This window comes from Malus domestica, chromosome 03, assembly GCF_042453785.1.
Source record: "Malus domestica chromosome 03, GDT2T_hap1".
Lineage (NCBI taxonomy): Eukaryota > Viridiplantae > Streptophyta > Magnoliopsida > Rosales > Rosaceae > Malus > Malus domestica.
In genome coordinates this window covers 29302106-29372733 of record NC_091663.1, presented here as the reverse complement: position 1 = coordinate 29372733, position 70628 = coordinate 29302106, and the positions used below count along the sequence as shown (strand labels likewise).

At 37.3% G+C, this 70628-nt stretch overlaps 7 protein-coding genes across 9 annotated transcripts; 5 read left to right on the top strand and 2 right to left on the bottom strand.

Moving 5' to 3' along the window:
• Positions 1-11370: 11370 nt before the first annotated feature.
• Positions 11371-13451, top strand: LOC103430911 (transcription factor MYB74-like). Its single transcript, XM_070819291.1, has 3 exons — positions 11371-11613; positions 11762-11891; positions 12486-13451. The coding sequence occupies exons 1-3, from the start codon at positions 11481-11483 to the stop codon at positions 13252-13254; spliced, it is 1032 nt and encodes a 343-aa protein (XP_070675392.1). The 5' UTR covers positions 11371-11480; the 3' UTR covers positions 13255-13451.
• A 3536-nt stretch (positions 13452-16987) lies between these two features.
• On the bottom strand, positions 16988-25916 carry LOC103419025 (ubiquitin carboxyl-terminal hydrolase 14-like). The gene is made up of 20 exons (XM_008357147.4): positions 25655-25916; positions 24639-24810; positions 23854-23966; positions 23425-23761; positions 23091-23185; positions 22046-22179; positions 21909-21965; positions 21731-21808; positions 20958-21012; positions 20834-20875; positions 20431-20511; positions 19701-19899; positions 19531-19588; positions 19321-19443; positions 18906-18994; positions 18726-18815; positions 18121-18285; positions 17868-17983; positions 17618-17750; positions 16988-17482 (listed from the first exon to the last, which is right to left on the bottom strand). The coding sequence occupies exons 1-20, from the start codon at positions 25760-25762 to the stop codon at positions 17304-17306; spliced, it is 2424 nt and encodes an 807-aa protein (XP_008355369.3). The 5' UTR covers positions 25763-25916; the 3' UTR covers positions 16988-17303.
• An 8571-nt stretch (positions 25917-34487) lies between these two features.
• On the bottom strand, positions 34488-37648 carry LOC139194793 (uncharacterized). The gene is made up of 3 exons (XM_070819708.1): positions 37280-37648; positions 36369-37143; positions 34488-34642 (listed from the first exon to the last, which is right to left on the bottom strand). Exons 1-3 carry the CDS (start codon positions 37646-37648, stop codon positions 34488-34490), a joined length of 1299 nt encoding a protein of 432 aa, XP_070675809.1.
• Positions 37649-44231: 6583 nt separating this feature from the next.
• LOC114819170 (uncharacterized) lies at positions 44232-47262 on the top strand. The gene is made up of 3 exons (XM_029100208.2): positions 44232-44810; positions 45710-46012; positions 46392-47262. The coding sequence occupies exons 1-3, from the start codon at positions 44448-44450 to the stop codon at positions 47046-47048; spliced, it is 1323 nt and encodes a 440-aa protein (XP_028956041.1). The 5' UTR covers positions 44232-44447; the 3' UTR covers positions 47049-47262.
• Positions 47263-48319: 1057 nt separating this feature from the next.
• Positions 48320-53324, top strand: LOC114824024 (tRNA (guanine(37)-N(1))-methyltransferase 1). The gene is made up of 9 exons (XM_029100207.2): positions 48320-49295; positions 49951-50049; positions 50391-50510; positions 50608-50774; positions 51210-51280; positions 51425-51567; positions 52243-52354; positions 52776-52888; positions 53001-53324. Exons 1-9 carry the CDS (start codon positions 48408-48410, stop codon positions 53142-53144), a joined length of 1857 nt encoding a protein of 618 aa, XP_028956040.2. The 5' UTR covers positions 48320-48407; the 3' UTR covers positions 53145-53324.
• Positions 53325-60634: 7310 nt separating this feature from the next.
• LOC114824134 (protein SPOROCYTELESS-like) lies at positions 60635-62854 on the top strand. The gene is made up of 3 exons (XM_029100528.2): positions 60635-61622; positions 61853-62044; positions 62266-62854. The coding sequence occupies exons 1-3, from the start codon at positions 60984-60986 to the stop codon at positions 62560-62562; spliced, it is 1128 nt and encodes a 375-aa protein (XP_028956361.2). The 5' UTR covers positions 60635-60983; the 3' UTR covers positions 62563-62854.
• Positions 62855-66194: 3340 nt separating this feature from the next.
• On the top strand, positions 66195-69981 carry LOC114824023 (universal stress protein PHOS32-like). 3 transcript variants are annotated; one of them, XM_029100205.2, is made up of 3 exons: positions 66195-67152; positions 69366-69412; positions 69633-69981. In XM_029100205.2, the coding sequence occupies exons 1-2, from the start codon at positions 66363-66365 to the stop codon at positions 69371-69373; spliced, it is 798 nt and encodes a 265-aa protein (XP_028956038.1). In that variant the 5' UTR covers positions 66195-66362; the 3' UTR covers positions 69374-69412; positions 69633-69981. The 3 variants fall into 3 exon arrangements, with proteins under 3 accessions (XP_028956038.1, XP_028956039.1, XP_028956037.1); XM_029100206.2 differs by having other exon boundaries at positions 66206-67152; positions 69554-69981; XM_029100204.2 differs by lacking the exon at positions 69366-69412 and having other exon boundaries at positions 66225-67152.
• The last annotated feature ends 647 nt before the right edge of the window (positions 69982-70628 follow it).

The window sequence follows — 70628 nt, the reverse complement described above, 5'->3', positions numbered from 1 at the left end:
TCTCATTTATGAATTGTATATTATTTCTATCATATACCTGATTCGGATCCTATTCTCTAACACTGTTACACGCTCCGTCACGAATGTCCCCCAAGAAACCAATTCTCACATCAGAAACTGGTCAACTCATTACATACCCACACAACTTTTTGAAGCCCTAATCATTCAGTCAATAGCCTTAAGTTGGAGCTAGCATAACTTTCTGAAAGCTCAACTTAAGGAAGCATATTGGAGTCCAGTAAATTAGGCTCATGACATGTCGAGATAATAGTCTACTATGATACAATGATAAACTTTGTAAACCCATGCAAATCCACCACCACTATACCGTTAGTGTACCAGCTTAACCGCTTATTACTAGCATGTTGTCCAATATCCTAGTAGATAGCATGTTGGTTTCCACTCATGCATCTTGGGTTTGAAACCCCTAAATTATTGTAATAGTTTCGAACTCTCCCCTTCCACTTAGTAATAATAAATTTAAAAAATACTTTACATTATTTAAGAGTAATATTATTTAAGTACAAAAAACTAATTGTAATGTATTATCAAAATTGTCAGAGGATAGAATCGCACATCTACATATGACAAAATAATGTACAACTAAAATATGAGGTTTTCACTTGTAATATCACCCAAGCTTTTGTGATAAAACCCAACGCCTAATAACAGGTGTTTATCCATGAATATTTAAACGTACATACATATCTGCTACACAATAAAAAATAAATAAAAAATAAAAGGGAAATACCCCAAAATAGGACAATTTCTTAATCTTGGGATAGAAATAGGACAAACCGGCCATGCACAAGCCATGCACACCATGCACAAAACTAAAATTACCAAAGTACCCACATATAAATACTAAAAATCATTGGCCCATGACATCACTGTTCTCATTTAGAAGAGAAGGATGTCGGGAGAGCTCTATAAGCTATGGGTTTCTGGGTTGAGCTAAGATCTCTGAGCTTCAATTTCGAAAAGAGAGAAGTCCAAAGAGAGGCGAGAAGAGTGATCTGGGTTTTGGGTTAACCTCATATCTCTGATTTCGAACAAAGAGATGTGAGAAAGAATGAGAAGAGTGAGTTGGATTTTGTACCATATTTTATGTTTTGGCCGGAAAGTTCCATTTTTTTCCAACAACTCAAGCTTCGGCAAGTATAATAAGGTAGGGTGTTTAGTTCCAAGTTCCTTCATTAATGATTTATGGAATAAATGGGTGGTTTGTAAGATGAATTAATACTTAGAAGTTAAATTACGGTTTGTGTTTCATGTTGGGGTGTATGGGTTCTAGAATAAATTTCAAGTTTTGACGAGCTACAAAACTAGCATGGAACAATTTATGGTTCAAGTGTTCAATTGCAGAAATTTGTGAAATTATTTCCATAATGTGCATGTGGTGTGCATATGGTGTTCATGGCTACATCTTAATATGAGAAGCGGGAATTTTCACTAGTTATGATGCACATATGTTGTGCCCCATAATTTAGCAAGTATGACCATAACCTAGTTGGCCTCAGCGAAAAACAAAATTAAGAAAAAGCTTAAGAGGACGTTAAGGGTCATGAGTGTCCATGAAATAACGACAATGAGTATCATGTTTTCCATGTGCACGGTTAAGTGGTGGTTGATATATGTAACAAGACTTTTTAAACTATCACTGTAACCATATATACGTAACAATTATGTTTTAATTGTATCCACTATACTAATATGTTGCCATTAAAGTTTCTCCCTTTCTGTACATATCATGTGCATGTATTGTACATATTATGTGCATGTGGTGTGCATATAGTGTATATGGTGCATATTTACATCTTTGATACTCTTTGCATTAACATAGTTTACTACTTTTTTTCCTTTGATTTAGAGGTAGGCCCTGCAAATACAAAAAAAAAAAAAGTGAACGAATTCATGAAACAATTTTCTTTGATTCAGTTGGGTTCTTTTGTGCCCATTCAAACTGCAATTTTCAAATCCTTGAAATACTTGAACCCAATCAAATTTGATACCAAATTCAAATTAATGAATCTTTGATTCTTCATATAAAGTTTAGGTTCATTTATCTGATTGCGTCATTTTTCTAATTTTGAAGATAGAGTTGTGAGCTATGGGTTTTTGGATTAAGCTCAGATCTATGAGCATAACATGTGCATGTCGTGTACATACAGTGTATGAGTGAGCTTAATACGAAGAGAGCGAATGAGTACACGAATCAATTTCATCCATATCCTTCTCTCTTCCTTCTTTCCACTTTGATTTATCTCCTTTGCCTCAAATTTATCTCTTCTCCAAAAGGCAACTGACCTTTAATATGTTTTTACATTTAATTGCAACAAAAGCCAAACCCTATTTTAGTGCTTGTAAATTTGGACCAAGAGAGTGAGCAGAGGAAGGGAGAAGACAGAAGAAATGAAAACCCACATATAAATCAGAGAAATGATAAAAAATCAAAAATCAAAAATGAAGGATTTTGGTCTCCTCCAAGAAACACCAAACCAATCACTTCAACTCCAAAAATTCATCAATCAAAAAGCAAAATTAAGCAAACCCAGTTCACAAAATCTACAAATGAAAAGGTAAAAATCGAAGAAGATTGGTGGGTTAGAGAGAGAGAGAGAGATCTTGTGTATATTTGAAATGTAGAGAGAGAGAGAGAGCTTGGATGAAGAAGATTGGTGGGTTAGAGAGAGAGCTCTTGAATGAAGAAGATGGGTGGGTTAGAGAGAGAGCTCTTGAATGAAGAAGATGGGTGGGTTAGGGTTCTTCGAACTAGAATTGGGAGTTTGTTTCTCTCTCTACAAAATGAGAAATGAGGGCTGGAATTTTTAGATAACCTATTTATATGAGAGGACAATTTGGTCATTTCAAGGTGTAGGAAAAATCATATTTCTATCCGATTGTTGTGCATGCCGTGTGCATATATTTGAAATGTTCTATTTTTGTTTCAATATTAAAAAATTATTCTATTTCTAGATATTTTTCAAAAAAATATTGAAATGTAGTTTCTAGGGAGTTCCATAACAATGAGTGGCCAAAAGGAGATATAGATCTTAGGTGTACTTGTTCTATTCAACAAAAAAAAAAAAAAAAGAAGTTAAGAGCCAATGGAAGTTGTGCATATCCTAGTTCCTGTATAAAGTAATGTTTGACAATACTATTGTCGTTTAGGGTAAAAGCCACTTAATATGTAAGACTAGGTTATTAATTAAATTATCGTATTTGAGATCACGATACCAGACACAATTTGTTATATGTCATCTCAAATTGTGGAGTATACAATTTGTTATATGTCATCTCAAATTGTGGAGTCCACTTTAAATGGTACATGTTGAGCGTATAAATCTTATGCTGAAATAAATTAAACATTATGTGTGTATATAAGTAGTTAGATTACTCTTGATAGAGCGAATTATTTTTACAGTAGAATCTTAATTTTTTCATGGTATCACAACCAAATTGTTCTAAGTGCGAAGCTCAATGTCTACATATCACGTGGTCCACATCTTGTGTTGTCCACATGTTAGATTTAAAATTCTCCACAATGAGCGGGGATGTTGAGAGTACGATTTCCACATCCAACAAAGAATAAACTTTGCATGTGCTAAGATGTATTGTCAATTGATTTAGGGTGGTGCTATTCACAAACCTATTTTGACCTTCCACACATCATTCTTAGTTTTTTTATCGTTAGATCAAATAAATTGAAGAGAATTAAATGACATAAATTAATAAAATATGTATGAAAGTTAAAATAAAATAAAAGAATAAAAAAAAATGTATAGATAGCACACCACTCCTGATTTTACGTGAAACCTCAATTCTTCTTCTTTTTTTAAAAAAGCTGCAATTTACATATATATATATATATATATATATATATATATATATATATATATATATTATATAGAGAAATTATATTTACACACTTCAAATTACTTTTCTTATATTTTTTTTATTTTTTAATATTTTCTACACACCATTAACACTAGATAGAAAAATATTAAAAAATTAAAAAAATGTGAAAAAAGTAATTTGAGGTGTGTAAATATAATCTCTCATTTTATATATACATATATATATATATGTATATATATATGTATATTCATCGTAAAATGTTTAAGCAGTAGTAAATACAAAAAGCTGAGAAAAGATTCCAGCACAATTACATGCTGCCATCAGTGAACAAAACATCAAGAATGATATCTGGTGACTCTTCAAACCAGGCGCGCACACAGTGGGAGGAGAGGTCATAACGGACAAAACGATGAGCAGTCTCATTGGCATGGCGACGCGCATGGGCAACAGTAGCTCCAGTCTTAAGTAGCAAAGCTCTCAATTCTGATCATTCATATGAAGACAAACTCGACCAACGTTAACCCACTAATCGCTCTCTCTCCATGAAAAACTTTCAGATTAGGTAACTGTCACAAGTATCTATGCAACAGGAGACCGACCACACACAATCCACGATTCTATGGTCCTTGAAACACCATTCAGTAATAACTTTATATAATAAAATATTTGAACACATAAAATTAACACATCCACAAAATATTCTTTAATATAATATTTATAGTTGTATGTAAATCTTTATTGCGTAAAAAGAACATCAATATATGTATGTCGATTTGGTGAGTTTAAGCCTCACCAACAATCCTACAAATGAAACAAAAGATGCACCAAAAGACGCCTTGGATTTTTAGAACGAAGTCCTCTTGGTCTGGTCACCATGCATTCATGCTACGAGATGTTAACAAGATTGATAATCCTCAAGGGTCTGCTAAGTTAGGCTAACTAGCTGCCAGCCATTAAGCCAACTTGGTCGAAAGTCTTTGCTTTTGTAGATCGTAATATTAGGAGCTAGAAGCATTCGTCTTTCGTTTTCTGAATATAATATTTAAAAGAGGTAGCGAGCTAGGTCGAGCAAGACAAAGTGTGGAAAATGCATGTAGATATATTGAATTAGATTATCTTGTTATGTTTAATCCTTTTATACATGCATCACGAGTCCCTAGGAGGAATGGAGTTTTTTTTAGAGTAAACAAAGATGACTTTGAAATATTGAAAGACCAAATTGATAATTCTATAAAGAGTAATGCTAAGGATATTAAATTTATAGACTAAATTTGTAAATTAAATTATGTGTCACTAATAGGAAATAAACACATTTATTAACGTTTAAGTAATAATTCAATCATTAAATTTCATATCATCTAGTTTACAAAACATAAAGAATTATTTAATCCCACTAGAAAATCAATCGGACCCGGCTTCTCTACCCTTCCACTTTTCATACACTCTCATCTCCTCCTATTTTGTGCGGTCACGGTTAAGTTACGTCAATATTTTATATTGATTTTTTTATGGAGATAATAAGACAAAAAACAATAGTAATATAAAATGTTGACGTAGTTTAACCGTGATCGCATAAATTGGAGGGGATGAAAGTATATGGAAAGTGAAAGGGCAGAGAAGCCAGGTAAATCACAACTATTTGTCGCCTGATTCATAATCTGACCCAAAACATTAAACCATCAAATGGGGTTTTAACGAACCAACTTTCGTTTGATTGGATGCTTAATATGATGACCTAATTGCATTAGTATGAGTGTGCATGTTTTCTATGAGGTGAAAGGTTCAGAATATGATGACCTAATGGTTGACTGAAATAATTATACCGGGCCCATTGATATCTTCAGAATAAATTGATAGATTCCTAATTACATAATCATCAACTTGTGAGTTACTGTTCTTTTGGTTAAAGAATATTTTTATGCTGTGATTTGAGTTAGGTCGATAAAGTGCTGTTTCATTGTATATGAGTTCGGATTTTCTTCTCATCAATATAAATATGAAATGCATGCAATAAACTCGAAATATATATATATATATATATATATATGAAAATTGAATGAAAATAATTGTTTAGTAATTGTACACTACACACTGCCTCACTAGTTAATCTAACTTTCATAGTTATCATTTTTCACACAGTAGCTATCTACTGGGTGTGTATAACTTATAAGTACTCAAATCTTGAGCCGTATAGTTCTCTTTATGCAAGCTAAATTTGAGGAGTAAATTGCGATACGGATGTAGAAGATGTTTATGTTTGTCAAAGAAAATATGTAAGAAGTTTATGTTCAGTTTTGAACAAGGGTGACAAGAATACTTGACCGCATACAGAGATCTATCCATCTTCACAACTTTTATTATATTTTTTTATTGACGCGCTTTCAAACTTCTCCAAACTTCACTGTACAATGACAATGCTATGTATACATGCTACTTGTCATTCCATTTTCACATGCAGAATTTTCTTTCTGATCAGTTTTTAACTTTTTGATATATTGTTTTGTATATGTCTCATTTTGTTATTTAATTGCAAGAAATTATGAATGAATCATATATATATATATATATATAAGTAGTGAAAAAAGTGCTACATTTATCAGTGTAAACAAAAACAATCATTTCTCTTTCATTAATTAATTAGATTATTAATTTAAACTGTACATTCAAGAAAAATTTAGGAAACTTCATTCTAATCCTTAGTAAAGATGACTTTTAGACTACAATTATGAGTAAGATCAAAATCTAATTTTAGTCCCTTGATACGTTAATCACTTCATTGATTAATTATATTTTTTTTTTGTTTTAATTATTTTTCTTTCTCTTCCTAATTTTAATGTATTATATTTCATTATAATTATATTTTTCACTTCATTCACCATGATATATTTTGTTGTAAACATTTAGATAAACTAATTTGTTATACAATCTATTTCAATATACTTTATCTTCTTCATTTAGGTACATTAAATTCAATATAATTCATTTCGGTGCATACATTTTGATACACATATTTTGGTGTATACATTTCAGTGCATACATTTCGGTACATACATTTCGGTGCATACATTACGGTACTAACATTTAGGTACATTAATTTAATATAATAGATTTTGGAACAAATATTTTGGTACATACATTTCGGTACTAACATTTACATTAATTGAGTCTTTCAAGTTTAAAGAATGTTAGATAAAATTAATAAAATAAAAAAATTTGGACAATAAAATTAATTAAAATGTGTATATTAATAATTTTAAATATTTAAAGGGAGACATTGAATAAATTACACATTAATTAATCTGAATTAAGGACACATAAAGGAACTATAATGGATATGTAATCTAATACCAGGTTTTTATTAAATTTTAATCTTTTTCAAGGATTAAAGTTAAATAACCCCAATCAAATTCATCTCGTGAACGTAAATACATTTTATAGTATGAAATATAGGATGATATTTTGATAATACATAAATCTTCCAAACAATACTGCAGACAATCAAATGGAACGGCGGAGCCAAGTTTGGCTTGGCTGAAAACGTATAAGTTTTTTAGTAATCTATCTTCTACTTCTAAATTAGCAATATTTTTCAATTTCTTTCTTTAAAAGAACTTATAAACAGTGATGTATCCATTGTAATCTAATTCTTCGTACTAAACGAGGCCAAACATAATGAAGAAACAACAAATTGCAGCTGATTGGCTTTAAGGCTGGGAGACATGCATGCATGCATGCGTGAAACTGGTACTGCCTGGAATCTGGCGATATAAGATGTAGTGTGTGCTCTGTAGCAGTCTACGATTGCGTCGGTGGGGGATAACGAGGTGACATTATTTTGGTGACAGATACTAATTGTGATAATAGACATTACAAGGGAAAAGGATCTTAATTTGCCACACGCAGACAGTTAACGACTTTAATTTGGATAAAATCCAGCTGGTCAAAGTACGTACCTCGAGGTTGAATAATATTGACATGCATTATTGTGCGAGCATGGACAGTTAGATGTTGAATATATTTCTATTATATTTGTAGTTCCAGTTGCTATTTTAAGTCATGTGATTATTTAACTAGGAAATTGACATTTTTTTTTTTCGAAAGAACCAAAATAATTTACGGTGAACAAATTTATGAGAATGTGAGGATCAAGTCCTACGTCGGTGAGCGACCAAATCATGCAAAGACTTGTAAGAGGTTGTGCTACTCCTCACTTTGTCAATTGATTTATGGTAGAACCTCAATTTCCTTCATAATATTTTCGCCAAAAAAGCTAATCGCTTGGTGATTGATCAATCTTGGTATCCATTCTACATCTTCGAATCTTGAATCTTGATTCTCAATTCCATCTTGATTCTTCATTTTTTTCATTTCTTCAAGGAATTATTTTCTGCACACCAAGTGTTTGAAACATCAATCTATCGTTGCTTGTAAAAAAAAAAGATTTGAACTAATTATGGTGATCGAGCTTTTGCCACTCCATATTCGAAGGAATAAGTTCCCTATTTATCAATTTCACCCGAGCCACGTACCCTAAGTAACTCGTGTTTGTAAACAACCAAATGCTCTATATAACAATCTTCTGAGAAGTAGTCATTTAGTTATTTGCGAACAATTTCACACGTGTTGGAGAATAGATCACACATTATGATCAAATATTCTTCAATTAATATATGAGAGTTTCCATTCCTTAGATGGCTTTGTGATAAAACTCAACACTTAAAAATAGGTAATAAAGTTGAAACAATATCAGTGATATTGATGATGGACCATGCTTGAGTTACAAAGTTTATCAATACTTACACCCTAGTAGTATAATACTTTTTTTTTTTTGTTAATATTTAGGAAACGTAATATTAGGCAGCATAATCTTGCATGCAGCTTACGTGGCCTCATTGAATAAGAGAGGTGATTATATAACATTTACTTGTCCTTCTAACTGTTAACTACATTGGAGAAGAATCAGAGATGAACAATTGAAAAACCAAGAAATGAAGTTTTACAGAGAGAAGAGAAATGTGAGAAAGAATGAATGAAGGTTTTGTATTGAACTCAATGAACTAATCTTACTATCTGTTGACAATAGCTATATATAACTGACTAGAGGACTAGCTAATAAGCTTTGAGTAACAAACTCTAACCAACTATTTCAACTAACTATTACATCATCCAATCCATTTACAAATGTTTTGATGAGCTGGCAGTGATGTATTTAACATCCCCCTTCAATCTCAACTGGGTTTCCCAGTTTGAGATTGAATGAACGCTTTGAGAAATGCAAAACTATGAAGTCCTTCTTGTCCATATAGTCCTAGCCCTGCTGCCCCTCACCAATTAATCCTCCATGGCTCCAAGCATTGAAAATTACTCTGGAACGTTGCAATTTCATACTCATCAATCAACTTCCCAAAGAATTTCAGCCCCTCAAACTGATTTCTACACCTCTGTAGTTACTATTTTCCTTGCGATAAGGTACAACCACAAATAGTTATCATCCTTCCAAACTTGCAAAAAACCAAAACATGTTGCTCATCCCATTATCATCACACATCACCTTTGCAGATACAATCTTCCAAAGACAATGTTTTCCAATATTTCTTTCAACATACCTAGCTAGATTATGGAACCATTTTGTATGCAATCAATACACTTCTTGGCAATCGGCCTTTTTAAGTGCAGAAGTCCCCACACAATTAAGAACAAACTATTCAACAGAAAGGAATGGCTATCGGCCTTTGTATTCCTTCAACAATCTCACAGAAAACAAATTGCATTCAACACACTATTGGCAATCGGCCTTTTTCGAGTGCATAAATCTCGAACACCCAAGAACTAATCAAGCAACATAAGGGAATGGCTATCGGCCTTTGTATTCCTTTAACAATCTCGCAGAAAATGGCTATCGGCCTTAACAGAGAACAAATTGCATTCAACCAAGAACTAATCAAGCAACAGAAAGGAATGGTTATCGGCCTTTGTATTCCTTCAACAATCTCGCAGAAAATGGCTATCGGCTTTAATAGATAAACTTGCATACAAACACTGATCTTGAAGCGATGACCAATCTTGAATCCAAATATCACACTAATATCCCATAAGACTCACATGAAAGATGAACAAACAGAGTGTAGAGAACATTTTCTTACTAAAACATTTAATCAAACAGATTATGTGCACTGTGAAAACCAAAAATCAAGAACCTGATAAGAACTTCAATCTTGACCCAAGAACGTTGAGAAAGAAAACCAGAAATCTCTCATTGATCTAAGAATCCATGGTAGAGTCAACCAACAACCACTTCGTTGATGGACATGATCTACATCCACCAGTCCTTGTCATCATCATACTTCGACAACAAAAATTGCTTCAAGCACGCTGCCACATTAAAATTGCTTGCACATCATGGAAGCTGCCGCCGTACCTAAATGGCAGCGTCAGTTTGACCTGTGGTTTCTCATTCTGCTCGACCACCTCTGCAAGTCTAAAAGAATTTGAACCATTGGATATCCACTGGCGTGTCTTAAACAAGATTTCTGTCATGCGAGTGGCCTCAAAATCGATCATCGTTCGTTGAGCTTCAACAACTTGAGTGGATTCATTTCCAGCAGTTACTCGCACCTGTGTACGATAGAAAGAGTCGGCGGTCGAAGGAATCGAAATCTGAACAATCGTCCCAAATCTCTTTTAAATCCCTAATTTCTTTCGAATTTCATATCCCCAATTTCTTAAACTATGCAGATCTTCGTGAAAACCCTAACCCTCTAGATTGACAGTATCAAGGCGGAGATGAAGAATAGCATGCTGAAGGTGGTTGTTCCGAAGGTGAAGGAAGAGAAGAGAGTCGACGTCTTCCATGTGAAAGTCGAGTAGTGGTGCCGTGCTGGTCTCACCAGCTTCATCTTGAAACTCAGAGGAAAAAAAAAACCCCAAAACTAAACACAAAACCCGGATGAAAAATCCAGAGACCAAAAAATAAGAACTATGAATACGGAAGCATAAACGATCAAATATGCGGAAACAAAAGAAAGTAATGAAGAAAGATAGAAAGTAATGAGAGAAGAGGAATCGACCACCAAGATCCATGGCGTGAGCCTTAGTGGCTCTGATACCATGTTAACTACATTGGAGAAGAAGTAGAGATGAACAATTGTAAAACCAAGAAATGAAGTTTTACAGAGAGAAGAGAAATGTGAGAAAGAATGAATGAAGGTTTTGCATTGAACTCAATGAACTAATCTTACTATTTGTTTACAATAGCTATATATAGCTGACTAAAGAACTAGCTAATAAACTTTGAGTAACAAACTCTAACTAACTCTTTCAATTAACTATACATCATCCAATCCATTTACAACTGTTTTGATGAGCTGTGATATATTCAACACTAACAGGACACGTCTCGTTGGAATGGTGAACAAGCTAGGGTGGTACCGAACCCCATTGACTTCCCAATTTGCTTTGCTTGCTTTGTTCCCTTATTGTATATTTATATACACCCTAACACTTCCCCTACAGCAACATTTCTGCTCTTTTGCTTCTTCTTCTCTCTCTCTCTCTCTCTCTCTCTCTCTCTCTCTCTTCCAAACATAGATTAACTTTTTCCTTTTTCTTGACCAACTATTATTATGGGGAAAAATCCTTGTTGTGAGACGAATGGATTGAAAAAGGGTCCATGGAGTCCGGAGGAAGATCATAAACTCGTTCATTACATTCAGAAACACGGGCATGGGAGATGGCGAACCCTCCCCAAGAATGCAGGTTAGTTTAATTACAAATTAGTAATCATCACGTCTTAAATTTTCTTTCATGCTGGATTGTTCCATGTTTAATTATATATAGTTGAATTAAGTACAAATAATTCACTAAATTTGTGAAGTTTCCTGATCATTTGTTGTTTTGTGTATAGGACTGAAAAGGTGTGGAAAGAGTTGTCGCCTTCGGTGGGCAAACTATTTAAGACCTGATATTAAGAGAGGGAGATTCTCAATGGAAGAAGAAGAGACCATAATACAGTTACACAGTGTTTTGGGAAACAAGTACGTACATATACACTAGAAAATATCGTACTAAAATTTTGTTGTTCATGTTTTTGTTTTCCATTTTATCAAAAACATTCTACTCATGCGTGTGGTCTCATATCCTAGTGGACAAAGTTCTAGGTTTCCATTTCATGTTTTGTTTCAGTCCATTGAAAAAAAAAATTCTTCTTTTAACTGATTTTTTATCCAAAACAATTTTGAACTTTTGTCGGCATGTGGTCTCATATCCTAGTGGACAGGGTTCTGGGTTTCCACTCATAAGTCCTAAGTCGAAACTTCCCATTTTCCTAAACTATTGTAATAGCTTCAAATCCTCCCCGCCCCTTAATAATAATAAATTTAAAAATAAAAATAAATAAATAAAAACTTTTGTCTACTCCATAAATATTTTAATTTATAAAGATTAGGTTTGTCTCTATATATCAAGAAGGGAGCTTAGGACATTTTATGTCATCACACTGTCAATTTAAGCTAAGCCATATTTAGATAAGTCTTGATTGAAGAGTGGACAAAAGTAGTGTACAAGTCAATGCCAATTTTTTATTTCAGTACTTAACTATAAGCTAATTAAGATGATCTCTTTCTATCTAGGTGGTCTACCATTGCTTCTCGCTTGCCAGGAAGAACAGATAATGAGATCAAGAACTATTGGAACACACACATCAGAAAGAGGCTATTAAAAATGGGGATTGATCCTGTCACTCATACTCCTCGTCTCGATCTTCTTGAACTCACCTCCCTTCTCTCATCAACCCTCTATAACTCATCGTCAGATAATTTGCAGCTTAATATTCCGAATCTGCTCAGTATTGGACCTATAATGGATCCAGAGCTCCTCAACTTAGCCGCTACTTTGTTAACAAGCCAACGCAGACCGCAATCATCGCATCCTGAATTTCCTTCAAAGAATCATGCTCAACAAAACCCACTTGCCCTTTTACAAAACAATGATCAAAACCAATTTCAATCAAACCAGCTCCCAAATGTTGCCCCATTTCTAAACCAACCCCTTATCACTAATTTTGGCCACCCTTGTACTACAAATGGAGCCGATCAGAGTAGTTTTGTTCCTATAACAACAAACCAGGCGGGCTCGTATGACTCTAACTACGAGTCAATCATTAGCCATAATATTCCAGGACAAGATTACCAGCCGGCGTGCATTTCTGATAACGTTAATAATCAAAGCTTTCAAAATATGTGTAGCTTTGGTTCGCTGCTATCAACACCTTCCTCAAGTCCGGCCACCACTACCTATGCCAATTGTTGCACAGAAGATGAGAGGGATAGTTTTTGCAGCAATATCTTAAATATGTATCATGACATTCCCAATGACTTAAACGTTACCCAACTTCTGTGAGAGAAACGTTATTAATAATTATTAGATGAGGAGGCTGTGTAGCAAGCAGGAATTTTGTTCGCTCATGAGTCATGCGAATCAAAGTTTGTGTGAACTTTTTAATATTGCACTCTGATTTTAGCTAGGGATTTGAAGTAATCTGAAATTCACGTTAATCTCATCATTTATATATTTTTGAAAAATGACTTGATACTTGATACGATGGTTAATCTTGACTTGATTTATGATGGTTTTATTATTTTGTTTTAGGCTAATTACCTCCTAGGTGACTTTTAAATGCATCACAGAATTTTAGTTTCTCACATTGCATTATAAAGTTTTAGTATTGTTTGGATCAAAACTTAAACTTTGGGCTCGGTGGAAGTTGGCCCAAAGAGCAGCCTAAAAGGAAGAAGCCCAGTCAAGGCCAGTCAAAACCCAGCCGAAGTCCAGAAGACAGGAGAAGCCCGTTTCTGACTAGGTGCAGGCCATGCAGACTACTTGCTCTCCTACCCAATGGCCAAGTGGTATAAACCAGCCAGCTAATCAGCCCAAAAGGTACTTTTAAATGGCAGTACAAGTAAATAGCTGATGAGTCACTATCCTTCAGACTACATTCGGGCAAGATTATAGCTACAGGAGGGCAAGCCAAGGTGTCTATAAAAGGAGAAAGAGAAGTCAGAATCAAGGACACTCAAACAAACAAATACAAGCACAAACTCTGCTCAAAGCCAGATTTGCCTTCAAAACGAAGCTGTAGTCAACCCAATCCTTCATCCCTTTCGGGATAGACACTCAAACAAACAAATACAAGCACAAACTCTGCTCAAAACCAGATTTGCCTTCAAAACGAAGTTGTAGTCAGCCCAATCCTTCATCCCTTTCAGGATAAACCTTTGTAATAGCTCTGCTACCCTGTTCAACTCTTGCTGTAGTATTTATTTCTTCTATAAACTCACCTCCCCGTCCTTTTTCTAAGCTTTCAAACCTCTTGATAAAACACAAAGATAGGAAGTTGCAAGACGATCAGCCTTGCCCGACAAGGTTAAACCTTGCCCGACCCTCTTCGTTTTTGTCTTTTCATTCATTAGTCTAGCAATATGTTGTATACTACAAGTTGTATCCAAGTTATTTCTAGTAATATGGCTATTAAAAGATTCTCTCAACACTTGAATCCGATTTGAATATGTCTTAACAGTTCAAGCCAGATCTAAGTTCTAAGCCCTCAGGCATATAAGATTTGATCACCCTAAAAGTCCTTGGCCTCAAGGCATAAAAAAGAACCTGATGTAGACTTAACCCATCCACTACAAGCTTTGATAACAAGAAGTCCGAAGTTACTTGGGGCGCAAGTAATCGACATGTCACTTAGTTTTATTGCTGTTATATTATGATTACCATATAACGTTCGGGGACAAGATGAATTCTGATGGGAAGCCTCAAGGCATATTCAAGGCCTCACAAAGTCACCTATTTGGATTCATCCTATTTCTCGGGCAAGAACATTGAGTATAGAAGGGGTTCTGATGGGAAGCCTCAAGGCCTATTCAAGGCCCCACAAAGGCACCTATTTGGATTCATTCTGCTCTTTGAGCTCAGGTAATCAGAAGTATGATGGTTATAAGACCCATATAACCAAGAAAATGAACCTTATGTATTCGAGTACTAAGTTAGTTATTGATGGGAAGCTTCAAGGCCTACACCTAAGGCCCCACAAAGGCACCTGTCAATAACTAACATAATCTCTCAAATATATATAATTAAACTCAAACATCCGTTCTACATCTGCCATGCTGAAGATGGCAGTGGCACGCCTGAGCACTTAAAAGTTAATCTTGATTGTGAGCCTCAAGGCCTACACCTAAGGCCTCACAAAGGCACCTTTCAAAGTTAACTATGTCCTTCTCTTTCAGCCTTGCCCGACAAGCCTTGCCCAACAGGCTTTGCCCGGCAAGCCCGCCAGTAAAGCAGAAGCCCGACAGAAAGCATCAACCGGTGCCAACCTCTCGGGGAGCTGTGTGCTCGTCGGACAGGAAGCATCCCCCACGGAAATTCCCACCACGAACAAGTATCATATCAATTAGTGACGGATGTACATTGAGACCGAGGTTGTCCCAGTACCACCCAAAGTTCGGGAAATATACATGCCGGCTGGTTTGAAGTCGGGCTGCATGAGGTTTATGACATGGGCGAAGAGGAAGCAGAGATCAAGGGAATGGAGCATGTCAGCGATTTGAATGTTGGCTGCGATATCGGGAGGAAAGTGATTGCACGAATAAAAAAAAGTTTAGAGCTGACTTTATTGGTTTTAAATAATAAGCTAAAGTTTTGAGTTTTACTTGAGTTTAAAACAAAGAATCCAAGATCAACTTATTTTCATGTTAGACCTACATTTCCTTATTCTTAAAGTTCTTCATTTTTTTTAAAATGATAGGATAATCTACGTTAAATTTAACTAAACTACAGAAAGAGATTCGAGCACATGACATCGCATGCATGAGCGAATGATTTAACCAACTGATCCTATGGTAATGTTAGCAAGTGCCATTAGCCTTATTTTGGAACACGTTAAATCTGCATAAAATGTCATAGTATATTTAGAAGTGCAGGATTCCAACACAAGTGATAAGTTAAAATATCATATAATGGTGCGGATGTATGCGCGAAGAAGTTCAAGATCTTGTAGTAAACATTTAATACGCCAATGTGAGGTACTCTTGGCATTTTCGTGCACGTGTGACATCTCTTGGTCCTAGCACGTGTTTTAATTTATATTGAGTGACATTAGGATATGTGTGACAGTTAGTGTTACACATGCATCCCAATTGCTTCTAAAGAGGCAACATGCATGATGAATTAACCTCCCATCCCATTGGATTCCACAAGCAAAACAAAATATAAAAATTCATGTTTACTATCATAAAGCAGTGTGTTTGAAAATTTTGTGTTGCATTGTTCAAGTTTAATGTGTATTCCATTATTGACGTGCACTGCCAAGTTGTAAAACTTTTTTACAGCTTTTTAGTCAAAATGGTTTCTGAGATTTGCATAACACATACTTTGGTTCTTGAGATTGAAAATCAATAGAAGTAGTTCCTGAAATTGTCCACCATCCATTATTTTGGTCCTTTCGTTAAAAAACTCCATTAAGTTGAGGGTATTTTTAGCCAAAATGATTTCTGAGATTTGCATAACACATAACTTTGGTCCATAAGATTGTCCACCATCCATCATTTTGGTCATTCCGTTAAAAAGCTCAAGGATCACTTAACGGAATTTTTTAATGGAATGACCAAAATAATTGATGGTGGATAATCTCATGAACTACTTCTATTGATTTCCAATCTCAGGAACCAAAATTGTGTTAAGCAAATCTCAATGACCATTTTGGCTAAAAAGCCATTTTTTTACACAATCAAACCAACTTACCATGAAAAGCTCAAAACAACTTGAGCTTGGTATCAGACCTGAAATTTTTGAGTGAGCTCAAGCTCAGCTTATATAAGAAGCAAGTCAAGCCAAGCTCAAGATCAAAAATACAAACAAGAATGAGAAACTGCAATGCTTAAATTTATGAAGTTCAACTTATAAAAATACCACCGCTTCTTTATATATATTTATTATTAATAAAATTTCATTAGGTATATATATATATATATGTATGTATGTATGTATATATATGTATGTATGTATGTATGTATAATTGTGTACCAAACAAAAAAAAACTACTTAATGACCCCAAACAAAAAAAAACTACTTAATGACCCAATAAAAATAAGAATGGACTTCAAGATGGTCCTTGTACATGTTACCGTTCATAAAAAATTTCTTGAGCAAGTACAAGAACTTCAATATGTTTAAAAGAAGTGGAAAGAAAAAAGAAGAAACTTAGCTAAATCCGAATGCGGAACCTCAGCAATTGGCATGAATCTATGTAGCAAATTCAAACACCATCACCCAGCATATTGGCAAAATTACGCAGTTTCCGCAAATTCCTGCACTACCTCTTTTACACCTTTGAACATCTCCGGTGTCATCTTCCAGTGTCGACAAATGTGGTGTCCCTCAACTTAACTACTAAGTCTCTCAAAGAAGTAAAGGTATCCCATGTCCTTGGGAGGATTAACGGAAGCTCCAACTTTGTCGTCATTGAAAATAACCCATCTGCCATCTTTTAAGATGTGAGCAACATAATGACCACATTGAGTAGATGTTCCGATGTGGCTTACAATTCCAATGAGTCTATATCCTGCATAGAGCCAAGCGACAACAGTTCTCAAAACCCTAAAATTGAACATATCGATGTCTTCATGTAATTACTGTTTAACACGTGTGTCACATATGCATCACACATATACATCTATAAGAGGTCTAAGATACTTACTCCCTGCTCCATCAGGCAGTCCAGCATCAATCGCAGTAGGTGCAGTGTCAGATGTTGTCGCATCCATGTCCGATGAAGCAGAAGCATCAGGATTGTTGAATATCCAATCTGTGGCTTTCTCGATGTCACCACCCTGTCAAATATACATAATTTAAAGATAAGCAAAGGTTACCAAAATCTTCTGTAGTTAAACAAATACACAAACAGCTGCCTATTCTAGAAATAAAAAGGAGCTCCTAAAAAGATTTACCGATGCTTTCAGTGCCTTCCGAGCAGTGTCTTCTTGAAAACCAAATGAAATCAACATATCAACTTTTGATTGATCAACCGCACACTGTCCCCCTTGAGAAATAGGAGCATCTATATCTGGAAATGGAAGAGTGCATCAGTATCATTTAGCTCCCTAAACATAACAATTCATAGCTCAAAACCTAGCTCTTGCTAGAAAGATAACTACTTTCCGAGATGAAAGACATATTCTGGCAAGAACCATGTTGCATTACCTGCATCATCCATGTGTGAAAGTAGCCAATTCATTGCCTCTTCCACTCCAGTATTTGACGTATTAATGGCAGCTTTCTGACAGTGTAACTGATTAAAACCCATTGAAACAAGCTGGAAAACAATACTCTCATCGGCAACAGGCTCATTTGGTTCCTCCTCTTCCCCTGAAACTTAATAGTCTAGTCAACGCATAATTCAGAGAGAAGCAAAAATATCATTTTAAATTAGCCAAGCACATGTATGCAAATACCATAAAAGACCAAAAAATGCAAAAGAGACTCTCGCGGTGCTTGCACATTTTCTAAATTCAATTAGTAAAGGACATGTCTAAGGAGCATAATGCAATTACATGCTAAAAACGTGATTTTAACACTTTTGTTTGGCTGCGAGTTCATACACTTCCAAAATATGAGAGTACTTGGGTTTAATTATGATGTGACAATACAAAGATCCACTGAAATGCACTACAATTTGGGTGAAAATTCCATGTAAAATGCACTTAAGGGAACATCCACAAACATATGCAGGCACCATCGAGAAGTTTTTACAATTTCTCCAAAAAATATTCAATAAGACGTTGGGAAAATAAAATTGTAACACATACCGCCCTCCGGCAACAACTCTTCACCAGGTTGGAGTCCCTTGCTGCGCATGTGACTGATATCTATGATATCAGGAACATCTATATATACATCTGCAGAGACAGATACAGAAAACAATGAGAAGCCTATAAAAAAACCAGCAGTATTAATGCATAACAATTTAGGAACCCAGCAGAAAATACCTAGTTTTTTGGGCACCCAGCCCACTTCCATTACAAACTTTCGCATGTGCAACACCAGATAATCAGGGAACGAAGTTAGACCTGCACTCCTGCAATGTATTAAAATAGATTTAAGGAAGAAATATAATTTTACAGTAGGCATAAAGATTATTCAAGACATGCTTAGTTACCAGTTCGGAAATACATGATAAAAGAACATCTTAACTTGTAGTGGAACAGAATTAACCAATTTTCCTTCCTAAACATCTTAACTTGTAGTGGAACAAATTAAGCAAAATTAGTGGACAGCTCCATCATTTTGTTTATCCAAATAACTTGAAGTCCTCCACATGCATTCTTGTCCATCAATCAGCCTTTAGCAGACGAAAATAACATAATCTAAAAATATTTTGACACCAGCAATCAGAAAGCTTACTTCACAGCCGTTGTCTTGGCCTTCAAACCAGTGCTGTAAAAATCCTGTATCTCTTCGGGAGATGAAAAGCTTGCAAGGCATGCTTCTAGAGGAACCCTTGGACGTACAATCTCATCACTGGATCTGGAAGAACTCACATTCTTAGTTCAAAGTGTGCAAGGAGATCAAAAATGAAACCATGATATTGAATTTGAAACCATATAAACTCACACTTCCTTGCCTTCCGCAATCTTTTCTGCTTTCAATTTTTGAAAGGCTTCAAGTTCTTCTGAATTTTCAAAGTAAGAAGAAAACAACAGTATCAGCTTCTGGATCATGTTTCAGCATCAATAGTGATTAGTGACTCAAGACCATCAACGGTGGCCCAAGAAGAAACTCACCTTTATTAGTGGCTGCATGAAGTGGGATGTTTAATGAGAGAATGTAGTCAAGCCTTCTATTGTAAGCAACTTTCCCAGACGAACACATAATACGATCTTCAATGCCAAACTTAAAACTCCTCGCAGGATCCACCTCAGGTCTTCCAGAATGAACTCGTTCAACTTGGTCAAGAAAATGAAGGAAGAACTCCAAGGCATCCTAAACAAAATTTGGTTTCAATTATTTACATTAAACAGCAAAAGTCATATGTGAGAGGGTCAAATATTATTCTCCCAGTTGCATATGCTTTTAATTGTTTACTGCTTTGTTAGCTGTTGATTAAAATTTAAATGTTGTGGATTAGTTTCTAACAGCTAGATTCTTAGTCGCTTTTCTCATATGCCAAGTGTAGGCCATGTGTTTTAATCGCAATGGATGAATGGTTGAGTGGCTGATATAGGATCTTGTGTAAGAAAAATATCATTATTCTTGTACCTCTTGCTCAGATATGAGATTTACAGAAATATAGAAACGTTCTCTCTGCCATTTTCTTGCTTCATCCTTTTGTCATTTACATTATAAATTCACACGTGGATATTAATTGAGGTTTTAAACTTCAATTTTTTAGTAAATAAGACAATAAAAATATTAAAAAAAAACACCACACATCTTCTTTAAGGATAAAAAAAACCGATTTCTGTCAAAAATTGCAAATCTTTTGTCATAGATCATAAGAGATGGTGAATGTACCTGTTGTCTCATGGAGGAAAATTCAGGATGGCTGGCAGCTATAAGCGCTTTAAACATACGAGGAGGTATCCCTTCATGTTTCTAATAGTATTTGAAGGTGGATTAAAACAAAAGAGAGACAGAACAAGTCAAAAGGAAATCACTGAATGAACCTGGCATATTAAATGGCGGAAGCATGTTCTTTTTATTGATTTTTTAAAGTATAAGAAATTGAGGGAAGTATTGGGAAAGTATCGAGAAATATGCATACAACAGTCTCATCAAGATTCAATATAAAAGTGAACAGGAAACAAATCACTAGCATTTTGAGTTCAAATTTACACAGGAATACCAAAACACTAACAATGAATAAGCATTGATAAGTAAGGCACTTAGAATGCAGATGCTTATCCAGAGAGCTTACTAATTTTGTTGTAGGGGCAATGGCATTTGTATGATCTTTTTCCTGGACAACATATAAGAAATCTCAGCCACCATCAAGCAAACAGAAACTGTCAAATCAAACCATTTTGTTAATACAAACATACCTCGGTTACAGGTACGGAGTATTTACCAGACAGCAAACCATGCGCCAGCTTTGTTCTGCCAGATAACACAGAAGTCTTAAGTACAAATGACTTTGTGCAGAAAACTTTCCCAAACCAGTTTTTTATGATTCAACTTAATTTTCTTAGAAGGATAGGCCGAGGAAGAGGGAAAAGAACTACTTGCAGAAGTAAAAAAAAAAAAAAAAAACAGACCTACACATGCAGACACATGTGTTTACACCAATAATTGCAAAGCAATTAATGTCGAACACAAGACTCACATTAACAAGTAACACAGCTTAGAGCATCTCCAAAGGAGATGTCAAATTTTAAACATCAAAATGATAGTCGATAGCTTATGTGGCAATTTGACATTTTGTACAATATTTTGCTCCACCCGATATGTTAAATAATAATGTCATTTAATAAATTTTTTATCTTTTTGTGGAGTCCAATGATTAAGGCAACCAATCAAATATTTCAAAAACATAACAACATTTATTATATATTATATTAATCTATTAAAAAATCATTTAATGAATTTGACAGCTAAAGACTTTGCCTTCAAATGACTCAGCACCACGTAAGAAATTGAAGGCTCGGTTGGAGAGAGTTTGCTGCCATTTTTTACTGTTGTATGTCTACGTGGCAATTTTGACATATCCTTTGGAGCTGCTCTTAGCTTTCTTAGCATGAATAGCAACATATAGTTAAACACAATAGATGATAGAAATGCACATAGAATCAACACTAAGAATCCGCTAACTACTTACAACTGCATGTTCAGGTCTACAGTGGGGTCAGCTGGTGCTTTCTCAAAAGCCATTTTCAAACTTTGATTCTTGAAGTATCTGATCAAATGTAATAACAAAATATTAACCGGTATGAAACATCTCTCTTCTAAATTGATTTGTTTTCATTGAAACTAAATAACATAAAGTGTAAACTTACCCGGAATAGAAAGAGTGTGTTGAAAACACAACTTGCATAGTCGCTGCCATATAACAGCTGCAATAAAACAAAATGAGAAATCAAGACATTGTCAATAGATACAATGTCTTCAGAATACTAAACAGTACCAAATATACCTGTTTCCAAGATTGACAAGTCCAGTGTAACCAGGTCCAAATATCAGTTCAACCTCCTGTCCACTTTCTTGAATCCGGTTCCAGTCAAAATTGGTATTCTGGTCAAGCTCTCTTTCAGCAGTTGTCATTTCTGTCTGAAAACAAGAATGGTATCAGCTATTCTATCAAATTTAACACTGACAGAATAATATTACCACAAGCACAGCAATCCAAATGCACAATTTCCAAGAAAACATTTGGAATGTTAAGGAATTTCAGGGAAACAAAATACTGAACTTCAAAAGCAAATCAGAAGTCAGAGATATCTGGTTTTCATTGGAACATTCACGATTGACCACGCACTTTAACCAAATGGTCCAGCAAGGGAGTGCTTTAACCAAAGGTAAGAGGAATATGTGATCAATCCCCTGTTCGTAGAGTGCTGACTCTTCTGTGCAATACGGAAATGCAACCAAAAGAGAAAACTTCAAGACCTGTTCAAAGAGCTAGAGTCCAGAAATCTTCTGTAGTTGTTACAGAACTTATGATATCATTACTGTATTTAAAATCTAAACCATTAGATTACTTGCATGCAACAGATTTCTTCATCTTAAAAGATGAACATTAGATCTTTCATACCTCAATGTATTATTAAAAATTTGACCCAGTCAAACATTTCACAAGTTTTGTTATCCCGCTAGAACATTATAATTGTCTTCAATTATGTCTAAAAGATATCCCTAACACACTAAAAATTGAAATTTTTATTCATAACGGGAAATAAATTTATTCAAATATGTGTATAAAAATACAATACCACATGTTTCATTTCAATCTTTGCAAGGAAAACCAACTGGTAAATAATTTGACAATAACTGCATCATGTCACATTTGGTATATGAGAATGCCACATAAAGATTTAATCCAACTAATAGAAAAATAATAGTTAAACTCTCTATATTAAGAACATTTTTTAGCATATGTTAAGAATAGAGGAGCCCTGCTTGGAACAAAAAAATAGAGAATTAGGAGGTCCAAAGCACATTTCAGAAAAGATGAAACTAACCTTCAGTAATGATGAAAAATCAATGCCAAAAAATGCCAGATGTTGCGCCAAAAGTGGGTCTAATACACTATCATCCTCTGGGTATGAGAAAACATCTGAGCTGCCACAATATGTTAGTTATCAATAGCAATCAATACATGTAAGACAAACTCATTCATCTGAAATAATCAACTACTAGGTCAAGTTTGCCAGGATTTGTCTGCTAAACAGCATGTTTTTCATTCATGAACATGAACCAGATAAAATTGCGTAACTTTTATGTACTTACAAACACAAGCACATGACGAATAGGATAAGTAATTGCAGAGATTTTAACAACACAAGACAGCATTACCTGCTCCTTCCAGATCAGCTGTAATTGTCCCCAGCTTTACAGCAAGAGGATAGCCCGTTTCCTTATAGTGTTCAATGGCATGGTTGTTGCCACCAGTTCCATCCCAATTTTTTCTCCCACAAAGGATCATTCCATCAGTTAGATTTAACCAAAGGTTTTCTCTTTTATCACACTTGCAACATTTCCAGCCAGATGAAGGAATAATAATACCATTGTCAATCTGTTGCAAATTCGTTGCATATGCACTAACTTGCTTCTTCTCAGCTGTCCATGCTGCAAGTTGTTCTTTCCTCTCAGCACCCTCAGCCAATAAAATGGCATCAACAGCCAATCTTACCTGCAGAAAAAAAAGTCATAATTGTTCCCTATTTGCTCTCTTATTTATTTCACATCAATAATGATCTAGAACAAATAGAAAAGAATGAGCACCTTCTCTGGTAATTCGACAGAAGGAAATGGAAGAGTTACATAATCAGGCAGTAGGACTATATTGTGTGTTTCTTCATATTCAGGTTCATTGTTATCAAATCCCCCATCGACACCTACAAATCATACCACAGGTTAAAATTTGTTTCACCACAACAGAACATCTACTACTAGTACACAGTACGATAACCATTGGGTCTTGCAAAGCTACGCTAGAACATCTGAAGCTTAAGCAATATTAACACTAAAAACATGATGAGCCTGTACCAACCACATCAAATAATACACATACAAATTGTAGTAGTATGTACTATGGAAAGATCCATAAAATTTGCATCTTGTCTATTTACCTCAAAAGTTTTAATAGAAACATTTTCGCTTATATAGTTTGGAAAATAGGACTCAGCACTACCATATTAGAAATAGAGAGATAGAGCGAGCGGTTCTTCAAATTTGAATAAGATTTATTTGCAAATACTAACTTAATTGAGTGTGTTCCTCGCCAACAGACATTATTTGCTTCAATATTAACAAAGAGAGATCAGGTTCCTTTTTCTCCTTTGAAGATTATACACATTCATTTTGTTTTCAGTGAGAACTGTTAAAACTTCTATTGTTCGATGACTATACATATGCTGCATGCATTGTAGTCTAAATACTCTCAAATCAGGATATGTCATCCAACATGCATAACGGTGCCTCTAAATAGCATAGATTGCAAAAATACATCATCCAAACTCAGTAATTTCCAATACCGCAAAGGCATAGATCATTTTGATTAAAATTACCTATAGCCATGAGTGTGGGTTTCTTCAAAGGCCTATCTTCAGGAACCAACACTTTTGTTTGCTTTATATGCAAATAAACTGGATTTCCAGTCTTTTCATAGTTCCAGCCCACGCAATCCTTCCCAAAAGCAAGAAATGTGTTCATGTCCACAAACAAACCACCTTCTGATCTCTGAAAACCATCACGGAATAACCATTAGAGAAAATAAACCCACAAATAAAACAAATTGTATGAAATTATTTAAGTGAATTCCTGATACAACCAAGAACTTTTCAACATTTAAATGTTAAGGGAAATTGAAGCCTCTTATAGCCCTTATAACTTCTTAAAAAACAAGGGACAAAAAATCAATCACAACAACCTAAAACCAAACACTATTCATTGTATAAGAAACCAAGTAATTGAAACCCTACGAATATGTTTCATACTCAGTTATTTAGGTATTTGTTTTTACGAACATACAGAAAACTTCACCAACTATATTGAACTCGTAATTCATAGTTACTTTGCATGTATGTCAACCAAGTATCGTAAGTAAATTGCTCCCAGTTGTTCAATCATTTGATAACCAGAGTCACTTTCCTTCTGTACACTTTTCCGGCATCCAAACTATGCAAGTGGAAATTGCACCAGCAAAATACAAGGAAAAATAAAAACGAAACAAAACACATTGTTAAGCCATAAAAATCATTGAAGTGCAGCAAAAATCAAAGCAGCATTTGGAAGAAATACTCAAATTCGAAAACACTAGCTATTGAGAAATCAAGAGAAGATAAAAATTAACACAAAGGGCAGTATTAGTATAGTGAGCAAATCCTGAATTCGTCGTAGCAGCTTCTAGTTGTTTCCTATACTTCCTCAGCAGCCAAACAGAAGACAAGTAAACATATTAATCCCCTGTTTGGCCGGGGAGAAAGCTCGAGAAAATTCAACAGAAAAACGAAACCAAATTCTAGAGTATCGAGCTTGGAGTAGATAAAGTGAGTGAGAGCAAAATTGGAGGGAAATTGTTTACCGGAGTGTCGAAAGAGATGCAGCATTCTTGCTTGTAGATGCGGTTGGTGGGTTCCGGGATCCGAACCCGGGAGAGATTGGATCGGAGCAGGTCCATGGGGTCCAGCATCGCTCTCTCTGCAGAAACAAAGGGTTTTGAAATTGGATAGGCAAGAGAGGGAGAGAATATGGTTCTTTGCCCTAAGTGCAAAGTTTCTGTATGCTTCTTGTAAACAACACTGAATATCTTTTGAAATTTCTCATCTATTTAAACTATATTTTATAAATTATATGATTTTGTCATTGAATTTTATTTAAATATTATATAATTTCTAATATGATATATGTTGGAGTGAGATTTCATACAAGAATAAATACCTCTACAGATTTGTTGACCGCAATCCTCACGTTCGCCGAATCCTTCTTCGAGATGTCCCAAAATAATCTTCCTCCGTAGCTTGCCCAGGCAGGGTACCTGCAAAAGATACTCTGACACTCAAGTCAGTTGATTTGTTTCTATTTTCTGGATTCCCTTCGGTATTTCTCACGTACCCGGTTATTTGGGTCCTCTCCCTATTTATAGGACCGCATGCTTGAGGATCAAGTCCCACCACCAGTCCTCCTTCCCACTTCCTTAATGGTCATCCGTCATGTAACTGCATGCCCTGGGAACAACTACCACGACCCGCCTCCCTCTCCCACTTCTCCTTCGTAGTGGGGAATTATCTAGGCACGTTCCCTTGTGTATACTTCTTGTGGGCTTTTGTCTTGCACACCTCTTTCTCCTTGGATGATTGGTATTGGCCTATGAGTCGAAGCCGGATTTTATCCTCCCATAATGCCCCATTTTTTCCTTTTTTACACATGTAAAATAGGGGAAAACTGAGTTTTTCGATCTCATGAGGCCTTGAAATCCTACTCTTTAAAGGGCTGATACTTATATGATTTTCGAACGAAGATTTACGACGACTGACACTACGAACATTACGAAAGTAAACTGACAGGACGAACATTACGCAAGTGGACTGACAGTAAAGTAAACTGATATGACGAATATCACGAACATTACGAACATTACGAAAGTAAACTCACATCACGAAAGGGGATTACGAAGACTGATAAAAGTGGACTGACATTACAAACATCACGAACATTACGAATATTACGAACATTACGAAAGAAAATTCACATGACGAACATCACGAAAGGGGATTACGAAGACTGACGAAAGGGGAATACGAAGACTGACAAAAGTGGACTGACATTACAAACATCACGAACATTACGAACATTACGAAAGCAAATTCACATGACGAACATCACGAAAGGGGATTACGAAGACTAACAAAAGTGGACTGACATACAGTGTACACCGCACTTATTACACATATGTATATGTATGTATATATGTATATATATATATATATGTATGTATAGATATATATATGTATATATACCATGCATGTTTCCTCCTCACGCATATAATCCATAATGCCAGGCCGCACGCCTACACTTCTAATCTACATGCCTATATAGAGACCCATGGCAACCTGACATGCGGCTTTGACAAGAAAATACAATCGTGGACACGCTATGATGCCACAAAAGTCAAATTCTCTTCTTTCTTTTTTCTTTATATATATATATATATATATATATATATTATTGTAGACTTGTAGACATCACATTCTTGACCAGACTACATAGGGGTGGATTTTTTTGCCAAATTGCCGTGCCAACCGAATTGTCAACCATGCCATACCGATTTTGTGCCAAATTTTTTGTACCAATCGGTAATGGTAGGGTATTGTACCGTACCGAAATTTCATGGTACGGTATTGGTAATGGATACCATTACCACGGTATTACCATACCATACCGAAAATACAATATAATTTATAATTTATAATTTATATAATACATAATTATATAACACATATTTATAATATTCCAATAATTTGAAAATAAAACCCTACTTATATTAGCATTGTTGTTGGTGACTTTGATCTCTTAAAATTGTGGAAATCAAACACAAAAGAGTTCCTAATTCTTTCACAAATAGCCAAAAATTCTTTGTAACCCCCACCTCTACTGTTGCTAGTGAAAATGCATTTAGTCTAGGGAGGAGGGTTGTGAACCCTTTTAGGGTATTCTTGACTCCTAAAATAATTGAGGCACTAGCGTGTACTAGTGGTTGGCTTAGGGCAGGTGAAGTAAACTTCTACAAGGACCAACGGAAGATATGCTTCAATTTTACAAGGAAATAGAAGAAGAGAAAACAAGAAAGATATGCTTTAATTTTTTTAGTAAATTTGTTATTAAATGGTTTTCAACTTTAATTCTTCTTGCTACTAATTAATATGTTTTCTTTGTTTGTAATGTAAGCTTGATACAAACTCAATCTTTTACAAGTTCAATGCCTCCTCCAAAAGCTTCGACATCTCAAGCTTGAATAACTGATCAATGGATTCTCCTTCTTGAAGTTTACTTCCAATTTTCATTTGGTTTGAAACTTTAATTTCTATTTGGATTGTTAACTTCTATTTGTTTTGGTTTGTAACTTCTATTTGGATTGTAAGCTTAATTTTCATGATGAATCTTGATGCTTCATTTGAATTATTATGTGTGTGAATTGTGAATGATGAATAATAGATGAATTTAATCTATAATGTATGAGATAAAGGTACAAAAAAAAAATTTTGCCCTTGAATTGGGTTAAAAAAACAAAAACATATTTTGTCCCAAAACAAAATGGCAATTACCATTGCCATACCATGCCAACCAAATTTTAGGCAATACCGAACTTCGGTATACCGAAAGTTTGGTACGGTAATGGTAATAGATTTTACCAAACCGAAAGTTTGGTACGGTAATTGGTACAAGGGTTTTGGTACGGTAACCGTACCGAACCCACCCCTAAGACTACATATATATATCTATACATATATCTGGGTACGTTGGCATACATAGGCACATTCTTACACGCAACATAGGCATACCTTTGTGTACCGACATGCAAATCTTTGCACGTGCTGTTCATATATTCGCATATATCTCTGCACATACAAGTGTATATATTTATATGTCATTACCTTGAGTTCCTTCATCCCCATTCTCCTTCACTTCCTCTGCTCGATTTCTTCACCAAGCCTATGATTTCTTGTTCCAGAATGGCCTCTTGGCTTCCAGGTAACCTTTCACCTCAAACCCCTATTGTGGAAATATTCCACACATTCCATTTGTGTTTACAGACTCCCATTTATATCTTTTCTAATCAACTTCAGTCGGCAAATCTCTCACCCTGTTTCTCATGTCGAGACGTACGCCTTGGTTTAAATATGGAGGTACTCCACCACACTTTGAAGTCGTCAAGGCTTGCGACCAAGGTTATGTTCCAGATGACGTGCACTTTAGCCCATTTCCTGTCGGAATAGACATGTATTCGGGTTTCGATATCCCAGCCGGGTCTACCGTTTTGTCTCCGGACCACCTAGGGGTCATTAGCTTCCCGTTTCACCCCATGATTCATCTCATCTTATTCTTCACCAATACTCACCCTATGCAACTGAACCCAAATTCTTACTTGATTATGTCGACCTTTCTGGCATTAGGTCTGAAACTAGGTGTATCCTTAGGCTTTAGAGATTTTCTTTATCTCTTCGATTTAACGGTTATTAAGGGTGCAGCTAACTTCTTTAATTTTAAACCTAGATATCACAAGAAATTCTTGTCATTAGGCCTTTCGAGAGCTAGAGATTGGAAAAACCGCATTCTTCTTATTTCGAGGAACTGGAAAGCTCCCGAGCTGTCTCCACTATCCATCTCTTCTGCTTTTGGTCATAAACCTGGTATACAGATTTGCCTTTATTATTTGTTTTTCCATAAATATGCGGTCATTACTTACTATGAACTTCTTTCGCAGCTTTATCAGATGTTCCCAAACAGATACTCTCCAAAGACCGAAAATGTTAGCTAAAGAGGTTTGTGACGAGGAAGGTATAGAGCTCTAGAGAAGTTGCAAACACCCTTGCTTAAATATCTTGTCTTCGCAGCTCCGTCATTTACTTCCCGTATTGTTTGGTCGACCGATCGTTGCCACCAGACCCCTTGCTTAAATCCATCTTCGCCATCGACCTTGATCTTCAGTTCAACGTAGAGTCTCCCGTACTTGTGACTGACTCCCGAACAGAGGGCTCCGAAGAAGAAGACGAAGAAGAATAAGACGAGGAGTCAGAGCAAACAGACACAGATTTCGATTCGAATTATTCTCCTACGATGGCTTCACCTGACATTCCACTGCCCCGCTGCATCGCATCACCTCCTCGTGACCTCCCTGTGCCTAGAATTGCAGGCCAGTTGGATAAACGTATTCAGGAGGATAGGCCCAAAAAGCCTAGTCGTGGCTCGCCGACTATCTTCGATACAACCCCTAGACCCATGCAATGACAATCAGCTCATCCCACATTCGGCTCGGCTAGCAGCGATGGTTCTAGTAATTCATCTCAAGCTTGGAGGCCTAAGTTCAAAAAAAGAGATGAGACTCTCGTCACCCTTGGCGAGGATCTATGGAAAAAACGTGAGCGCCGCTACTGCTGTGGCGAGAGGCTTGACTCATCCTAATGATGCCGATCGTTCCGGGGCAATGCTTGACGACGATGTTGACTCCTATGAAAATCATTGTCTTCTGAAGGTATTTTTTTATCCTCTCACGTTTTCGTCATTTCTGTAAACTTCTAACCTGTTGTTTTCAGTTAGCTCTACTTTAAAAGGAAAAATCAGACAGACTGGCTGCCAAGTTGAAATCCCTCAGCCTTAACCAACAGCAAGTTAGAGAGTACCAGGCTAAACTTCATGGATATAAAGAAGAGATCACAAGTTTGAAATGAGCTCGCGATGCAGCGACGTCTGAAGTACGCCGCACGAAGGAAGAGTTAGCCGAGGTCAGGCGAGCAAGGGCTACTAAGCGCGAGATGAACATGCAACAAATACGCAAGGAGATGGCCTCCAACTTCAGATTTGGTTGGGTACAAAGCCAGCAATGTTCGGAACATTGATTTGTAGCTAATCCTGACGTGTATGACCATCATATGGGGATTGAGCCGGGTGGATATGAATGGTACGAGGGGATAGACCCTAAAGATAGGAGACTCTCAGACCAGCCTACCTCTTCTAATCCTACCCAGGTAGCAGGTTCGTTACTACTTCCAGACCCATCTCAGGTTTAAGCTTTTGAGGCTTTCAATCTGGCTCTCGCTTTGGCGCCCAATAACTTACGTGTCGTCTGTTTTCATGGGCTAAAACCCATATATGTTTATATTTATTGGATTTTACTTATTATCTATTTGTCGTTCGCAAGTGGGGCCTTCCTAGCCATTCCTTTTATTTTCAGTTTTAACTGATCAATATCCTTTATCTTTATATTTGAGTTTTCAAACCAAAGATTAACTCATCTCAACATGATACGATCACCTTGGATTTTGAATTGTTATTTCTACCAACCTCGAATTATCTCTATATAAAAGGATGTTTGCGAGCCAGTAGGTAGTACCTGGATCTCATGGCCAATGCTCGAAGAGTGAAGCTCAACCTCCGGCTTTATGTTGATGTTCCCAAAAGAGGAAACTCCCGGATGGGCTCCAGGGGTTCTAAGAATGTAATTGAGCTACGCTCTGATTCCTCTTCTCGTTCGCCAATGAGGACTTCTCATTCTTCTGGAGTCCCTAACACTTTTTGTGAATCTACGTACCGATCTCGAACAAGGTCGGGTAGGGAACAAGCTCTAGACTCCATTATCGACGGAATGATCTTTCCGAGGCTAAATCATACCACTCGGGCTCTTAATCCGGTTAATGACATAATGGTCTCTTCGGGAAGGAGTTACCTAACTCGAGCTCCTGACTCTATCTCTCGTTTTCCCGACCCTTACGCAGGAGATGAAGCGGGTCATTCTCGCACACCTTTCCGTCACCACCCACGTTGTCCCCAGTGCTTCGACTACTCCCTACTATTGAACAAGCATGAAACTATGAAGGGATACTTACAATGCGCTGAACACCAAGTGGATCGTCTCAGGGGGGAATTAATGGATGTCGATCGTACTGTGTCTGCTGCTCACTCAGATGGCATACATGATGGTTTTAAGCAAGGCGTCCTATATTTCTGCTCCAAGACGAAAACGGCATTTCCTTCCGTAAACTAGGATAGTCTCTCTACCCCATTATACTAGGTGTCATTTTTCTTGTAATAAGTTGGGCTTTTAGGTCCAACCACTACTGGGATATCTGGGATATCTAGTAGTGATGTTGTCCTTGTTTTTCCTTTTTGCTAGTAGGTTTACTTCTCATTCTTGTCTTTTATCGTACTATGTATCGAACATCCAAGAGGTTTTCTTCTTTTAAATAAAACATATTCTATTTTACGGCAGGAAAACAACGTCCCACTGCCTAAGCTTTTTACCTTCGTACATGTCATGCCTCATTTTCCTCTGCAAACACGTGACAGGAGGCAAATCAAATTAAATTCACCCTTTCGTTATCGATCTCAAAAACCATTCGACTTTGAATCAATTTTTACCTATTCAATCTTGGATGGGTCATTGCCCATTGGCTTTCCTTTCCTGCTCGATCTTAGATTTTAGATCTTGATTGGGTCTTTGCCCATTCGATCTTGGGTTTTTTTCCCACTCGATCTTAGATTCTCGATCTTGATTGGGTCTTTGCCCATCCGGTCTTGGGTTTTCTTTTCCCACTCGATCTTTGATTTTCGATCTTGATTGGGTCTCTACCCATCCGATCTTGGGTTTCTTTTCCCACTCGATCTTTCATTTCCGATCTTGGTTGGGTCTTTGCCCATTCGATCTTGGGTTTCTTTTCCCACTCGATTTTTCATTTCCGATCTTGGTTGGGTCTCTGCCCATTCAATCTTGGGTTTTCTTTTCCCACTTGATCTTATGTTTTCGGTCTTGATTCGATCCTCTTCCCTTAGTTTATACTATTCAGCTTTATACTTTATTTTAAGGTTCGAATGAAATGCAAATTTATTTATCAAACAATAAGGAGATGTCAACAGACATCTAGGGATACACCCTTCGATATGCAAGGAAAACATAAAGGGATTTACCCTTCAACATTACTGGAAACAGAAATTTAAATATGGAAAACATAAACACGAAAAGTTAAATGTGGTACTTTCTCAAATGAATTGTGTTCCATAGGCGCAGCACATACTGACCTGTTTCAATGTGCCTGAGTTTATAAGCTTCCTTCCTGAAGGCTTTGGTCACCTCATATGGTCATTCCCATATGCGTCCAAGCTTCCCTGCATTCAAATCTTTTGTGTTTTCCATGACCTTTCTCAATACCTATTTTCCTACCCTAAATCTTTTCGACTTAACCCGTGTGTTAAAGTAAGTGGCAACTTGGTTCTGGTAGTTCGCAAGTCGTAGTGCGGTGATCTCTCTTTGTTCATCGACTAAGTCGAGGTTATGGGCTAGCTGCTGATTGTTCTCACCATTTTCCACAACTAATGTTCTGACCGTAGGTAGACCGACCTCTGTAGGGATAACCGCTTCAGTACCATAAGCGAGAGAGAATGGGCTTTCACCCGTTGGCTTCCGTTTTGTGGTGCGATAAGCCCTTAGTACATTAGGGAGTTCCTCATGCCACTTTCCTTTACGCTGTTCCAACTTTTTCTTTAAACAATAAAAAATCGTTCGATTCGTCTTCTCTGCTTGGCTATTGCCTTGGGGATAACTCTTGGAAGATAATTGTAATGTGATCATTTTCTCGGTGCAATAGCTTCTAAACCTTCGATTGTCAAACTGCGTTCCATTATCCGTCACAATCGCCGTTGGTATGCCAAACCGGCATATAATGTTCCGCCATACGAATCTTACAACGTCATCTCATGTGACAGAAACATACACTTCTGCTTCTACCCACTTAATGAAGTAGTTTGTGGCGAGAATGACGAACTTGTTACTTCCGGGCGCCCTCGGCAACGAACCTACGATATTCATACCCTATTTTGTGAATGGCCAGGGTCCTACGATTGGATTGAGTTCTTCGGCAGGTTGTCTAACAACCGGGGTATATTTCTAGCACTTGTGGCACTTTCTTACATATTGCTCCGCATCTCGAGCCATGTACAGCCAGAAGTAACCTTGAGTTAATGCTTGATGTGCTAAGCTTCTTCCTCCTGAGTGATTCCCACACATTCCTTCATGTAATTCTCTCAGAACCCATTCAGACTGCCTTGGATTTAAGCACATGAGGTAAGGTCCTGAGAATGACCTCCTATAGAGCGTGTCACTAAAGATTGCATATCTTATTGCTTTCATTCAGAGTTTTCTGGCTTCCACAAGATCTTCTGGCTAGATCGCTTTTGTTAGGTAGTTTACGATTGGATTCATCCAACAGTCATTATCCTTAGCTTGAGCTTGCTCTAGCAACGGGTTGTCAAGTCTCGACCTTTGCCCGCCGATTTGCATCACGTCTGATTGCACTGCTCCGATACTCGAGGAGTGCAGATATTCTACTTCGGCTACCCGCAGGTTCTCTTGTGGGCTGACGCCGCGCACACTAGCTGATCCGCTCTTTCGTTCATCTCTCTAGGTATTTGCTTCAGCTCGAAATACTTGAATCCATTCGCCAACCTTTTAACCAGTTGTTGATATGCCTTCATCCTCGTATTTTTAGTCGTATACTCTTCAGTTGCTTGGCTGACGATGAGTTGTGAATCACTATGCACGGTAAGACGGCTTATCTTCAATTTTTTTGCAAGTTCAAGGCCTAGTACCAGGGCTTCATATTCCGCCATGTTATTTGATGCAGGAAAATCCAACGGAATCAAACACTCTAATTTATACCTTCAGGAGAAATTAAAATGATCCCTGCCCCAGCTCCTGCTTGATTAGATGACCCATCCACATACAGCTTCCATTTGATCTCACTAGGATCGACTTTTGCAATTTCTTCACATTCACCCTGCAAACTTTCATGAGGATAACACTCTACAAGAAAGTCAGCAATTACTTATCATTTGGCTGTGCTTCGAGGCTGATACTTTATGTCAAATGAACTAAGTTCGATGGCCCACCTCGTAATTCTTCCTTATAAGTCCGGTTTAGATAAGATAGCCCTCATCGGTTGATTAGTTAACACCACAATGGTGTGTGCCTTGAAGTACTGATGGATCTTCTTCTTTGCAGTTACCAAGGCCAACACCATCTTCTCAGTGGGCGAATACCTCTTCTCTGCATCGATTAAACTTTTGTTTACGTAAAATATGGGTTGTTGGACCGAGCCTTCTTCTCTGAATAACGCAGCGTTTACTGCCACTTCGCTTACGGCTAGGTACATGTATAATAACTCCCCTTGCTTAGGAATGGTTAACAACAATGGGCTTGTGAGATATTTCTTCAGTTGTTCGAAAGCTTCCCTTTGCTCCTGCCCCCACACATCTCCTTTCTGGTTTCGTATGGCTTGAAAAAAAGGTTTGCATCGATCAGATGATAGTGAGATGAAACGACCAAGGGTAGCGATTCGCCCGGTTAACACTTAAATGTCTCTGGGTGTTACCGGATCTAACATGTTACACAAGGCTTCAACTTTGTGCCCTAAGAACTGCCCAAATGATACACCGAATGTGCATTTTGCCGGGTTTAGCTGCATGTGATATCTTCTCAATTCGTTAAAAGTGTCGCGTAGATGATCAATGTGTTGGCACCTTTCTCGACTTTTGATGACCATATCGTCAATGTAAACTTCCATTGTATTTTCTTGTTCACCAACCTTTGATAAGTCGAGCCGGCATTCTTGAGTCCAAAAGGCATAACGGTGTAACAATACAATCCACGCTCAGTGATAAAAACAGTTTTCTCTTGATCTTTAATAGCCATAGGAATTTGGTTATAACCGGAATATGCATCTAAAAAAGACAATAGTGCGTACCCAGCCGTAGCATCCACCGTCTGGTCAATCTTTGGAATTGGAAAACAATATTTCCAACATACTCTATTCAGGTTGGTATAATCCACACACACACACCATTTTCCTTTTTCTTTCTTGCCCACCACCACGACATTCGAAACCCAAGTTGGGCACCAGACATCACAAATGAATCCAACTTCGATGAGCCTATTGACTTCTGCATTGATAATCTGATTTCGTTCTGGCGTAAATCTCCTTTGATTTTGTCGGTGTGGAGGACAACTCGAATCAACATTTAACTGATGGCATGCCACTTCCGAGTCAATTCCTGGCATGTCCCTATGAAACCATACAAAAACATCAGCGTTGCTCCTTAGGAATTTCAGCAACGCTTCGACTTCCGCATCAGATAAGAAGGAGCCCACCTATATTCGTTCTCATGATCGGTTGGATCCAAAACCTCTTCCCTTAGTGGTTCTATAGTTGGGGGATTTTTATCGTCGTTTTCCTGATCCTGTTGTGGTGGGTCATCTGCTAATTGCTATAATGGTTTATTCTCATGAAAGTTCGTGCTCTGTTGCACTTCCCAGGTTATCTTGATGTATGTTGCCATGCTGTAGCATTTTCTGACCTCCAGCTGATCCCATTTGATGTCGATGGTCGTTTGACCATCTATCGACAAACACCTCATTACTTGACATCTGGTTGACGCTTCCTCATCCATTTGATGGATCCAATCCCTTCACATAATGGCATTATATGCACTTGGTGCATCGATGATGACAAAAGTGACGAAAAGAGTCTTACCTGCTGCCGTGACAGGAAGGGTTACGTCTCTAATGGGTTGGGCCTTAGTTCCTTTAAACGCATAGATAGGAGTTGGATTTGACCTTATCTCTTTCTCGTTTAATTTCATTCTTCTAAATGTGCTCCAAAATAGAACATCTGTGTTGCTTCCTCTATCTATCATTATCCTTTTCACTCTTGAATTGGCAACACGTAGCGTCACGACCAATGCGTCATTGTGAGGGAATTGAATTCCTTTAAGGTCTTTTTGGCTAAAGGAGATGACTCCGAGATTATCTAATGCTTTAGACGCTTCAGGGGCGGACGTTATGTTGTGTACACGTCTAGACTTCTCGGCCTCCCATCTTTGCGACCAATAACATGCTTCACGTCCCTCAAGGGGTTGGGGTCCACCATGTATGACATTGATATCCAATAACCTTTCATCCGCTCCAATGTTTCCTGTTACTGCTTGAAGTCCTCTGTCGTTCTTGCATTTGTCTCTCGATTCTACGCGGTACTGTGACAACATCCCATTCTTTAGCATAGCTTCCACTTGGTTCCTTAGGCTTCGACAATCATTAGTGGCATGACCAAAGTCGTTATGATGAGCGCACATCTTGTTCCTGTCTCGCTTCTTTAGCGGTGTTCGAATTGGGGCCGGTGCACGAAAGATTCTTTTTCCTTTGTTCTCGTGGAAAATCTTGCCTAGGCTCACTATCAGCTTGGTGTTTGGGCGATCAAGTCTAGATCTCTCATTAAACCCATCATTCGGATCACGTGTGAATCTTCTTTCCTACCTCAGTTGAGCCATGGGTTTCAAGGTAAGCGCAGCAGTGCCCATTAGAGATGCAGCAATAGTTGATGGCCCACTTTGATTCGATAAGTTCCTCTTCCTCTAATCGGATGATTCCATCAGCTTAGGCCATCACCTCCCTCATGTCCAGCAGTGGTGTTTCGATTAGTGACCTAGGCATCTTCGTTCCAAGTAACACCCCTTCTCGGAATGCCAAATAAGCAGTATGGGAATCACATTCTTCTAAGGTGGACATCTCTTTAGTGAACCTAGTCATGTATCTTTTGAGGTTCTCGCCAACATTTTGTTTGGTGCTGAACAAGATCGTAATATCTTTTCTTAGCCTCCGATTGCAGACATATTGGGATATGAATGCCTCGCAAAGCTCTATGAAACTTTCGATAGATCTCAGTTTCAGTTGTCTGAACCAAGTTAAAGATGATCTCGAAAGACTTGAGAGGAACAACTTGCACATGAGGGCCTCGTCGTCTCCTTCAAGCGCCATCTATTGCTAAAAGTGGTAAATGTGTTCGACGAGATCAATTGTGCCTTCGAATAGCCTAAACTTTGGTTGGGTGAACTTGGTAGGAGCGACTTGCGAATTCCTCTGATCGCTTCTAAGGCAAGCTTCGCTGGGGTTTGTGGCTTGTATCCCTTCACAATCTTCTCAATTTGCTCTCGCAAATCGACATTTTTTACCTTTTCAATCCTTTTCCCCTGTAGCCCCCTTCACCCTGATTTTTCGTCACTTCAACACGGTTACTAGATGGCACGCTACTAGAGCTACCTTCCTTATCTTCCTCTTCTGTACGTTGTCTCTTGGTGCCTGTTACATCTTCTATAGCATTTCTCGCTTCAGCCTTCTTCAACGCCTCATCTGCTATCTTTTTTGTTTCACATAATTCCCTTGTTAACCTCTAAATTGTTCCATGGCAAGACTGGGTTCACTATTTTGGGATTGAGACCTAGCATGTACCGATCGAGTCCCTGCGTCTTCAGAGGGATTCGGAACTTCTTGTGAGGATCCAGTCATGTTTGTAGTTTGATTTTATTTCGATTTCCCACAGATGGCGCCAACTGTTGGAGTGAGATTTCCTACAAGAAGAAATACCTCCACATATTTGTTGACCGTAATCCTCACGTTCACCGAATCCTTCTTCGAGATGTCCCGAAATAATCTTCCTCCGTAGCTTGCCCAGGCAGGGTACCTGCAAAAGATACTTCGACGCTCAAGTTAGTTGATTCGTTTCTATTTTCTGGATTCCCTTGGGTATTTCTCATGTACCCGGTTATTTGGGTCATTTCCCTATTTATAGGACCGCATGCTTGAAGATCAAGTCCCACCACCAGTCCTCCTTCCCACTTCCTTAATGGTCATCTGTCATGTAACTGCATGCCCTGGGAACAACTACCACGACCCGTCCCTCTCTCCCACTTCTCCTCCGTAGTGGGGAATTATCTAGGCACGTTCCCTTGCGTATACTTCTTGTGGGCTTTTGTCTTGCGCACCTCTTTCTCCTCGGATGATTGGTATTGGCCCATGAGTCGAAGCCGGATTTTATCCTCCCACAATATAAAAAGTTAATTTCCTATCATTACTTTTTTGAAATATTTTTGGTCATCTATCCCGTCTCGACAAGCAGGAAGAGTTGAAAAAATAGATAATGTTAAAGAGATTAAATTTTTAAATCAAATGACGTGTCACCAATAAGAAACAACACTTCAATTGATACTTAATTAATAATCAAATCATCTACAACTACATCATTTATTTTACAAATTTAGTTTGAAAAATTTAGCATCTCTAACATTACCACATAAGAAATTAACAATTTGGTGGAGAACATAGGACTATAGTGGTTTTTGTATTGTATAATGGGTTTGAAGTTAGGAGGCCTACTATAGAGCCCAACAAGATGTACTTTATTTGGGTTTAACTTGACAAAATTCTTTTTCTTCGAGCGTTACCTTAGAGCAATTCCACCGGAGTGGAATTTGCCCAGCCTTTAGTCCAAAAAACGTGTCGGGCCTCTGTCAATCAAGTCCAGCGGGTGAAATGAACTGGTACCCAGCCCGAGCTGGGCAATGGACCAGCCCAAAATAGACTGAGCAAGAAGCCGGCCTATTGGCCTGGCGCGTGCGATTCACGCCGGTTGGGCGCGAGTGCCCGACACGGTTTCAGAGCTCGGGCCCGCGTGACAGGCGCACTGACTCCTCCCCCCGAGTTGGCGACGTGGCTTTCTTTCGACCGTTGGATTTCCAACGGCTAGTTTTCTAGACCGTTGGATTTCCAACGGTAAAAAAAATTTAAATTTTACTTTTAACATTGACCGTCGGATCAAAGATCAACGGTCCACGTTTTTTTTACAAAAAAGTAAATAAAAAAAAAAAAGGCCCCAACGGTTAGAAATATGACCGTTGGCCACGTGGCAAGTCCCTGGCTCTTGGATTTGAATAATTTTCAAATCCAACGGTCCAGATTAATTAACTATATTAAAATTCATTAAAAATTATTAAAAAATACAGAAAAATTATTAAAAAATACAGAAAATTTTAAAAAAATTACAGAAATATTTGAAAAATGTTAATTTTTTTCCTATAAATACCTAACCCTCATCTTCTACCTTTACACCACATTCCAATATTTTCTACACTTTCTATACTATCTACATTTCAATATTTTCTACACTTTAAGAGAAAAAAATGTCTTCGTGGGAGCTCATTATTGTAAAATCTTATCGAAATCTTGGCTAAATTATTGTAAAACGGAAGTGACACGTGGCGTGTCGGGATTGGTTGAAAATCTTAGCGGAAATCTATTCACAAAATAGTACGTTCAGATAATGACATGTGGCATGACGAGATTGGTTAAAAATCCTATCCGAAATTAAAACTATTTGATTTTCTTATTCTTTTAGACAAAATTTAAAAATATTTTAAATGGGCTGGGTGCCAGCGCATTTTGTAGGGATGGAGATCGTTTGTGCCAGCACATTTTTTCACTATGTGCCAGCGCATTTTTTTAGGGGTGGAGATGCCTTGGCCTATTACTGTTCATTGGAGTCTGTTACTGTTCATTTGAGTGGATAAATGCGCTGGGTGCTGGCGCAAAGTCCTTAGGGGTGGAATTGCTCTTAAGAATAGTGTTGTTCATACATATTTTTATTTTTCACACATCCTATTAATTTGTGTGTTTATAGAACTTTCATACTTTAAAACCTCTTCAACTGTTATATTACAGAACAACATCATAACCAATAAAAGCACAAACACGTTAAAAAAAATTAGAAAATAAATATGAAATCGACTGTTTGGAGGCCTCTGCATGAGATAAGACTTCATACTTTTTTCATATTGCCTTTTAAGTTGAACGAATCATCATGCTTGTAGAATCCCAAATCACGATTCAGATTTTCAGTAAGTTCCTACTAAAAATTTAAATATATTTAAGTAGCTCTCTACCGAAAAGTGGAAGACATTTCGGTAGATACCTGCCAAAATTTTCACCATTGCATTTGTTACATACTCTTTGGTTGGTGCCTACTAAAAATATGCAGAGCTTCAGTATGTACCTGTTGAAAAATTATACAGTTCCGACACTTTCCTGCTAAAATATTTCACGGGATTTCTATCTGTCGAGACACCCCTTGAATAACTCATCTATTATTTGCGGATGACAGTTTCCTATTCCTTAGAGCTTTCTTCATAGAATGGCATCATCTCAAGGAATCCTCCAATGTTATGAACGTGTTTTGGGTCAGTGTATAAACTTTCAAAAGAGCGATGTTTCATTTAGCTCTAATGTTAGGTGTGAAATATAGGATTAGATTGCAGCCCTTCTTGGGAGTATCTTGGGTGGATGTTCAAGAGGGCTACTTGGGTCTCCCAGTTTTTTTGGATTGCAACCGGGATGTTTTGCTCATATAAAAAAATTAGAAGGCTGTAAGGATAACCTCCTCGGTGCAGTGGGCAAGGAAATTCTCATAAAGGTTGTTGGCCAATCTCTCCCTATCTACTTGATGGATTGCTTCTTTCTACCCAAAACATTTTGTGATGATCTACAACGTAACATTTGTCGATTCTGGTGGGGTGATAGAACACTCTCGGCAGATTTCTTTGGCTATCTTGGGAATCCATGTGTCGTCCGAATTATGAAGGGGGTTTTAGATTTTGCTTGCTGTATGATTTCGATCTTGCACTAAGGGATGGCGACTCATACTTAACCCTAACTTTCTTGCTTCTAGGTTACTTAAAGCCAAATACTTCCCCCACAACTCCTTTTGGGATGCTTCTTTAGGCTCTTGCCCTTTAGCTTGCTAGAGATGACTAATATTGGAAGCTCGTCTAATACTGGAAAGAGGCTCACGTTGGTAGGTTGGTAATGGTAATTCAATTCGGATTTGGCATGACAGGTGGGTGGACCGCCCACATCTTTTTTGACCATTTTCACCCCCTCCAGTCAGCTTTAATGGCGAGTTTGTCTCCTCAGTGATAACTCCATGCACGGTCTCCTAGAACCGGGACTTGGTCACTGCTTTGTTTCAGTCCATTGAGGTTCACTTGATCCTCCTCATTCCACTAAGCGGTAGACTTCCACCGCATCGCTTGATATGGCACTATGATGCCAAAGGTATTTTCTCAGTTAAAAGTGCATAAAAAGTAGCTTGATCATTATACGAGAGGCTTTCCACCTCGAGGCCACATATTGAGGACCGTTCTTTTTGGAATCTAATCGGGAAGGCCAAGTTTCAAAGTAAAATCAAATTTTGTACTTGGCGGGCTTGCTTGGACATCCTTCAAATCGTTCTAGTTTGCAGGAAAAGGGTATTGCGATGGACAATTTTTATGTTCTATATAGCTCCTTTCCGAACCCGGCGCTACATGTGCTTAGCGAGTGTCCATTTGCACGTGTAGTGTTTTTCTCTTCTAGCATCAACCATGTCACCCGAGTTGCTGCCCTACCTACTGTCCGCGACTGAGTTAGCCACCAAGGTGCTGCTCTCTCATTAAGTCAGTTTGCCCATTTTCTTATGCTTATTCATGATATTTTGCGAGCTAGGAATTCCCTCTTATAGGAGGGCAAAGTGGACAACCCAGCCCTCGTGAGCCATTTGGCAGGCCTTCATCTCTCGAACTTTTTAAAAGAGCAGCCACCTTCCTAACCACAGCCACTCTAGTCCCCTTCACGCTAGTTTCATCCCCTTCCGCAATGGATCAAGATCAATGTCGATGGGGCTTTCAATGCCGCTACAAATACTGGGGTGTCGGGGATATATTTCACAATGCAGCCGGTAGCTATGTTGGAAGTTTTGCTCACAAAATATCCCACGTCACCTCCTTAAAGATGATTGAGGCCCTGGCAGCACGTAATGGAGTCTGCTTGTCCTTGGAACGAAAATGGCAGCAAGTCATAATAGAGGGCGATGCGTTGCACGTTGTCCAAGCTCTTGGTAATCTGCAAGGAGGTTCATCGGAGGCAAATTCTCTGCCCTCCCACTTCTCGTGCCCTCCTGTTTGTGTGGTCACGGTTAAGTCACATCAACATTTTATATTACTATTCCTTGTTGTCTTATTATCTCTATAAAAAAATAATATAAAATGTTGACGTGACTTAACCGTGATCACACAAAACAGGAGGGCACGGGAAGTGGGAGGGCAGAGAATCTGCCTCCAAGTTCATTAGGTTCTAATTTTCTTGTTGAAGATGTTAAAAGTAACCTCCATAATTTTGTTTCTTCAAAAGTCTGTAACGTTCGTAGAATCGCCAATGTAGCGGTATATAGAATGGCCAAGTTGGCTTTAATTTCTAATTTCACTAATTGTTGGCTTGAGGACGCTCCGGAGATATAGATTCGTTGCCTTTTAAACACATTCTACCCTCTCAAGACTACCGTTGGACACCATTAGCTATTCTTTTTCAATTATTCTTCTTCACCATTGCAGGCTTGCAGCTACATAGCTTCAACCCTTCAGTCGGAATATGAAGTGTAATCATACTAGCTAGCTACGGTTACCATGCAGATATTTCAGTCAAATATTCGTTTCCGATAATTTTCAACCCCAATGGAGCGGTTCTTGTGAATTGACTGGTAGATTTGTCACAATGACAAAACCTATCTTAAACTCACGATCAAATAATAATTTTTCCTTTCTGAAAAAACAAAAAGACTAGTCAAGTTTATGTTTGTTAAAACAAAATCAATTGTTGTATTCAAGTCCCCTTTTTGTTGAATAATTTGTGAGTTAGAAACTTAGACGAGCAATTTTCTATTTTCTAACTGCAAATATAGTCCTTATGCTTTTATTAGTCTACAAATAACTAATGGAAGTTCCTTATCTTTTTAGAAAACTAATTAAACTAAGTTGGGTACTAGCTAGTGTAAGATATACTCTGAAAAACACAATAAATGTTAGAATTGAGAAACTAATTAAACTAAGTTCCTTATATTTTGATTGTGTATGAGAACAATCATTGTGAGAATGGGGACAAGCTTTTTATATTGATTATAGGGTTTTTCTCCATCCAATCATAATCCAATAAATCGGTGTTCCACTATGACATGTATTCACATAATTAGTTGCATGATATTAAGACTCCACGATTCTTACTATCTTTTAGGATCTTAAGATCACATGAGTATCAAATAACTTAAATATCAAAGTTCTCAATAATCAAGTGACTCGGTCAATAGTCCATTGACATTCAATGAGTTTTACATCTGGTACCAAATTAAGTTGTACCAAGTAAAAACATATTCGGTTTTTTCTTGTTTTGTCCAAAAGGAGACCTACTGTTCTGAAAAGAGACTGACAATTGAACTCAGGTAAACACTCTCTACCATTGAAGTTACAACCAAATGAAATTGTTTTAGATATAAAACAAAACAAATTAAATTTAGCAAACAAATTAATGAAATTGTTGAGACATTGACACATGGCACAACTCAATCCGCGTTGGGTTACATTGGCTGATTCATATTTGAAAACCCTAAAAACAGAAAACCACAAAATCCATATTTGTCAAAAAATAGAACACTTTGCAATCCAATTTTTGTTATATAAATTTTGACGTAAAGGAGCAAACTAAGCGCGTACAACATGGCTTGCCATTGAAAATCTCTTGCAAGTTACAAATACAAATTAACTACAAACACATGATGCAGATGATTGTTATTAATTTTTGACACCAAAATGGCGCACCACGCTATTCCCTCCCACCCTTGTTTTCTCGGATTCTTGAATCCCAGCTTTCTTGGCTGACAAACACGAACTAGCCCTCCTAAAAATTCCATGTCAACGGAGCCATGCATCGCGAAAACAACAGCCCACTGTGTCACGCTAGCACAACAAGTGCCAATGGATATTCTACAACGACCCAAGTGAGGACGAAGAAGAAGAAAAAGAAAGCTACAAATTTCTTCCTATGTTTTCGATCGTTTGATGTGGTCGGTTCAGAACCTGGACGACCTTCTAGGAATGTTTTCACATATGTGGCTGTGGGCGAGAGGGAAGCTGGGGTGTTTCCCAAGGTGGTGCCAGTGTCGTCGTCGCTGGCAACCTCAGATAATGAAGGAGACAATGAAAAATGTCGTAGTACTCAAAAAGAAAAGAAAACACGATGTGGATTTTATCAAGTTTTAAAGGCAGTTTTGTTCAAAACAAAATTGGTTAGTTGCTTTCCCTTTTAAAATCTCTAATTAATAACGTCATGCATGTTTTTGCCACAGTTTTGTGATTATATCAAACTTGAGTATTGAAATTAATTTTTTCAATTATTAATTCTTCCCACACACTGCATGGTAATGCTCAGAGGAAGCTGAAATGTTTTTGTGAGTCTTTTTAGCCCCTAGAATAATGGACTGCCGTAATGAAGTCATCAGCTTGTCCTTTAAAAAAAAAAAAACTAATAGGGGCACCACTGAGAAATTCCCTTTAGTGATATTTCTTTCCACCTCACGTTAGAAAATGTTTCGAATTCAATTCCCCTCCCTTTTCTATTACCAAAGAAACAAAGGAAAACTAATGAAAATAACTTGAAAACTTTGAGTTTTAACGATAAAGATAAAATAAAGGGTAAAGTGAATAGTATCAGGATTGACTTTTTAGTGTAAAAATGTGGTTTTTCGTTAAAGTGAACAGTACCGGAAGTTTTTCGTTGAAGTTTCCAAGTAACAACCTGTATTGTACTTCTTGGTCTTTTTTTTGGAACAATACTTCTTGATATTTTGAATTTGAACATTTCTTTTTTTGTGTAATTTTCTGGAAGGGGAGTGTTGGGTCGTTATTATTTTTTCAAATAGTGACCAAATTATGAGAGATTTTTTAGTGTGCCTGGAACACAAAGCGAAACACCACAAGTCATTATATAATTAAGGGACACTTGTAAAGAGAAAAGCTTTTCTTCTAATAGTATAATGACATATGATGTTCCGGCCTGTGTTCCTGATACACGAAAAAGTCTCTCCCAGATTAGGTCAAGTAAACCTTTTATTTTGTTTTTTACTCATGTTATCGTTGTTATTAATATTGCATGCATGCATGCATGCATATCTGTAAACATTGGCAGGTCAATAAGATTAAAGAAAGAAACTCGGAAAAGAATTTTGCAAACACAACACATGAGAGTTCAATTACCTCAACTCCTAATCGACGTCGGTCGGAGGATGTGCCGAAAGTGATCTCCAAGAAAAATTCATACGTTGGCGTGGAAGAAAAGCAAGGTGTGGTGCTCCCGAAGATGTCACCAATGGCTTCACCATTGCTAGGTAATGAAGAAAATGATGAGAAACGTGACAGTCAATATTGGAGAAACAAGGGCCGACGTAAATTATCTCGTGTTTTGAAGGCGATTATGTTCGAGACATCTTTGGTGAGTTTATTTTCACTTTAATCTCTCTTTTGTTGGGTTTTTTTTTTGTTAGTTTTCTAGTTTTGGTTTCTTTCCACAATTTTTTTTTTCTTTTCAAACCCTACTTCTTGCTTTTGCAACCGTATTACGTATTTTCTTCTGAAATTCTATTATGTATTTCACCTTACTCTAGCCGTCAACTTTGTACAGTAATTGTTAACTCTTTCTCCATTATACCATTATGATATCAATAATATAGATGAAATAATGACGAGATAAGTATCTCATAATTAAAAGTGATAGTCTATAAGGTAACGAGAGACACAAAGTGATAGTTTATAATCTTAATATGTCCTATGATATTGTACTCACTCTTACGTACATTTATCACTATTGATAGGCCAAGAAGATTCAAAAAAGAAAGAAGGGAAATAAACTTGGAAGAAATGAGAGTTCAAAGTACAACTCCGAGGAAGATGACCCAAGAGTGATGTCTGACACTGCTTCTTCTTTAACTAACTGTTCTGTCTTCATTTCATCTTCTGTAAACTCTTCATCAAGTTCGTTATCGCAAACGTCCAATTCAAGCATCAGGTCTTTGTCCAAGAGGATCAAATCTCTTCGATCAAGCTCATCGTGTAATTTTAAAGCCAATTTGAAGTACTTGTCCGGCAAATTTCGACCAACTTCGACTAGTAACAATTCAAGATCTAATTATGCTAAAAACAAGTCGTTTGAAGCAAATACAAATGCTTCAAAAGAAGGGCAAGGACAAAGAGACCTAGATGTAACCAGGATTGAGAAGAACAAGTACAAAAAAGGATGTTACAGATCCATCGCGAGTTTGGGTTTCCTGCTCATGGGTTTGTTGGTTTTGATATTTTACGGTAAGATTTATGCCATTTTATGCACTTTGGTGTCGCTCTTTAGTGTGCCTCTTTGGTGTTCCAGTGTTGGACAGCACCATGGTTCAACAAACAAGATTGACAAGAAGAAATTCATCATTGGAGGATTACTACCAAGAGACTCGAACAATTCACTGCAAATGACAAATTAAAGTTGATGGGTTCGTTTGATCATCACACTAATTCGGTTCTAATTTATATTTTGGTGCTATTTATATTTTTAATTTGTTTTTATAAGAGGATCGTATTAGAGATAAACTAATCTCTAGCTTGTATAAATTTATTTTGTTTCAATTGTTCTCCAAAAACTTGTATCAAATTGAATTCAACCTTGCAAGTGCACGAATCGTATTATTGTATAGCTTATGCAAGTGCCAGTTCTTTAATTTAAGTAACTAAACTAACATGGATGTGGGTTTGTGTGCTTTTTGACGGAATCAGATCCTTTTGGGACCTATACCTCTATAGCCTAGAGATCAAATAATCTCGACCTTTAAAATTTGATCCTACTGCCAAAAACAGAGAAATTAATGAAAATTTACGAAAACTACAATAACTTTTGGCCTCAAAATCAAAACTTAAAGGTCAGGATTATTTTATCGTTAGGCTCTGAAGGTGTAAATCCCAAGAGGATCTGCTTCACTTTTCTACTAATCTTGTTTGGGAGAGTTCTTGAGGTTACGTGCGTAGCACGTATCTTAAACGAGTATTTATCAAATATAGCAAAAAATTAACTTTTAATTTCAAAAATGTCACTTTTTATAAAATCTTTTAAATATATCCAAAATTCCACCTAAATAGATACAAATACCCTCAAATTTAAAAATCAAATATATTAAAGGCTTTTTAGCCAAAATGATTCGTGACATTGACATTACTCCTTAATTTGGTCCTTAACAATTAATGATAATCAATAGTAGTGTTCTTGAATTTGTCTATCGTGAATCATTTTAGTCTTTCTTTGAATTTGTCTATCGTGATCATTTTAGTTTTTTTTGTGAAAAATTTGTCAATTACTTTGTTAGTGTGATGATGTGGCGTCACGTGGGTCTCACAAATACAATCATATAATGACATGTGGATAAACTTCAAAAACTATTTTTATAATTAAAACTAAAAATGATATTAGTAAGAAAAAAGTCGTTGAAGGCATGATTGAAATTATGCTGCTCTCACTTGTGGTAACCGCGGCGGCGCTCAATGTTGGTGATGAGGGGGTCGAAGGGGATAGGGTTGTGGTGGTGGAGTGTAGAAGCGAAGGTGAATTGGACCGGAACTTGAGGCAACAATAGCTAAAAAGCCTTTAATTTATTTAATTGTTAAATTTGAGGGTATTTGTGTCTATTTAAGTGAATTTTAGATATATTTGAAAGTTTTTATAAAAAGTGACATTTTTAAAATTAAGAGTTAATTTTTGGCTATATTTGATAAATACTCATCTTAAACCCTCAATTGCCACTTATCTGGGTTGGGTTCTGAATTCCCGGCGAACCACAATAAAGTGAGCAACAATGGTGGCCAAGCTCGTTCTCAGGCCACCTCACTCTCTTCCCCTCTCCACTCTCCCCTCAAAATTCCTCATCTTCCCCAAAATACCCTCCCTCCCCAAAAGATTCCTCATCGTCTCCCTCTTCTCCGCCACCGCCGCCGCTCAAACCCATCCCCAAATTTCAAACCCAAACAATTCCTCATACTTCTACGGACCCTCCCTCCGCAAGGGTACCCACCCCTTAACTCTCCGGTCTCACCCTCCCTTCACGAAAACCGAGGACGACTTCGACGACGACGATTTGTTCAACGAAGAGAGCTTCAGTAGGGTTTTCGACATCGCGGCGCTTCGAGTCCCTGCAAAAGACTGTTTTGCCCTCGAGAGCCGACTCCGGGGCCACTTGCTGAACTGGCCTCGCATCCGCAACATCGGCAGAGTCCCCGGCGACGAGGTGGAAGCCGAGCTCGCCGAGCTTCTCGCCAATCAGGGAAGTGACCTCGAAGACGAAAATGCCCTTGCCTCGTTGAATCGCCGAATGTACGGGAAATCGGAGGGCGACGGCGAGCCTTTGAGTCCGGTGCTGTACAGGGAGAAGCTTGCGAAGACGTTCGATTCGCGGGGGTACGTGAAGTTCCGAAACCTTGCGAGGATGTCGAGGCCGAACCAGAGGAAGAAGAGGGGGGATGAGGAAGGTGAAGGCGGTGAAGGGAAGAAGAGATGGGGGAAGAGCGAGTTTTCGGTGCTGGAGGTTGTGGATGACGAAGAGGGTGAAGGAGAAGGGGAGGACTTGAAGGGTTTGTTGGGGGATGAGTTTGAGGGCAGGAGGAAATGGAGAGGATCCACACGGTTGCTGCTATTGGATGAGAGGTACGCGAAAAAAGGGGTGGAGGAGTTGCCTGAGGCAATCAAGGTGTTGTTTTGATTCACAATTGCGTATTGAATTCGAATAATATCTTTTAGTTTTCGTTTCTAACTTACTAGTGGTAGTGAGTTTTTGTTCTTGTAATGTTATTGGAAATTCTACAGCTTTGGTAGGCATTGTATTAGAAAAGAGTGTTTCTTTGCCTTTGGGTAATGGGACAGGCTCATGATCCGAAAATGTGAAGCATTCCCTCGGGCAGAGTCAGTAGCATATGGGAATTCTTTACCTTGTTAGGAACCTTTTGAAAGAATCTAAGTTAAATTGTTGCTCTTGATTGTTGCAAGACGCACTATTTTATGAACTTGCAAGATGGTGCTCTTGTTGTCTGTATGACTTTTCGTTTTAAGGGTAGTCTTGACCCATTTAAGGGAGTTGTGAATCATGGCCATTTAAATGGAAGGGTCCCCTTAGATCCCCAATTATCTTTTGGTTAGGTCTGATGCATGATACGCCTGGACAAATATTTGTGATTTTGTTGCATCTGCTAGGCAGGGGAATTAACATTCAATCCAATTTCCTGTATATGGAAGATTTTTCTCTGTAAATTCTGGTGCGTTACATGACTTATTTCCCTTATGGCCTTATAGTACATTGGCTTGTGACACCATATTCTATTGTCTAATGTTCTTGCCCTATCCTTTAGGTGGTGATGAAAGAAAATACCAGGACAAGTATGAGGCCCGCTTTTGAGCTTGTGAGATGCAAACTGACTGTTTTTTACGAGTACTGGCAGATGAATGAGGTATTTCAACCAAGGATATCTTAGGTGTGTTTATTTAGTCTGTGCTATCTTATTTTCTTATTCCACATTACTTCCATCTGCTGTGGCAGTAACCCAATTTTAATTACACTGACACCAAGTTGAACTATAAAACCTAATTGAACGAAAAAAACTAGCTAATTTGTTCCTCATTTAAAGGATTTTTCTGAGTTTTTATATCGTGTACTGGTTAATTTTGGTCCAAAAACTTATGCATATCAATTGAATGTTTCATGCTTAGCTTCTGTGTACGCTCTTATATGTGATGCACCAAAGAGTGCTGAAAGATAAAAAAAAATCTGTGGGTTTAACTTTTTTGGCAGATATTGGAGGCTTTGCTGCCTGAAGGTATGATTGTTCCTTCAGCCTTTGAAACAGTCGGGCATATTGCACACCTAAACCTGAGAGATGAACATTTACCATACAAAAAGCTTATAGCAAAGGTACTCAATTCTTGAATATCTTTCAGTTTCCATTTTCACAATTTGCTGCTCAATCGCTACGTTCACTAATAAAGGAAGAAATCCTTCCTTTTTACAGGTGATTCTTGATAAAAATAAACCAAAGATTCAGACGGTTGTCAATAAAATTGATGCCATTCATAATGACTACAGAACGATGCAACTTGAAGTTTTAGCTGGGAATCGTTCCCTTGTGACTACCGTAGTTGAAAATGGGTTGCGCTTTCATGTTGACCTAGCAACAGTGTATGTTCCATTCCTTAGCTTGCAAGAAAATGAAAACTCCAATTGAGTTTTTGAATTACTGTCTTACTAATGGGAAACTGATCGGTTCTATGCTAATTATGCTACTATGTAATATTCAGATATTTTGTTACGCCAAAGTTGGTTTGGTTGTAGATTTAGGGGCAGGTTTTTTTTTTTTTTTTTTTTTTTTTTTTTTCCGTGATGCTTGGGTGTTAGTGTATAGATGCAAATTAACTAGAAGATCATTATTATTCATAGTTGTCAATAAAAACTCAGATTCAGAGGTGAAATTAATGTGAACCATAATCATTGTGCTGAAATTATTTCAACGACTTAGTGTTTCCTCCTTTCTTTTGTTCTAAGTGGTAGCTGCTGTTTATTTTATGAAAATGAATGACTGGCAAGGATCACAGTCTCATGTTTCTTTTGGTGCAGGTATTGGAATTCCAGGCTTGCAACCGAAAGACAAAGGCTTGTAAACAGCTTTACACGGAAAGATGTTGTGTGTATGTCCACATTCTGTGCATCTTAAAAGATATTTTATGCTGTCTGGGCCTTTGATAATGTCAATATTGCTTTTTTTTTTTTTTCTTTTCGGAGGGTGGCTTCCTGGGCCTTTGATAATGTCAATATTTCTTTGCTGTTTACAGGTGATGTTTTCACTGGGGTTGGCCCAATAGCAGTGTCTGCGGCAAGGATTGTAAAACGAGTATATGCCAATGATTTGAATCCCAACGCAATTGAATATCTGGAAAGAAATAGTGTCATCAACAAACTTGAAAGGAAGATTAAGGTATGAAAGATGTAATTGCAGTATGATGATGGTATCTAAAAACAGTTGTTTTTTTTTCTTTTCATATTTTGATTGAGAGGATTCATGAGAGATACAACGCAAACTTTTTTCCCAAAAAATAAAAAGATGCAGCATGTAGATTCTAACAAAACACTGGCCAAATATTGATGAGTTTAATTTGATTAATGATGCAGCTTATTTGGTGCAGATCTTAGTGAACACAATCTATTTTTATATTGATTAAAATTCTCATAGAGCTTGGACTTTAAACTGGTACAAATAGTTCTGGTTGATCAAAGGAAAAAGGACAAATCTAAAGTTAATTGTATTGTAAATTCACCAGCTTACGAATATAGCAGATTTTGTGAGTTAGTAACTGCACCCAATCACCAAATTGTTTCAAACTTTCTCTTCTTTAATTGTTATTTTGTAGACTCTCCATGAATAGGATCATAGTTTTTATTTTATATTGTATCTATTTTATTTAAGAAACTGGTGTAAGCTACGCAGAAGGCAGTAGCCTTTCACTTCCTGTGCCCCATATCTAGCATGGTTGATCACGTTAGCAACAAATTTTCCCTTTGATTTATTTATTTATTTTTATATGGATGTTTGACTTGAAGAATAAAATGGTATGCTTCATTAAGGATCTGTTAACTGTTTACCACTCACTAGGTCTTCAACATGGATGGAAGGAGGTTCATTGGTGCTATGTTTGCAAGTGATAAGGCTAAGTCCATAACTCAAGTGGTAATGAATTTGCCAAATGATGCTGCGGAGTATCTTGGTGTGTTGGACTTATTCCCTTTTTACTTATTGATTGCAATTAATTTTCATCCCTTTAACTATTGGTTTGTGTAGTTACTCGTTTATACTTTGTGATAGTTTTTTTTTTTTTTGGTCCGCTTGTCAACTTGCAATAGTAATACGTGAAGGATGGAAGGGAAAACTGACTAATTCTTTGTTACTAAATAGAGTGATCACCTAGTTCTTGGGCTATCGGTTTATATTTTGGGCTAGTTGGGTCATTTAGGGATTCATTTTTCTAGAACCTATTGAAGGAAAAGACGCTTAGTTGATGGCCACTATTACTCTGCTGTGCTTGAAAGAGTAGTTGACTATATGATCAGTTGGTTTCTGAAATTGTTCAAGTTGGATTGCTGTAGACTCTATTTCTGACTCACTGTGTGAATTACCTCTATGAACAGATGCATTTCAGGGAATATTAGTAGATAGACCAACGGAAGAAGAATTTACCTTGCCAATGATCCATGTTTATGGATTCTCCAAAGCTCAAGATCCGGAGTTTGACTTTCATCAGGTACGGTGCCAAATACTCAGGTGTTTGTGTATTTCGGTTTATTTCTTAACGTTTACCTTCATCAAGTTTTAACTCTTTACCTCATCCTTTATTTTTCCCCCAACTAATGCAGAGAATAAGAATTGCGCTCTCAGAAGCGGCAGTTGATGTAGAAATGCGTAGGGTACGCCTTGTTGCACCAGGAAAATGGATGTTGTGTGCGTCATTCATCCTCCCTAAGAGTGTCGCTTATGCAAAACCAACTTTGGATATGTAAATATAGGTAAAGTTTTATAGCGCGTGAACATCATACACCCTCGAGTTTTGTACATAAACTATGTTGTATATCTACGCGGATACACTTAGGTAGGGAACTTAAGAGATATTAGTTTATCCCACCATTTTGAAATCAAAATTTGTCATCTTAATTTCCATTAATGGAGTTGTTGAAATTGAATTTTTCTTGGTATTTTGGTCTCAAAAGATAAATCGTTACTCGCATTTGCTAGCTGTGGGAGCAAACAAACATCTCCTACTTTCAGATGATTTCTCTCTTAAAGCCTATTGCTGCAGAAACCTCCCTTATTTCTGTGGGTCGTATTCCACATAAGGAGAAGGAGAGAAGATAAGAAGTGAAGAATCTTGCTGCCCAAATTGGTAGTTTCCCAAATTAGGAGAGAGAAAGGAAAAAGAATCTTGCATAACCCAAGGGTTTTTCATTTTACCTCTTTTCTTTGTCCCTTGACTAAACTTTGGGGTTTAGGCAATGTATTTGTCTGTCTCCTTATACTCAAGTTTGAATAATGATTTATATTAAACGGGTTACGGGGTTTACCGTCACATGGTATCCCCTTCCAACAATGCATCATGTGTGTGTTTTTCTTTATATGACAATGTATTATTGGATTTGGATATCACATGGTAGTGAATCAATTTCATGTAAGTTTTTCATCAAATTTGAATTTGTTTTCTGTATATTAGATTAGTTTAAAATATCATCTTGTCAAAAAAGAAGAAGAAAGAGGACGATTAGAAACATTAAACCATGGAGTAAATTGTAGAAATGATCCTTCAACCTTAACTCAATTGGAGCAATAGTCTCTCAACTACAAATCCATTATCATTGATCTCCCAACTCATCAAAACGTACAATGGTCATTCAACTAAAAATTTATTACCAATTGTCCCTCGACTTTAATTCAACTGGAAAAATGGTCCTTCAACTTAAATCCAAATAAAGAAATTGTCCCTCAACTTTAACCCAATTGTAACAATAATCCTTCCAACATAACTCATTTTGACAAAATTCTGATGAAGTTGGCGAAAATGACCATAGCTACTCGTTTTGATGAGTTGAGTGGCTAGTGAAATTAGATTTTAAGTTGATGAATTATTGCTTCAATTTAATTAAAATTACGGGACCATTACTACAATTTACTCTTAAACCATGTATAGACTGTTCGAACGAAAAAGAAGAACCATCCATATTTTCGGACCACAAAAGGGAATTACATTATTTCAAAATCAAAACTAATAGTTAATTTAGATTTTGTCAAAACAGAAACTATAAATATCTTGAAATTAGAAATTAATTAGTCATATTGCTTAATTTAATAAATAATAATATTTTAGGGACCTAGAGAGCTAGAGACATATTTTGCTTTTAAGTCAGAGCGTTTTGTTTTGTACAGAAATCTTGCAATTGCCAACACAAATAACAGATGACAGGGACCTCTTCTTCATCTGCACATATATGCAAAAAATACACAAAAATGTACATAAATGCCACAGAAAACCGAATATTTGTTGCACATATTTGTCCTCCGTGGACGGCCCAGATTCACCCCAGCATTTGGCATGCTGCCTCATCCGGTCCCTCCATACAAATCCCACAGTGTAAGACATGTCCTAAATCTGCATGTACTGCCATGCTTGTCGTCTGTAGTACTGCCCCTAAACAGTGGCTGGGGGATACACAATGACAATGTTACCCCTTTGGGGATGGTGGTTGAGGGCCATATGGTAAAATCAAGTGGAGGACACAGAGGAAAGAGACCGAATCTCAGTTGAGAGATTGAGATCTAAATAATTATATCTCCTCTGAGTCCTCTCCTGTGGTCCTCTAATTTATGGTTTGACAGTGTTATTCACACACTTAATTTTATTTTACACAATTTTTGTTAATTTCGACCGTATATCTTCTTCAATTCATTTCATTCGACGGTTGAAAATTGAGAGGAGTGTGTGAGAAGTGAATATAGGCGTGTGTGGGTAGCAATACCCTTTATGGTTGCACAAATAATATGAGATGATGCTATCCACATACTTGTTTTTACTTTTCACATATTTTCTGTTAATTTTTGTCATTTAATTTTCTTCAAATCATTTGATCTGACTACTGAAATTTTTTCTAACAAATGATATTATCTACACTAAAGATGAGGGGTGGACTTAGCCTCACATAATAATAAGTAAGCAATAATGTGGTTCAAACTCATCTTTGGTAAGAATCGAACTAAAAACCTCTCGTACAAGTGAAGAAAAATACCACTAAACTATAATACTACGTGGCTGACTGAAAATTAAGAGATGTATGTGAAAAATAAAAATGGTGTATTGATAACACTATCCATAATATGTAAGAGAGGATGAGGAACGGAGGGTTGGGATCTTTTGGGTATTTTGTGCAGAAATGGTTAGGTCTTACACAAGTTGCATAAAAGCCAGTACCAACAGTTACTCTACTCTCTGGTTTTCATATGGATTGGCAACCACTAGGAAACATCTAGGCCACCTATTAAATTTGTATAACAAAATTTTTAAAGAGCTCATCATCGCAATCTATTGTTTTTATTTGGCATTTTTACGAACCATGAAGAATGCTACGATCAAATTTCAAGAGTTTGGATCACTTAATTCGCGGGTTTTAAAGGAAGAGATCCGGAGAGGATCTCTTTCCCATATAATTAATGCAAAAGTGGTAGGAGGGTGAAGCAAACATGTGTGAAGTGGTCCCAAAGAGTGTAATTTGGACGGGTCCTCCTCATCATTCTATGCAGGGCACAATCTTCTCATCAGAACCCTATAATCCACCATGCCTGTCCAAACCTAGCAACACCGATAACTACAACATATAATTAATACCCAAAAGTTAACAAAATATATTCAACCTTCCCACGTGCCAACCCCAGCCAAACTTCAACCTCCCTCCAACTGTCATCGTAGTGTCTTGTGCTAATAATTCTACAAAGTATATAATTTTTTTTTTCACATACAGTTGTGTCTTTAGCACAAAACGTACGTCAAGGTGGGGATATTGTATAAAACATCCAACCCAACAAGGCCAACCAAGATCATAAAGTCACCCAATTGCAAGACTGATAGGTTTGAACTGCCCTCAGCCCCAAAAAATGTGCTCCAGCGAGAAAAAAGTGTACATGAGATGAAAAATGATTGCAAAAATCATTTATCTTCCTGACAAGAACAACTTAGCTGGCATAGATACATAGCTGTCGTGACATCTTATACTAATAATATTATAATGAATGTAAAAATATTTTTACATACAGTATATAAGACCATCTCCAAAGGAGATGTCAAAAATGCCACATAGACATATAACAGTAACAAATGACATACCATTTTCTCTAACCGAGATGTCAAAACTGACATGTAAAAGAAGGCTAAACTGACATGGATAAAGAGATGTCAAATTTGAAGCTACCTTCAAATATAAATTTTGCTATTTCCAAAGGCATTCCACTTACCTCACCTTAAACACTAGCACATTTAAGTATTATTTTATTATTTTTAAACCAATAACAACCCAACTTTTATTATTTTTGTTTAAAATAAACATAAATGAAGCAATAAATTTTGACATATCAAGTGAAAATGAAATATTGATAGTATGTCAAATTATCAAATCAATCATCAAATTAAAATTTAATATTTTAAATTTGACGTCTTCTTCGAAGATGCTTTAATTTACACAAAACATCACGGTGTGGTTTCAAATACTTCTCGCAACCAACAAGCCAAGCCAACTACCCCAAACCCTACCCACCTTCCGTACAACCCTTCCTCTATAGTCCAATTAATCTCCCAGTGGGCCCCCACCTGCCACGTAGACGGGGGACCAGCTGCAGATGATCCCACAACGGAAGTCCTTAACATTAAAATAGGGGGCTCGTTTCGATTCTCTCTTTATACGGTCTAAATCTAGGGAAGAGAAAAGTCCAAAAATGGAAAGTGAATCCCATTTGCCGACGTGGAAGTTCGTGATTGGGGAGAAGCTCACGAGGTTACATGGGGGTTTAGGACGGCGGGGAGGTTCGTACATCCTATTGCTACATACACATGGTATGGACACGTGTCGGCTTATCACGCAGTTGGGGCTCTTGACCAAACAAACACAATGGATGGCTAATGCCGGAATAACATGCTTAATATGTGTTACAAAAGCTGTGTGGTGTTCTAAGATTGTGCATGGCAATGAAGAAATCATGGTAGTGGGATGCGGTTTTGAATGAACTAGTTGCATTAAAAGTGTCGATTCCTATCTTACAGCTAGGTGAGGATTTGGTGGGTCATCAAAGGATTGATTAGTTTATTATTTGCTCAAGTCTCATATTGGATTATTTGGAATTTTTGAGAATTTATTGTGAAGTATTGAAATACAATTGGATGGTTTATGAATTTGTTAGCAGTGACGGAGTCAGGATTTTTCGTGAAGAGGGGCTTCATTTTTTTCTTTTGTTTTGAGTACATCAATATTTGTACACTAAGGGGATGAGAAGTTCGGCTAAACCACATAATGAGTAGCCTAATTTGGTATAGAATTCGCCGTCCATGAGATTCGAACCTAAGACCTCTCACTTCCAAGTGAAAGAGGAATACCATCGACTGTAGTATTGAGAGACTAAATGTTTTAAAAAAAAGATAATGTTTACAAGAGGGTATAATAATACATGCTTGGAGTTGTGAGCTAATTAAATTTGTCCTTCCAATATCTAGTCAATATAGAGAGTAGTTGATCAAAATTAAAGAGGATTAAAAGAAATTAACCTTCCAATATCAAGTCAATGAAAAATGCTAGGGAGATCATGTTTTTAGACCATATTGTTAGTAAAAACTTAAAGAGAACAAAGAGATTTACAATTCGACAAAAAAGAAAGAAAGAAGAGATTTACAAACCTTAATATTGTTTTGGGTTGGAAATTTGGAGGACAAAATATATGAAATTCAACAAGGGAAGTAGGAAAAGCTCAAAGTTTATTATTCTTTCGGTTGGCAATGTAAATTTTTTTTTTTTTTTGATAAAACTAAAGCAGACTTCATATTTTAGTTTTAAGAGTTATTGACTTGTTTACAAAACAAGAGTTAAATTTAGTTTTAGGATTAGTGTCACTGGGTGAAAAGAAAAAAAGACCTCTTGTTTTAACTATTGGTGAATATATAGAATTTAAGAGTTTTGTGAAAACTAAAAGATATATAATACTAAGTTTATAAGAAATAAATATATAATACTAAATATTTAGGAAGGCTTAAAGAGTGAGAGTAGGCCTAGGCCTAGGCCTATGCTAGGCATATGGTGCCTCCACCCCTGTTTCTTAGACTATTTGATGAGCAAGTGTGGTACATGAAATCCTATAGTTAAACTCGTTACTCATTCGTATATTGTAACTCGCGAACATATTATATCATATAATTGTATTCCAGAATCACAAATACTTTTCGGGGTCTAGGGGTTTTTCTTCATACGCACGTGATAAGAAAACCTAAATTAGAGTGGTTTGTGCTAGAGATTTCAGTGGTATTACTTAGAAATGAAAAAGGGCAAGCATATAAATGAGCAGAAGAAAAAAAGGGACTTGGATTCTCTGCCCTCCCAATTCGGTGCCCTCCCCGTGCCCTCCTGTTTGTGTGATCACGGTTAAGCCACGTCAATATTTTATATTACTATTTTTTTTTGTCTTATTATTTTTATAAAAAACAATATAAAATGTTAGCATGGATTAACCGTGACCACACAAAACAGGAGGGCATGAGGAGGGCACCGAAATGGGAGGGCAGAGAATCCAAGTCCGAAAAAAAGATACAAAATTGGAATGTAGTTGTTATTTAAACACTCCATTTTAATTAAAAGAATGTCTAATTAATCTTCAATTAATTTAATTGCAACTTATTTATTAGTTGTTAGTTACTTGCTTTGGCTAGTGTTATTATTCCTAGGGTTATGCTATGCAGTTAGAAACAATTATTAGTTCCATCAAATATAACCATTGAGCATAAATATGTGATACTCTATTCTTTCACTTCAGGTTTTTCATGTTATTTTGTCCGGGTAACGTTTTAACGAGGTAACTGTTTTATTTGCCTATAAACTTTTGGAATGAGATGTGATTTTCACACACTATTTATTCCGTTTAACCCTGAAAAGATATACTACCCTTTTAATTTAGGGAACTTTAACGAAATGCTTATGGTACTGTTCACTTTAACAAAAAATCATATTTTTACACTAAAATGTCAATTCTGATACTATTTATTTTACCTTTTATTTTGCTCTTATCGTTAAAACTCAAAGTTTTCAAGGTTTTTTTTTAGTTTTCCTTTTAATTTAGTAAGGTTGGATCTATCTTCCTCAGCTTTCTGATGTTAACATGTATAAGTAGAGTGTAGTACTGCAAGGAGAAAGCCATCATTGCAAGCCTATATCATAGCAAGGCAGATTCAATTACCTCCACCTTAGTCTATATGATTTTGCCACAGACCATGTGTTCAATTCAACTACTACTACTGCACTATGTGTTCAACTACTACTACTGCACTATGTGTTCAACTGTTACTCTCATCACCCTTCAACTTCAACCACAACCACCTGATCAACATCAAACAGCCCTCTACAGCCCCAAAAATCCCATCACCTACAGGCCATGATCATCAGACCCTATTATTCACTTTTTTTTTAATAAATATAATATATACACAAACATGTATGTACGAGTAAGATTATCTTCCCTCTTTTTTTTCCTCACATTCCCTCTCCTCCTATTTGAACAGTCACGGTTAAGTCACGTCAACATCTTATATTAAGTTTTTATAGAAAGAGAAAAACAAAATAGAAAATATGAGAGGAAGGAATGGAAATGAATGAAAAGAGGAGAAGAGAAAATCCTAATCCGGATATAAACTATATGTAAAACTTCAGAACCTAATAATTATCTCTCCATATTTGCCAAGTCTGGAAACGAAGACCATATTTACAACAGTGCCACCGACTTTGCCTGTTTTGGAAGCTAAGCCGCCTCAGGACAATTAATTGACACTCTTTAGGGTTCTCTCCGACCAATGCCTGCAGCTACAAATTGGCCAATCCTCAAACCCCACCTTGCCACGTGTCTCCCGGTACTATGTTGTTTTAGCTCTACCTCCACCTGTTCTCTGGGAGCGTGCATTACAACTGGATCTCGCACTGGAGCGTGACATGCACTTGAGTGAAGTTTGGGTGGGTTTTTGCAAAGTACAGACCCTTTCTGGGATTTGTGTTTTATCTGGAGTTGGGTAAGATGTTATGTCCAGGCTTGGTTTTGCTATTTCAATGTCCTTTTTTGAGAGAATTCAGAGAGGGCAAGGAGATTTTGGGGTGGGAGTTAGTAAAAACGATGGGTGGAACTAGTAAAAGTCACTAGAGTTCGAATTACACAAACACAGATTAAGAGCAATACAAAGCCATAGCCATGTCCTTTTAGCACTTCACACCCACACACACTCATTAGTTCCACACCTCTCTCTCTCTCTCTCTCTCTCTCTCTCTCTCTCTCTCTCTCTCTCTCTGTGTAAAACTGCATAACTTCATATTCTCTCTCTCAATCAAAAAACACATCCATCTCCAACCTTAAAATCCCAAAAATCCAAAGCCAAACTCACAACACGCTCTCTCTTAACTTCATATTTTCTCTCTCCCTCTCTCTCCTCTCTCTCTCTAGATCTCTCACTAAAAACATTAAACATCTGTGCATTTCCAATCTTTACACAAAACCAAGTCTTTTTTCTCTCCCAAAATCCATTAACCGTTCCAAAGTTCCAGTCTTTGATCACAATTTTCAGAAATATGGCGACGCCAATGCTGCTCATGGCCTCTGAGCGGAACACAACAAAACAACCCGCCAAAACCCTTTTCGGGTCCTACGATGAATCCAAATCCGAGCCCGCCAAACCCACCAAAACCACCAAGAAATCCTCCACCAAAGCCTCCTCAAACACTAAAAAGCAACCGCAAAGAGGCCTTGGAGTGGCTCAGCTGGAGCGCCTGAGGCTTCAAGACTGGAAGAAAATGACCGAAGTGCCCCAGCTCCAGCCCCAACCCCAAGTCCTCAATCTTCCTCCTCTTCCTCATCATCATCATCATCAGTACCAAAACCCCATAACACTACCTGACCCGCTTAACAGCGTTCCGGTGCAGTACGGTGCATCCAGGTTCAATGGACCCTCGGTGATGAACGGCTGTGGCGGTTCTGCTGCTACTACAACTTGTTTTTATGGTTTGGTGGGTCAGAGGGTTGGGAATGGTTCTGGGTTTGGTTATGCTGGGGGGAATAATCTGGTGACGAACCTGGATCCGCGTCCGTACGGAGTCTGGGCGCCGGATCCTAGGGTTCAAAGTGGGGCTGTGTACGAGACCTCGAGAGAGCTCTCTTCAATGCCAAAGATACAATCTTTGTCTTCTGATTGCTGTGATCACTGCTTCAAGGTCTTTACTTTTTTGTTTTGTTTTATATTCCATTTTATATTTAGAAATATCCAACTTCCAACTTGTTTGGTTTGCCAGAAAACATGGAAAAAATGAAATCTTTGAAGCCATTGTGTTCCCTTTGTTTATTAAGACTATTAGTACTGTTACATTAGTAAGAGCTTTTTATTTTCCCACTTTTTGTTTTAGGTTTAAATTTGCTGATCCCATTTCTGTCTCTTTTTTTATAGGGGCTGCAGAAGAAGAGGTTCAATAGTGGGGATTACATGGCTTTGAACGGCAGGAGTGACAAATCTGCGACTGTTTCACCAATCAACGGTTCTGTTTTTCTCGGATTGAACCCTGAAACCGGCAGTTTTGGTGACCGAGTGGGGAGTCGAGCAGCCGGGTACCTGGGGCGCAGCAACCTTGTTGATGATCAGGTATAGAACAAGAAAAAATTTAATTTTACAGCTAGAGATTAAAAAAACCCAAATAAAGTCCAAGTCAAATATGTATATATTAATTTGGTTTTATTGTTTTTTGGGTATATATATATTTTTTTTCAGATTGTAATGAACGGATAAATATATAATATTGTTTTTGGTGAATGAACATCTAAATTAACTTGATTGGTTGGATTATTGACTTTGTAAATTTGTAGGGTGTAGGGGTTAGGGCAGTGCACAGAAAGGGAGGGTCAGCTGGTGGTGGGATTTTCATGGAATATGAGTTTTTTCCAGCTGCTGATTATCAGAAAAGTGATGAAATTAAAAGAGGATGCACATATCCCAAGCTGCAAACAGTAGGAAGGGAAGAAGAAGAAGAAGAAGAAGAAGAAGCTTCTGATATTACTGCTGCTGCAACTTTCAATGGCTATGGGATTGGGGCAGCTGACAGTTACCATGATCATCAACATCATCATCATCCTGTTGATTTGTCACTCAAGCTTTCATTTTAGAAGCGAAAAAAGAAAGAAAAGGTGTATGTTTTGGTGGGTTTTGATGCTACTAGTGATCTGTCAGGCATTTGGGAAAGAAACAAACCCAGCTGATGCAGCTTTTTTGGTTTCCCTTTTGTTGTTAATTAAACCGACATAGATATTATCATCACTAAATTAATTTATTTAGTTTCCATGCAATAGAAGCTGGATTAATGCATGTTTAAAGCTAGAATCTAAGTCTCTGTCTCGAAAGTTATTTTACAATGGTTGTTGTTTTATAATTCCATATCCAAGTTGCCATTACTTCTCATGTGATCTATATTTCATCTGTTATTAGTTAATCCCTTTCATTGCTGCAATTTAATTTGGTACTGCTTTAAAATTAATGTAGATGTAAGTGAGTCACACCAACTAGCTTTGTTTTAGTGGTTGGTTGCAGGTCTCAAAATCTAATTCACATAGATGCAAAGGATGATGTATATATATTTGTGATTAATTCGATATCTAGTTGTAGGCTTGTGACCCACATAATGTATAAATATCTTATTTTTTTGTCAAAAGAGGGTAATGACGATTGTTTATCTGTTGAAAAAATGGTATAAGTGACTGCAATCAAACGTTGTTTAAGTTTTTCAACTAGATGTTGGAAAATTTATTAGTTAAGGCATCAGTATCAGTATAAACTGAGGTAATATTCTTCTATATACTCATAAGAAAAGAAAATATCATATTCACGAATTATTACGATTTTTCTCACTATATTGTTCGAAATAGTGCTCCTCTGATAGCTTGTGCTAAGGTTCTTGGACCTTCTAATGTGCTCTGCCATAAACTACAACACTCACATATAAGTTTGAATCCATCAGTTCTGTTCATGTCTTTCGAAAAACTAAGGGTCTGTTTGGTACTCTACTTGAATTTAACTTTTTAAACTAAAAAACAATCTTCAAGTTTTAGGTCTTAAAAACTTGTTTGGTAGGACTATTTCAAAAATTGAACTCAAGACAAACTCAAAAATATAATATATTCCCTAAAAACATAAAAAGTGAGCTTTTAAACTCAAACTCACTCATTTTCTCTTCCTCCCCGCTCTCACTCCAAATCTATATCTCTCTCTTTTCTTCTTTCTCTCTCCTTTTTTTTAAAATTAAATTTAATTTCTTTTACCTTTCGTCTCTCCTCCAATCCACTCTCTTCATTCTCTTGGTTTCTTCTCTTTAACTCCTCTTCCTCTCTACCTCGTCCGATCCTCTATCTTATTTCTCTTTCATTCAATCATCTCTTACTTTCTTTTCTCTCCTCTCATCTTTCTCCCTCTCCTGCGACCCCTTTTCTTTATAGATCTACTATCTAGTTTAAATCATAAGATTTAAAAATTTTAAATCCCAAACCAATCAAGTTTTTGAGTCTTAAAGAAAATTGTTTTCAAGAAATGTTCTTGAGAAATGTTTTAGAAATATTTTGAGAAATGATAAAAAATTTCAAATAGGATACCAAACAGGCAAATTTTCCGTTGTCTATTTACCAAATTTCGGCTTAAATATTCAATGAAATTGTATCTGGCTTAATTTTTCCCTTAGTTGTGTAAGGAATGCCTTAAATCGATAAAGCTTGTATAACCGACCCTTTTGTTTTGTGGGGTACGTAGAAATAAAAGAAAATGTTACATATCACCAATGGAGATGTCGAATCGAGAAAGCTATATATGCATGTAATTTATGAGTTTAGAATATAATTGAAAAGAGTGTAAATGGAAATTATCAGATTACGTGTAATCTGCCATAGCTGCATGCTGTATGTAATTGACGGCATGTTATACTACTGAGTGGCTGCTGCTGATTTGCTGAGTATACTGAGCAGACCAAGGCCAGACCATGCAAGAAGAAGAGGCAGCAGCTGCCAGGCGACCTCACTGGGAGTCTGTAGGGATCTGATGCCTGCATGCTGCAGATGGGGATGGAAACTTTTTCCAGCTGCTTTTTCATTGGGTGCACTCTGATCATGATCAACCTAAACCCTAGCCAGTAGCCTACATATTTATGCATATATACATACATATATATATATATATATATATATATATATATATATTGTGGGCTAGTGCAGCTTTTCCTTTTCACTTCCTCTTTTCCTGCTCTCGTATTTTTGGTTCTTTCATTAATTAATCTTTTTCTTTTATTTACGTTTTACTTTGTTGCCAAGTAATTGGTGGCAAGAAAATTATCGTGTCATTATATTTATGCAAGGAATATGGCACAAACTCACTACTCATAACTAATATAACACAATAAAATGCATAAGTTTTCGGGCCTTACTACAATACTCTGTGACTTTAAGTGCACTGAGATATTAATGAGCTAGATTTATGTGATACTTCTTTGATTCACAATTTAGTATCATGATTTGAGCTGCCATTATCCGGGTTTCCTAAAAAAATGGGCTTTGTAATGACAAAAGGTTCCATAATTATCAAGCACTCAAAGCATTGAAGCATAAAAGGTTTGGAAAATTGTAATAGGTGTAAAAAATTTGCATCCTATTTTACCAGTTGCGGCGGCCTCTTTCTCAAACTATGCTACATAACGTCTTGGTTTGATAATTTGATCCAATGACTCTCATTACATACTTTGGAGATTTGTATTAAGTCGTACAATAAGTCAATCATAAGAATTAGATATTGATAAGTGTAAAATTTGTGTTAATTCACACAATAGGTCATCCATAATAATTAGGTACCGAACTTGCCATCTAAGTAAGTCGAAACTAAGATCCCTCTTACATATGAAGAAAAATATCTCTAAATCTTAGTACTGATGAAATATTTTCTTGTAGTGGAGTTTAAACAAACTAAATTGTATATGTAAAAAGTTAAAAAACCATGTTCGACATAAACCTTGCAGAGTTTTGTCAACATGAGTGGCGGGCCAAGTGGGATCTTAAGTCTTATTTTAATTCCAACTTGATATACACTTGGAAGATGGGACTGAGCTTTAGACCATTTACGCTAATTAACAAAATAATCAGCAACATTGTCGTTAATTAGTTCAGAAATGCTTATGGGATGACCCAAAACGCTTCATCAAACGAGCCTCTAGGTAGCAAGCGGCCCTCTCCACCACTTTCACTACGGCGTGGGTTCGAACTTCGCCGGCTTCCTAATCTAACATCTAATATAACAAATTTATCGTTTGACAAAAAAAAAAAAAAAAAAAAAAGAGCCTCTAGGTAGAACTTCTATGTGGTTTTCTAGAGAGCGCAAGAAATGCTTACCCGCAGATCTGGGTTGTGCACATAATTTGGACATGACTCGTATTGACAATGTATCTCTACCATGTTGACATTACAATGACATACACTACCTATATACTATTAATATTGTGGAGACATGTTACCAATACATTTTTACCTGGATCATTCACAAACCATGCTCATTACCTAGGTGTGCCCGGGTGAGCATAACATATCTCTTTCTAGCACAACGCTTAGGAGTAGAAATGTTTTCTAAAAAAAAAAAAAAAAAAAAAAAACAAACCATATGGGCTTACAAATTGGTGTTCAATAGTAATAATGATTTGACCATTAACAAAGCATTGGGCTAGGCCACAATTTAACAAGGGCCCAAAAAAAAAAGTTTAAAAAAGTAAAAGGAGAGAGAAAATGAGGAACTTCCGGATGTCATTTTGTGTTGGACTTTGGCATATACGCAAGCATCATCATTAATGCTATAAGCATTTAAGACTTTTTATCCCTCACTTTCCCATCAATTTTCCGACTATCCAAACAGAAAACAACACAACCGAAACCTCTCCAAAACCCAGATGAATCACCCTCAGCAGCCTCCTCAGCCCCAAGACCCGTCCGATCCCCAACTCCCCCACATCAGAATCCACCACCCCAACTCTCCCCGCCACCACTCCTCCTCCGCCGGCTCCGCCGCCACTCCCACCCCTACCGCCGGTGCCCGCCGCAAGCTCGGCGTCGCCGTCGACCTCTCTGAAGAGAGCGCCCACGCCGTTCGCTGGGCCGTCGATCACTACATCCGCCCCGGTGACGCCGTCATCCTCCTCCACGTCAGCCCCACCTCCGTCCTTTTCGGCGCCGACTGGGGCTCAGTCGACCTCTCCATCAACACCAACGACGACGTCGATTTCGTCGACAACCACGCCCTGCACGATTCCGTCAAGCAGAAGAAACTCGAGAACGACTTCGACGCCCTCACCGCCTCCAAGGTCGCCGATCTCGCCAAGCCCTTGAAGGAGGCGCAGATTCCGTACAAGATCCACATCGTCAAGGACCATGACATGAAGGAGCGGCTCTGCTTGGAGGTTGAGAGGCTAGGGCTCAGTGCCGTGATCATGGGGAGCCGAGGGGTCGGCGCCACCAAGCGTGGGACTGACGGTAGGCTTGGGAGCGTCAGCGATTATTGTGTTCATCACTGCGTTTGTCCCGTTGTTGTTGTCCGGTTTCCGGAGGATGACAGTAGCGGCGTTGCTGGTGGTGGTTCTGGTGGTCCTCCTGTTGCCGCGGCGGTTGTTGCCGTTAAAGAGAATGAGGAGGAAGAGGCCGTGATCAAGCCCGTGACGGTGGTAAAGGAGGAGCATAAGAAAGGTTAGGGCTTTTTCTCTGATTTAATTGGAGTAACTTCAAGTTTCGGTTTTTATTGATTCTCTTTAATATAATTTGATTGATGATTATATCATATTTGGGTGTGATTTGTTGCACATTACACATATCTGAAATGACAGCTCCAAATGGGAACTTTGTTAATTAGCAGTTACTGATGTATCCATCTAACTTTTCGCAAAACGGAATTTGAATTTGCTTCCGATGTATTTGTGAACTGCAAATGTTATGTTATGGATTTTCAAAGCCATGGTTGATTAAACAAAGTTTGATCTTTTTGCAATGTTTGCAATTTATGCTTGTTTTCTGAAAGCATCATGAGGTTCTTTGAATGTGAAAAAGCTGTTGAACGAAAACGAGATGTGTTATATTAGATTAGCATGGAGCCTTCCAATTTATGTTTCTTAGTGTGAGAGTTGATTGGTCTTTCCAATCTTCTTTAACAATCCTTTGTGAAATTCTGTATGTGCATAGAGGTTCTAGGCAGCATATACCATCCCCATGCACTTGTGGTTTGGCCTGTTGGGGTTTCTCAATTAAATATCCTACCTATAAGAATATCTTTTTTACTTTCTTCTGGAAGATAATCACTTGTGGTGTTAGTTCTCCCTTTAGTAGTATGTGCCAGATGCTTCATATAAACAAAAGGAAGTCTACCTCTTTCTCTAATGTCGGAATAAGTTCTCCATGCCAAAAGTGATGCAAATTTTACAAACTTCTCGTATTGATGACTTGTTAGGGAAAATTCATTCGTCATATTTCTTATTTCTAGTCGGTTGTTTCCTAGACACTTTGCTGCATAGGCCCATGCTGTAGAAAAAAAGTAAATTTGTTTGAAATTTTAATGAGGAGCATGGTTATAAACATCGATGGCAAGTTTAGCAGTAAGTTCAGTAGGCTAAGAAGATGCCAGTACTTGTTCTGACTTATCTGCTGCTCATAGTTTGGTACCTCTCTTGTATTCTCTTTCTGCTGGATGATGCCTTCTTGCTAGTTACTATTTTGAGATAAACAGCTTTGATCAGGACTTAATTAGGATTCGTGAATAATGGTAAAAAACAAAGCATTAATCTTGTTTGTAAATTTACTGTTCTCTACACGTCTAGTTATCACTTGTCAGGTCCCAACCGCACCTTTTCGTGTGTGTAGAAAATGATTAATTAATTATCTAAATTTCTCATCTTTGGTTGTTTTAGAGGATAGCTACTATCAATTGGCTTCCACGCGTCTGCTCGTGTATTCTAAGTATAACAAAACAGTTTGTTTCATCAGTAAGTTTAACTGATTTGACTGTATCACTCATCTCCTCTCTCACCCCCTGTATCAGTCATATCAAGTCATCAACTAATATAACATTTTAAAAGGAAATCCTCAAACCGAACATTTTGTCAAAATGCTTATGCATACTGGGTTTTAAATGTCCTTTTGTTTATCTTTGCCTTGGACCGATGAACACTTTGGATGTTTTTTTATTATCTACTGCACGAATCTCAGGTGAATCTGTTTACCGTGGGATATGTGTATAACCTGTACCCATATTGGACAACTATGAATGATTTATGGAAGTGTTTACTCTATACTAGTTGATTAAGCAATGCATTACGACAATGGCACATGCAGTACATTAAATAGTATACTTAAATCTTGTCACACATATTTACATGTATATGTTCATCCATTTTAAATTGCAGAATTTATTTTTTGAATTTTGACATGGTTTCAGCTACTGAGGGGCAGTTTGTTCTCTTGTTGTAAGTTTCGGTTGTTGCTCCATTAGGTTTATGAGCCCCAGGATATGTTTCTTGTGTACTAGTTGGTGCACTATTGACATGTTAGTGTACAGTTTACATAATAATAAATGTAAACATGTAAACATATTATATGTATTTAGCCTCAAGGTAGATTGTTATAGGAGAATGCCGTAAGGTTGCGTGAAAGAAGGCCTTGCAAGTAGTTTCTGGAAGGGCCGAATGGCATTGTAGATTTAAGATTTTTCATTGTGTGCATGTAGAAGTAAGTTTCTGTGTGTTTACATTTACTTTCTTAGATTCCAAAAGAGTGGAGATAAGCAGGCTAGAAATATTGTTACGAAGTGGATTTTTTTTTTCTGGATGTTCTGTCCTGTTTTTTTATGGACTAAACTTTATCAAATCTTTAGATGTTCATGACATTATTATTGGTTGTTTGTCTTGTGGCAGAAGCTTAGCCCGTATTCTGAGTCGTAGTTGAATCCTCTCAAGTACAGGTTTGTACGTGATGCCGAATATCTCAATTTTTTGGATAATTTTGAATTTGCTTCAGTAAGAGCTTCTATTTACATAGACATCAGAGACAAAAAGCGGGTTTCTTATAACGTATATTTCCTGCCGCTTTTATCTTTGCACAGTTTTCATGCGAAATAGTCTGGCATCGGTTTTGAGTAAGTTGTGTGGAATGTGACCAAGCCATGGTTCTATATTGTGCAGTTTGTGTAGATGTCTGAGTCGACTGGGAGTGGCTGACACTTTGAGTCCAGCCTGCAGGAGTCAAGTCTGCTTTCTCTCCTCTGCAGTAGCTCTTTCTCATGTATGAACTCTGGGAGGACTGTAGATGCTATTTGTATGGTGAATGAGGTTTAGGGTTTCTCTACGTCTTTCCTAATTTGTTCAATGCTTTGTGACTCTACTCCTTTTAGTTTCGAGGGATGTGCTTCTTGTTGCTCGTATGATACAAATTTAATTATTAGATGTGTCTAATAATTATCCTAGACGCAGTTTATAAATTTGGATGTTTATATTTCGATTGCTTGCTATGGTAAGGTACTTTCTACCACAACCTGTGATTGCATTACATTTCGAAGCCGTTCATTTTTCTTGTGTCGGATTTGTCCTGAAGAATGATGCTAAGGATAGTCGTCCACGTGCGCATGGGTGGCTGCCTTTAGGCGCTGATTCGCTGTGGGTTTCGTCGTGGGAGTCTGAATGTTCTGGAGTAGCATAATGTTGTTCTTTTCTTTCAACTCGGATGGATATATATGCCGGACGCGTATGTTTATCCACAAGTGAATGTCTTGGCATGCAAACTACATGCAACAGTCCAACACGGTAACGCACTCGGTCTTTTTTCAAACCGACTTTGTGATGACAATATCAGCAGGATAGCATCGATCGTAGGAAATTGTTGGTTAGCCAAGTGTTTCAATAAGAAATAAACAGAATGATCTGTCTGCATTTGGATAAAGACGTACACGACACGGCAATAAGTATACTGTAGTGTCGAGACCTGTGCAAATTTTTGTTCACATGACGTAAGTTTGAAACGAGATTATGATAGCTGTATACCTGTCTCTAGACATGGGTAAGCTTTTGTTCATGGTGTTGAAACATTAACACGAGATATCATGGTAGCTGTTTACTTGTATCATGAGAGTTGTTTTCTTGTATTTAGGGATTGTCGCATGAGTCTTGACGTTGTCCAGATTG

What these genes read in the sequence shown, in the direction of transcription:
- LOC103430911 (XM_070819291.1), top strand. Translation starts at nt 11,481, where the DNA reads ATGGGGAAAAATCCTTGTTGTGAGACGAATGGATTGAAAAAGGGTCCA. An exon ending in AACCCTCCCCAAGAATGCAG is followed by an intron (nt 11,614 to 11,761) that starts GTTAGTTTAATT and finishes TTTTGTGTATAG; the next exon opens with GACTGAAAAGGTGTGGAAAG. An exon ending in CACAGTGTTTTGGGAAACAA is followed by an intron (nt 11,892 to 12,485) that starts GTACGTACATAT and finishes CTTTCTATCTAG; the next exon opens with GTGGTCTACCATTGCTTCTC.
- LOC103419025 (XM_008357147.4), bottom strand. Translation starts at nt 25,762, where the DNA reads ATGCTGGACCCCATGGACCTGCTCCGATCCAATCTCTCCCGGGTTCGG. An exon ending in GCATCTCTTTCGACACTCCG is followed by an intron (nt 24,811 to 25,654) that starts GTAAACAATTTC and finishes GATGGTTTTCAG; the next exon opens with AGATCAGAAGGTGGTTTGTT. An exon ending in CTGGGTGCCCAAAAAACTAG is followed by an intron (nt 18,816 to 18,905) that starts GTATTTTCTGCT and finishes CTGTCTCTGCAG; the next exon opens with ATGTATATATAGATGTTCCT.
- LOC139194793 (XM_070819708.1), bottom strand. Translation starts at nt 37,648, where the DNA reads ATGGCGCTTGAAGGAGACGACGAGGCCCTCATGTGCAAGTTGTTCCTC. An exon ending in CACTGCTGGACATGAGGGAG is followed by an intron (nt 37,144 to 37,279) that starts GTGATGGCCTAA and finishes CAACTGAGGTAG; the next exon opens with GAAAGAAGATTCACACGTGA. An exon ending in CCTTCCTGTCACGGCAGCAG is followed by an intron (nt 34,643 to 36,368) that starts GTAAGACTCTTT and finishes ACTTTCTTGTAG; the next exon opens with AGTGTTATCCTCATGAAAGT.
- LOC114819170 (XM_029100208.2), top strand. Translation starts at nt 44,448, where the DNA reads ATGCATCGCGAAAACAACAGCCCACTGTGTCACGCTAGCACAACAAGT. An exon ending in TTTTGTTCAAAACAAAATTG is followed by an intron (nt 44,811 to 45,709) that starts GTTAGTTGCTTT and finishes AAACATTGGCAG; the next exon opens with GTCAATAAGATTAAAGAAAG. An exon ending in TTATGTTCGAGACATCTTTG is followed by an intron (nt 46,013 to 46,391) that starts GTGAGTTTATTT and finishes CACTATTGATAG; the next exon opens with GCCAAGAAGATTCAAAAAAG.
- LOC114824024 (XM_029100207.2), top strand. Translation starts at nt 48,408, where the DNA reads ATGGTGGCCAAGCTCGTTCTCAGGCCACCTCACTCTCTTCCCCTCTCC. An exon ending in AGTACTGGCAGATGAATGAG is followed by an intron (nt 50,050 to 50,390) that starts GTATTTCAACCA and finishes CTTTTTTGGCAG; the next exon opens with ATATTGGAGGCTTTGCTGCC. An exon ending in CATGTTGACCTAGCAACAGT is followed by an intron (nt 50,775 to 51,209) that starts GTATGTTCCATT and finishes CTTTTGGTGCAG; the next exon opens with GTATTGGAATTCCAGGCTTG.
- LOC114824134 (XM_029100528.2), top strand. Translation starts at nt 60,984, where the DNA reads ATGGCGACGCCAATGCTGCTCATGGCCTCTGAGCGGAACACAACAAAA. An exon ending in GCTGTGATCACTGCTTCAAG is followed by an intron (nt 61,623 to 61,852) that starts GTCTTTACTTTT and finishes CTTTTTTTATAG; the next exon opens with GGGCTGCAGAAGAAGAGGTT. An exon ending in GCAACCTTGTTGATGATCAG is followed by an intron (nt 62,045 to 62,265) that starts GTATAGAACAAG and finishes GTAAATTTGTAG; the next exon opens with GGTGTAGGGGTTAGGGCAGT.
- LOC114824023 (XM_029100204.2), top strand. Translation starts at nt 66,363, where the DNA reads ATGAATCACCCTCAGCAGCCTCCTCAGCCCCAAGACCCGTCCGATCCC.